Genomic DNA, 72,089 nt, shown 5'->3' on the forward strand with positions numbered 1-72,089 from the left:
AGGGTCTCACCAAGTTGCTTAGCACTTCACTGTTGTTGAGGCTGACTTTGAACTGATGATCTTCCTGCTTTAGCCTACTGAACTGCAGAGATTACAGGCCTGTACCACCATGCCCAGCAGGGGACATGTCTGTGAAGAAGGGTTCCAGGAGCTCCAGGCAAAGGGGGGAATGTGACTCAGTATCAGTGGAGTTCTTGGCACAAGTGATAGAAAAGAGATTCAGCACGTACCAGCAAAGATATAGACAGAGATTTATTTAGGACAGTAGATCCATATTTAATGGAAAATAGGGGCAATCTCAAGAGAGCAAGGAATATGCATTCAAGGGAGAGTGCAGGCTATCTCCAGAAGGAGACACAGCAGCCCCTTGGTGAGGGGTGCTAATATTTGCAGAGGGCACATGATAGGAGTTGAACCAGAGGTGGAGCCAGGGTGGACCTACATCTTTTGTGCCAGTTTTCTCCTCCCTCATGTTACAAGGGCCTGGTCCAAGTTTTGGGCCAAGGGCATGTGCTCAGGATTTGTGATTTTTCTTCAGCATTTTTTGCATGTCAGTAGTTCATGGGTATTTCATTTGAGACTCAACATCTCTTCCTTTATTCCAAAATTTATATCTCAGAATGATGAGAGAGATCAAAGATCTTGAGCTCCTATGGAGATCATGTGTTTTTGTTTGAATTCCTCCTTCAAGAGAAAGAGGCTTGAAGATATGTGGTTTATTTGGGATGTGATGACATGAAGCTAATTGGGAGGACAAAATGAGAGTCAAAATGGGGAAGTGGAAAAACCGATAACATGAAGTGTTGAGTTGGTAACCATCATGGGAAACTTGAGATTAATTCCAGAATGGCCCACTAGGTATAATCATTGTTTTCAGGTCCTCTGCAGGGGAGAGTTGAAATATGTGTCTGTGTGTGTGTGTGCCCACGCTCCCTAGCATGAGCATACATACATCTGTGTGAACTTTTTATCTATGCAGTTTCATATATAAATTGAGTTCCTAATATTTTCAGTTCCAGTCTAACACAACTGAACTCATTCAACCTTTTCCTCTTTTCCTCATTTTAACTCCTCTTTCTGACTATGAGAGCATTGGTTGTCATTACACAAAATAAGTATACCTACTTGCTCAAATTTAGCTTACACATAAAGTTATTTCAAAGTTGTTGGTTTAAAACTGTGTAAAAAACAAATTTACCAACAAGAGTTACACTATTAGCAGACAGTTCTTTTTTTATTTGGGGGTATGCAAGTGGTCAAAACACCCTATTCCTAAGTTGCTTTGAATACTTCTTTCCTTCTGCACTTTCTGTGGTGTGCTTAATTCATCTGTAATACAGCAACATTCACTCATTGCTCTTTCTGTTCCTTTTGGTCCTCCTTCATATGTTGGTATGTTGGTTGATTTTCAGTAGGTATTTATTTTTGACTCTGTGAAACAGCATGGTTCTAAAAGTCAGAGAGTTAAGCATAGGAAGATCCTGTCTCAAAATCTCAAAATAAAAGTTAAAAAGGCTGAGGATGTAGCTTACTGGTTTAATACCCAGTACAAAAAAAAAAAAAAAAAGTCAGAGATTTCAAAAAGATATAGTTAGAAAAATGTCCCTTCATTTTACTACTGTATTTCAATTCCAACTGTCTTTCTCTTGTTTCCAACACATCCCCCCACCATCCTCTATTGTATACAATCTTGTTAGTTGCTGGTTTGTCCTTCCTGGATTTTCTTTTCAAATATAATAATCAAATCAGGGTAATAAACATGTCCATCTCTTCCAATATTAATCATTTTCATGTGTGGAGAATTTCAATGTTGATTATTTTCTCCACATTCATCAGCTGCATGTGGCTTTTAATTACTTCGGGCAATGAAGTCACCATCACAAAACAGTCTCTGATGAATCTGGCTTAGTTTTTCTCTGAATTCTGTTCCATATGGAATATTATATGCACAACTGCAGGCACAGCTATTATATCCAGAATTTGATAATCAGATAATTTTGAAAATTTTATGAAGTTACAAGGAGGAAATATTTTTCCATTGCAAATGCCTTAATGTAGTGTTTTTTATTTTAGCCTCTCAATCTCTGTCACTCAAGGAGTTCATGATGAAACTTGTGAGTCTTTGGGATACAAAGAAATATACAATATAAGTACCCAAGTTTTCATTCTTCACTTTGTAACTGGTTATTTCTGACTTGTTCCACTTAAATCATAGGATGCCAGTCTGCCTCAATCTGGTTTCCCAAGTTTTCAAGGATAAACTGAGAATAATTCATTTCATTGCACATACATAAAGAATTTACTCATGAAAAATTTAAAAATCAGAGTATATACTCAAAATTTAACAGCAGTTTCTGCTCACTGATGATATTGGTCATTTATTACTGGTATGCTTTCCTGCATATTGTCAATATTTTACGAAAGAGATTGTATCATAGAAAAATACATGCCCAGCAAGAAAGTAATTTCTCTTTTGAAAAACAAAGTCACAAAAACTTTTCTGATGGGTATTATGTGTTATGATTCATTAGAGACAATCAGGAACCAACCTGGTGGGGCAAAAGAATGGGACAATGAAATAAAACTCTGATTGCAATAAATATTTGTCCTTTGTAACATGGCAGATGGCTTCTCTACACTCAGGCTCTTTCTAACAGACCTGTGGTAAGACACTTTTAAAATTAAAATAAGAATGTTTGTACAAGATGACATTGTTTTAGGGAAACACCTAAATAAACCCTCTAGCTTCGCTTGTTTTTATTCAACTTAAAAACCACTAATTTTGGAGGTGACAAAGCTGGACAACATATCACTAGTCTCCCACCAGCTTTGCTGTGGATGACACCTCTGACATGTGGGTCATGATGATAACACTTATCTCGGTTCCTTCCACAGCCTTGAGGCTGCTTTTGCTAAAAACACTGACTCTTCACTTGAGTTTTGGTCAGATTCTCCTGGGCTCTGCACATGGACTTGTTGATTGCCTGTGGGAACTGGTTTGTGTTTTCCTCTACTCCACCCTTGGGCTTTTTCATCAGCAATAGCAGCCCAAGCAAGCAAAGTCCTACAGCCTATCATGAGGCCCAGATGGAGTAACAAGGACATGATGATTGCACACCATGATGTTGCCAGCTGCCTGAGTTCCTGGCACAAGCTGAAGGTGACCACCTGTTGATCTGAGTCTCTGGTGCAAGAAGAAACATTTGCTGAAAAGGGGTCCCTAACTAATGGAAAATGAACAGATTTTGACCCACTGGAGAGCTAAACACTAGAGAGCCTCTGGTCTTTCATCGGGAGATCATGACACCAAGTCCCATGACTCTGGCTTCCTCTCTTGAGACAGCCTCACTGTATTGTGGTACCATTCTTGATGGAACAGCTGTAGAGTCTGTCCCCTCATCATCCTGGGGTATCTGCTTGCTCCCCACAAGTCTTAAATATTAAATTACTTTTCATTTAAGTTGCTAAGCAAATTGATATTAACCATTGAAAACCCTAAATAATACATATTCTAAAACAAGTGTGGTGGGTTAATACTTTTGAATAACAAATTATTCTTGATTTTACCTTCTATTTTCTGATCAGAGCAAACATTTACCCAAGTGACTTCTAAGAAATGGTTTCACAGTAGGAAGACAGAAGGACAAAAATGAATCCAAGGTTTTGATCTTGTGAGATTATAGTGAAGATTCTCAAAGGGACAGACAGGAATTTACTTCTTTAAATTTAAAGAATTTGAATTTAACTCTAACTCTAACTCTAACTTTAACAGGAAGTTAAAGCTTCCTGTATGGTGATTGTAGAAGTTATTCTTTAAAGTGTAGGAAGAAGAAAAGACTAAGAAAAGGGGATTCAAAAAGAGAAATGTAGGTCCTAACAATGAGGCAGTAATTACCCAGAGGGCTTAAATAAACAGAGAAGTGGGTCCCGCACCCAGACTTGCACTCTAAACAGGGAAATTTCCTCTGTCAATATTCAGATGTCCCGTCAGTGCCCACAGACCACGCAGCCTCTATCCAGCTGAGAACTGTACAGTCTGTGCCCTGGAGCCAAGCCAGGTGTCCAGGACCTCTTCTATTAACAGGCAGTGTAAGATCCAAGACCCCTTGGCAGGATTAATGCTCCTCTGTGCCCTATACATTTAATCAGTTCCATCAGATTTTCACTATGTTCAAACACTCCAATCCTGTCCTAGAACAAAAGTAATTCTTAAAAAACAGCATGAGAATATCTAAGGATGGAATACATGGGGGAAACAGAGTCTACCCTAAAGAGAAGTTACACCATATCTTCTCAATGTAAAAAGAAACCCAGTTATAAAATTTAATCTCTCTCCAGAGTGCCTGTTCATGATTTGAAATATAAAATCCAGATAAAGATTACATCAGTTATTAATATTATAAATAAGCATGAGTTGAATTACTCTAGAAGAGAACATTGCTTTCATACTTGAACTTTCGTGGTCCAACAGAAATGCAAGCATTGAGTTTGACTGAGTGGCAGTTGTTTCACATTTTGAAACATTTGTCCCTTTGATTTCTTCGCTGGGGAGAGGGAGCTAGAAAGACATCTTTTGTTCCTTGAATCTCTAGAGGAGGTTAAATGCTGGCAGTGGTAAACAGCTAGCAACCTTGATTTTCTGGATCTCTTGCTGAAGTTTCCTGCTCTCATTCTCGAATCCCTCTTTGAGACATTGTTCCTGTTTCTAAAGGAAAGATACTAATCAGAACTTGTACAGCTTACCACATTTCCCATATTGACAAATTAGTTCCCCTTTGAATATTTCCATTAATCCCTCGAGAATTTTGATGCTTGTTCTTGAAATTCTTTCCTCCTTTAGGTCGAATTCTCTATCTTTCTGTATCTTTCTCTGTCTCCCTTTTTCCTGAGCTTCCTATGCCTGCTAATAATTTCTCTGGTCTTTCTTGAGCTTCAGAAATATTGTTGTCATATAATTTTAGAAATATTGGTGGCCTAGAGTTCCTTTCACTCATATGCCACATATTTTTTCTAGAAAAACTATATATGCATAAATTGTGTGTGTGTATTTTTTGCTTTATCACTGATGTGGACTCTTGAACATGTGGCTAAGTAAGATGTATAAAATGCAGTGGAAAGTTAGCTATGTGATTCAGAAACAGAGCAGGCATTTGATAAAGGAATTTAGTACAAATCTCCAAACTTTTGGTGGCAGATACAACAGAAATAAGTTGAAACCACTGGGGCCTGGAGCAGCTCATAGCATATTTCTGGGCCAATATGAAGATTCAGTGTAGGTGTGGAGTAGGGCTCAGATAGCAAGAAAGTACTGGCCTCATGAGCACTCACCAATGTGCTTAAAAATGGGTAGATGGTCAGGAGTCTTCAATTCATTATCATGCTCTCAGAAATAAAGTTACACTAGTTTTGGCAAAAAAAAAAAAAAATCGCTGATGATCCCACTGCGTAGAAAAAACTGGTTTGGTAGTTTACTAGGCAGTATCACGTAGCGAGGTTATTTACATCTCCTAGAATCACCGTGTGCTCATTTAGCATATGAGAAAATAATAGCCTCTGAGGTATTTGGTAAGAATTTGATTACAAATGCCTTAAAGCACTTGTACAATTCTTAGTAATTAATAGCTACTTTTTCTTTACAATATCATAATGAAAGATTTCACGGGATTTTATTCAGCTAGTAGATAAAGTTCAGTAACCACAGATAGTCAGAGATAAAAACAAAAAGGAAATGAGAAATGCAGTAGAGTAACTGGACTGGATATTCTTCTTTTGGAAGCATTAGTTTCTCATCCTTACACTCTGTTTTTGTTGGGGCACTGGAAGAGAAAACTGAGATTTACCTTTTATCCTTTACAAAAAATTTTCATATCATTCAGAATTGTGGCAATTTTTGCATCAGAAGACAGATGACCTTACATGCCAGTTAAGGTAAAACTACCACAGAACTAAGACTGAACTTGCTCTTCTTTCTTTACAAAGATAATTTCCCGTGGACCAATATTGCCAGCAAACCTTTCTAGGATTTCTACCTAGTCTCAGTGTTTTCAGTTGTTCACACCTTCGACCTCTTTTTCTTTTTCTACGAGTGACTGATCAGTTTGTAGAAGTGCATCTGCCACATCCTCCTTGGAATCCAAATATTTTGGCAGCATCACTCCTGCCTAAACAGAGGACATTCAAATGAGGAAATAGAGCAAAACTCTGCAACACATCTGTTAATTCAAATTAATGTTCCCAGCAATATAACAATTCACTTGACAATTCAAATAGCATTTCAAATTTATTAGGTGTAAAACTCAACTCTGGAGCCCCCTTAAATCTCATCCTTCCCAATCACCCCAATTTTAGCATCTAGGAACAGATATCTAACTATATCCTTGATATCTTGTTTTCTCCTCACTTGTCCCTCATGTAATCATCAGATATGTAACCAGAATCTGTCACTTGTCACGTACTCCACACAAACACCCTACCCCAAGACTTTATCACCTCCTCTTACCACAGTCTGTCCTAGTCAGAGCAGCCAGAGTTTTACCATGTTATTTTAGGAAAGATACAATTGCTCTTTTACTCAAAACCCTCTCTAGATGTTGTGTTCAGCCAAATGAATTTCAAGCTGATTTCAGTGTCCTACAAGGCATTCCCTTTTTTGGTCTCTGGCTTTATCTGCTGGAAACTCTCCTTAGCTTCCTGCTCCCAGCACATTAACTATTTTGCTATTCCTGGAATATGAGGTAATTAATCCTCCTGAACCCTTCCTGTTATTTGAAACTTCCTCCTCCAAATCGACTTTTGTTCCACTAGCTTCTTTGAATAGTCTGCTGAAATTTTATCTCATCTGATACAATCATGGTATAATACTGTATTTTATGTTCAACATCCCTTGTAGCTGGGATGTATATATGATTAAGTTCTTGCCAAAAACACAATCAGAAATATTATAAGGGACTTCTTGGAAGTCTCCTTAAACTAATTGATTTGAAACCCTTCTGCTGTTCTGCACCCCCCCTCCCTTTTCAACTTACAAAGTTGAGCCAAAGACTGAAATAATCAGTGGTCTTAGAGCATGAACTCAACTCGAAGCAGAGGCCAAGTACCTAGGTGATGAGACCAAGACGGATGTGGGGCCATTACAGAAGCACTGGGTGATCTCCTCATCACATCGTGGATGCAAGAAAGCTTCTTTTGGTTTGTTTTTTTTTAAATCATTGATGCTTTTTCTTTTTAAATAAGATGTAGCCAAACCTAAATCTAACATGGAATCTGAATATACCAACCTAGAAAAATTGTTAAGAGTGCAGACCATGCCACTGAGATTTGCATCCAAGCAATACCACTTGTTACCTGTGTGATACTGGCACAGTCCTTGTAATTCTCCGTGCCTAATGTTCTTTTTAAATCACTGGGTATATTAATAATAAGTACTGTATGGATTTGATGTAAGGAATAATTGAACTAAGCTCTAAAACACAGTAAGGGTAATAAAAGCCTTTAGTGCTACTGTCATTAAAATTATTTGTAAGAGAGAATTTGTTTATTGCTTGTTTTTTTTTATTTAATATTTTTTTTATTTTCATTCTGTTATTTTTTCCCTTCCCCCCACCCCTCCCACCCCTCTTTACCCTCTATACAGTACTTCCTTCCTCCATACTTGCCCCCCTCCCTAACCCTAACTCTAACCCTAACACTAACCCTTCCCTCCCCCGCATTATGTGTCATCCTCCACTTATTAGCGATATCATTCGTCCTTTGGCTTTTTGAGATTGGCTTATCTCACTTAGCATGATATTCTCCAATTTCATCCATTTGCCTGCAAATGCCATAATTTTATCATTCTTTATGGCTGAGTAATATTCCATTGTATATATATATACCACAGTTTCTTTATCCACTCATCAATTGAAGTGCATCTAGGTTGGTTCCACAATCTGGCTATGGTGAATTGAGCAGCTATGAACATTGATGTGGCTGTATCTCTGTAGTATGCTGATTTTAAGTCCTTTGGGTATAGGCCAAGGAGTGGGATAGCTGGGTCAAATGGAGGGTCCATTCCGAGTTTTCTAAGGAATCTCCACACTGCTTTAAAGAGTGGCTGCACTAATTTGCAGCCCCACCAGCAATGTATGAGTGTACGTTTCTCCCCACATCCTCACCAACACCTGTTGTTGCTCATATTCTTGATAATCGCCATTCTAATTGGGGTGAGATGGAATCTTAGGGTGGTTTTGATTTGCATTTCTCTTATTACTAGAGATGGTGAACATTTTTCATATATCTGTTGATTGCTTGTAGATCTTCTTCTGTGAAGTGTCTATTCATTTCCTTAGCCCATTTGTGGACTGGATTATTTGAATTCTTGGAGTAGAGTTTTTTTGAGTTCTTTATAGATTCTGGAGATTAGTGCTCTATCTGAAGTATGATTGGCAAAGATATTCTCCCACTCTGTAGGCTCTTTCTTCGCATTGCTGATAGTTTCCTTTGCTGAGAGAAAGCTTTTTAGTTTGAATCTATCCCAGTGGTTGATTCTAGCTTTTATTTCTTGTGCTATGGGAGTCCTGTTAAGGAAGTCTGATCCTAGACCAACAAGGTGAAGATTTGGACCTACTTTTTCTTCTATAATCTGCAGGGTCTCTGGTCTGATTCCGAGGTCCTTAATCCATTTTGAGTTTAGTGTCGTGCATGGTGAGAGATATGGGTTTAGTTTCATTCTGTTGCATATGGATTTCCAATTCTCCCAGCACCATTTGTTGAAGAGGCTATCTTTTCTCCATTGCATATTTTTGGCACCTTTGTCTAGTATGAGAAAATTGTATTTATTTGGGTTTGTGTCTGTGTCCTCTATTCTGTACCATTGATCTACCTTTCTTTTTTGGTACCAATACCATGCCGTTTTTGTTACTATTGCTTTGTAGTAGAGTTGAAGATCTGGTATTGCAATACCCCCTGTTTCACTCTTCCTGCTAAGGATTGCTTTAGCTATTCTGGGTTTCTTATTCTTCCAGATGAATTTCATAATTGCTTGCTCTATTTCTGTAAGGTACATCATTGGGATTTTAATTGGAATTGCATTGAATTTGTATAGCACTTTAGGTAGTATGGCCATTTTGACAATATTAATTCTTCCTATCCAAGAACATGGAAGATCTTTCCATCTTCTAAGGTGTTCTTTAATTTCTTTCTTTAGTGTTGTATAGTTCTCATTGTAGAGGTCTTTCACCTCTTTTGTGAGATTGATTCCCAAGTATTTTATTTTTTTCGAGGCTATTGTGAATGGGGTAGTTTTCCTAATTTCTCTTTCTGAAGATTCATCACTTATGTATAAAAATGCGTTGGATTTATGGGCATTGATCTTGTAACCTGCTACTTTACTGAATTCACTTATGAGTTCTAAGAGTTTTCTAGTGGAATTTCCAGGTTCCTCTAAATATATAATCATGTCATCAGCGAACAGGAATAGTTTGAGTTCTTCTTTCCCAATTCGTATCCCTTTAATTTCTTTGGTTTGTCTAATTGCTCTGGCCAGAGTCTCAAGAACGATGTTGAATAGAAGTGGTGAAAGAGGGCATCCCTGCCTTGTTCCAGTTTTTAGGGGGAATGCTTTCAGTTTTTCACCATTTAGAATGATATTAGCCATGGGCTTAGCATAAATGGCCTTTACAATGTTAAGGAATGTTCCCACTATCCCTATTTTTTCTAGTGTTTTGAGCATGAAGGGGTGCTGTATTTTATCAAATGCTTTTTCTGCCTCTATTGAAATAATCATGTGATTCTTGACTTTAAGTCTATTAATGTGGTGAATTACGTTTATTGATTTCCTGATGTTGAACCAACCTTGCATCCCTGGGATGAAACCAACTTGATCATGGTGCACTATCTTTTTAATATGTTTTTGTATGTGATTTGGTAAAATTTTGTTGAGAATTTTTGCATCGATGTTCATTAAGGATATTGGTCTGAAATTTTCTTTCCTTGATGAGTCTCTGTCTGGTTTAGGTATCAGTGTGATATTGGCTTCATAGAATGAGTTTGGGAGGGTTCCCTCCTCTTCTATTTTATGGAATACTTTGAGAAGTATTGGAATGAGCTCTTCTTTAAAGGTTTTGTAGAACTCAGCTGAGAACCCATCTGGTCCCGGTCTTTTCTTTGTTGGTAGGCTTTTGATGACTTCTTCTATTTCAGTACTTGAAATTGGTCTATTTAAATTGTTTATGTCCTCCTCGTTCAGTTTAGGCAATTCATATGTCTCTAGAAACCTGTTGATGTCTTCAAAATTTTCTATTTTGTTGGAGTATAGATTTTCAAAATAGCTTCTAATTATGTTTTGTATTTCATTCCTGTCTGTTGTGATATTTCCTTGTTCATTCCGAATTTTAGTAATTTGGGTTTTCTCTCGTCTTCTCTTTGTTAGTGTGGCTAAAGGTTTATCAATTTTGTTTATTTTTTCAAAGAAGCAACTATTTATTTTGTCAATTTTTTGTATTGTTTCTTTTGTTTCAATTTCATTGATTTCAGCTCTGAGTTTAACTATTTCCTGTCTTCTACTCCTTTTGGTGTGGTTCTGTTCTTCTTTTTCTAGGGCTTTGAGCTGTAGTGTTAGGTCGTTTATTTGTTGAGTTTTACTTCTTTTATTAAATGCGCTCCATGAAATAAATTTCCCTCTAAGTACTGCTTTCATAGTGTCCCAGAGATTTTGATATGATGTTTCTTTGTTCTCATTTACCTCTAAGAATTTTTTAATTTCCTTCCTAATATCTTCTGTTATCCATTCATCATATAATAGCATATTGTTTAATCTCCAGATGTTGGAATAGTTTCTGTGTTTTACTCTTTCATTTATTTCTAACTTCAATGCATTATGATCTGGTTTTTTTTCAATATCTCTAACTCTTTATTGAAATGATCTTTTGCTTCCTTAGCAAATTGACAAGTACCTGACATACAGGACAAAATGAATTGTTGGTGAATGATTGGATGATTGGATGAATGAATGAATTCCACAAACATCTTTTGAAGACTCTCTGCAATTCCTAGGAAGAAGCTAACTATCTCATGACAGGCTTTCTTACTGAATGAACCAGTCAATAGGTGAATGAAAGGCAGAGGCACTGCGTAAGGCAGAGGCACTGCGTAAGGCAGAGGTCACTTCGACTCAGAGTGATTGATTGCCCAGGGCTACGGGTGGTTGGTGGGAGGTAGAGGCACACAGTGAGTTTCTTGGACTCCTAGTGACCGCACCGGAATACTGGGAGGCTGTCTGGAGGAAGAGGCGTGTGGCGGGTCTCTGGGATTCAGAGCGATTCTACAGGGCCCCAGGTGGCTGCTCAGAGGAGGGGCCGCATAGCCAGACGATTAGGTGCAGAGCAGGGTCCCAGGATCTAGGAGGCTTCTGGGTGGAAGAGCCGCACAGAGACAGGCTTAGGGCGGAGTGAAGGTTCCAGGCCTGCGGGCAGATTCTCTGAGGAGGGGCAGCCTAAGGAGATTCATCTGCGAAGGGTGAGGCTCCCAGGCCCAGGAGGTAGGGCCGGGCCCCTGGGAACTTTGCAGAGGAAGGCAGCCCAGCCCAGGTGGTAGCTGTAAATTGAGGGGAACCTCTAGGAGGGAACTGACGAGCGAGACCTCCCCACCGGGTGAGTCTTCCCTGCCGGGTGAGGTTTCCCCACAAGGACGGTAAAACCAGAGACTCAGGCCCAAACAGGCCTTGCCTCAGCCCGCAGCCTAGGTCCCCTTTGGATGACCATTGGTCAACAAGTGGAGGCACCTCTGCCCACTAGCAGGGATTATACCCCACCTGAAGGCCACCACTCCTAGAGAGGCAGCTTCCTTGTGGAGCACCGCATTATCAACTTCCTCCAAGACTTCAGCCTACTGAAGGCTAAGGGGGGATATACTAGAAATCTTCAGGGACATTGTAAGTCAATAGAGGAAATCTGCAATATCTCAGCGGTCCACTGATAGCTCAACGATATGAGAAAACAAGGAAAGAAAATGCTGCAAACAAATCTAGATGTTACATCAATAAAACCCAATGACAGCATGGCAGAAGAAATGACAGAAAAGGAGTTCAGAATGTACATAATTAAAATGATCAGAGAAGCAAACGATGAGATGAAAGAGCAAATGCAAGCATTGATTGATCGCACCAATCGACAGTTAAAAGAGCAAATACAGGAAGCAAAAGATCATTTCAATAAAGAGTTAGAGATATTGAAAAAGAAACAAACAGAAATCCTTGACATGAAGGAAACAATAAACCAAATTAAGAACTCCATAGAAAGCGTATCCAATAGGATAGAACACCTGGAAGACAGAACCTCAGACATTGAAGAGAAAATATTTAACCTTGAAAACAAAGTTGAACAAACAGAGAAGATGGTAAGAAATCATGAACAGAATCTACAAGAACTATGGGATATCATGAAAAGGCCAAATTTAAGAATTATTGGGATTGAGGAAGGCCTAGAGAAACAAGCCAAAGGAATGAACAATCTATTCAATGAAATAATATCAGAAAATTTCCCAAATCTGAAGAATGAAATGGAAAATCAAGTTCAAGAGGCTTATAGGACTCCAAATATACAAAATTACAACAGACCCACACCAAGGCACATTATAATGAAAATACCTAACATACAAAATAAAGACAGAATTTTAAAGGCTGTGAGAGAAAAGAACCAAATTACATTCAGGGGGAAACCAATACAGATATCAGCAGACTTTTCAGTCCAGACCCTAAAAGCTAGAAGGGCCTGGAACAACATTTTTCAAGCCCTGAAAGAAAATGGCCTGAATTCATCAATCAAAAGACATACACTGGCAGATTGAATCATTAGAGAGTGATTCTCAAAGCACAGTTATTACTCCATATTAAATGTTTATCTTTTCAGGTGTCTAATTTCTGGAATGTTTCAGAGCCCAGGCATGGCGGCGAGGCAGGCCTATATGGAATTCCTTAACCTACCACATTGGGGCTTGGTAACCTTGATGCTTGTGAACTGAGGATTCCATGTCTGTGAAACAGAAGGAGCAATAACCATCTTGTAGGGTTTTCTTGGTCAGAATATGATGTGATGCAGACTATAATCCCAGTGACTTTTCGAGAGGTGTTGAGTAAGGACTAATAATTATTTAATACTTTCTTTAATATGAGAATAATTTTGTGTATATTCACTCTACCAGCTAATGAAGTAATGAAGGTTAGATCATAATATACTTTCTTTTTTTGTTGAAATGTGGCATCCATGGTGGGGAAGTTAACAAAAATGAACATTTTAAAGTAAAAATCCTATGATTGGTGTGTCTTTCTTGGTCTTCTTAATTTTTTTTTCTGTCGGCTTACATAAAAAGCAATAAATTATTAGGGTTATTTTTTAAAAAATGATTTATTTCCAACAGATTATTATCAGGAAACACAACAGTAATGTGTCTTCTTTCCACATAAAGGAAGAAAACTAAATTAAGAATTTTTTTATAAATGCCATTGTACAATTTACATCATCACTGAAAATATGACACTCAGAGTAGGAAAATATACAAAAACAAATTATTGTGAGAAACTTGGATATTTTGTGGAAAAAAATTGTGCCATTTTTTTCAATGGAGTGAAGGCAGGGCATAATCTTTCAATCATAATTGCAAATATGTGTAAGACACTGAGTTTTGCTGTTCTGAGATCTAGGAAAAAGTACTGTTCTCAAGAAGGACCCAGATTTTTCTGCCTATCATGACAGAACACCAAACATACCCCTAATTCCTCCTGGAACTTTTGGTCCACATCCTTGGAAGACTTCTTTATGAAGACTTGTATGACCTCGCTCTCACAGGTCCTGTGCCATTCCAACAGCTCCTAGAAGGTCTCTGTGGGCAGCTGCACCTTCTGGTCCATCTGCTGGACATAGTGGGCAAGGGCCTTCTGCACAGCCGCAGAATTTTCTATCTGGGCCAGGGCCAGGACTGTGTTCTCCATGCAGGGCAGATCCCCACTGCTGATGGCATTGACATAGGTCAACACCAGGCTCTCTAGACCCATAAAAAATAATTTTTCAAAATAGTGTCTGTCAGTTTGTTTAAAGAATACTCTGTAGGCTTTCAAGAAAGTCTCAAAAATTTAAACATTTCATTAGGAATAACAGTGATGGAGTAATTTGTTGACCTCTAGGTTCACAAGAGATTAAAGCTGTTTTGTTTTCCTTTTTGCCTAAATGGAAGATTTGGGTTAATTGGATCAAGACAATGATATTCTGGCACACATATATTAGGTCTAGGTCTTTTATTACCTTTCATATTTATTTCCTCACAACTTTTCTCCCCTTTCCTTCCAATTGCCTTTTACTACTGTGTATGAAAAAGGCCAACAAGGAATCTAAGCCTTTTTTCCCTGCTTTCCTTGTGGTTCAGGTAACCTGCCCAGTGTCTGGTCTACGTAAATGGATCTTTCCAGGTATTTTCTCAGGAGAGCTATTGTTAGGTGACCAGTTTTCCCAGTTTCGCCAGGGCATTGTCGGTTGCACCACTGAAAACCTCTCATCTCAGGAAAACAGCCTCAGGAAAGTTAGAGTAGCTGTCATACTACAAGAAACAACACTTCCTAACTCCATCCTGGACCTTCTCTTTCTATAGTAATAAGTAATTTCTCTATGTATTACTTATTACTTTCTTCTTTGATCTTTTTTAAATCTTAAATTTGTATATTTAAATGTCTATAGGATACCCCTTACTGTGTATATCAGATGAAACTCCATAGTAAATAATTCTAATACAAACAACTGCATCTACTCTGTAAACATAGTCCTCCTGATATGACTATGTCAGTAAGTAGCATATCATCAGAACAGGAAACTGTGTAGATAGGCTTAAAATGTTCTCCTGATTTCCTCCATAGATCTATATTCCCTTTATTATCAGGACTTTTGAATTTCACATCCAAAATATGTTCAGCTCTTGTCCATTTCCACTACCATAATCAATCCCCATTTATAACTAAACCATTGCAAAGAGCATCTACCTTCTAATTCCTTCCCACAGAGAACCCAGTGCATTTTCTAAGAAACACTCAGAAAGATAGTTATAAATATAAATTCCCCAGATCTTCCCACAGGGCTTAGGACCAACTGTAAACTCCTTGAATCACCAGTCGGTCCTCTTGAGCCCTGAGCCCTGCATACTTCAGTGACGGCACCACACTCATCCTCTTTCCTCTGTCCCCGTCACCTGTCCTTCTTCTATTTGGTTGACATTGCAAAGTTCTTTTTTCCACAAGCCTTTATTCATTGCAATAGTCTGTCGGTAAACCATCCTTTCCTGTTCTTCTGGTTAACTCCTGTCCCCTTTTAAGTTCTCATCTTACACATCACCTTTACAGACAAATATTCTCTGTCCCAATCTAAATGACATCCCACATGCTTAGACCCTTACTCTCTCCCAGCAAACTATTACATTTATTTATTATGCTAATAATTATGAATTTTATTGTGTACTTTTTAAAGTATCTTTTGCTACCATTATCCAGGAATGGGGATATAAATCACATTTAATTTATTCACCAATATACCAGAGGTTGGTTCATTGCAAGCATTCCTTATTTTCGAATTTAAGAACAAGAAAATTGCACAATAGTTAGGGTCAAAGTCACATTTAAAGGTGATATTTACTTTTTTTTTCCAACAACTTCTCTCTCTCATATATATATATATATATATATATATATATATATATATATTCATATATATATATGAATCCTAATAGGCTCCTTCCTAAGTGGGAAGCTGAGAAGTTACTAGAGTTCTACATGTTGGTGCACAATGTAATCCCTGTGACTCAGGAGGCTGAAGGAGGACAATCACAAATTTGAGGTCAGCCACAGCAACTTAGCAAGAACCTGTCCAAAAAATTAAAAAAGGGCTAGGAGGGTAGCTCAGTGATAAAGCACCCCTAATTTCAATCAAAAGTACAAAAAAGAAGAAAATTTTAAAAAAGGAAAGTTTACTAGAGAAAAATTACATTTTAGTTTTAATTTTGTCCTAGTTGCTATAAAAATGAGTCTTCAGTTTTCTTGTAAAGTAATTAACGTGATCTGAGTGTTATGTTTTCCTTAAATCGTTAGACAAGTGTTTGTGTGAAGTGACCTTTATGCCTCCCCTCTTGTGTCCTTACAATAGGCAGAAGGAAAGTCCAGGTAAGAAGCTGGGAGAGAGAAGGACTCATGTGGCCCATTGACTGTGATGCCACCAGGCAGAGTCTTGGCACTGGAATCACTGATTATGTAAGAATAGAATTCTGCAGCTTGTTCTACAAATTCAGGATTCAGATCTTTCTCCTCTAGGTGCTCCAGCTGCATAAGTTACTTCCTCTGAGCAGGCCTGTCAAAGATGAAACACTTTCTCTTTGGGAAGAACTTCCGGATGCATAACTGAGGCTCATTAAAGTTCTTACTTTTTTTTATCAGTATCTGCAGGAATGAAAATTAGATGAAGTGAACTTCAAACTAATTACTTCAAATGTATAATCACTTCAACTTTGTAACTTTCAGAAAGTCTATGTAAGGAGAAATGAAACCATGAAAAATGCAGTGGAAAAACATTCCAGACAGAAATCACATCACCTGCAAAACCTGAGGAAACAACTGATTGTATCCAACCTATACCAAGAAGTCTACTGTGATAGGTAAACGTCCTAAAAGAAAGAGGTGCAAGATATAAAATCTCTAAACCAAAGTAAGGAGTGTGAAATTTAATATAAATTAAATGGGTAGCCAGTGATGGATTTTGAGTGGAGAGAATATGGTATGGTTTTTAATAAAAGAACATTCTGGCTGTGACTGCATCTGAGAAAGTCAAGATTATAAACAAAGAAAACAAGCAGTTAAGGAGAAAACGAAGATGGGAGAATGGAAGTTTAGACTAGAACTACCTTATAGGAGGTACTGAGAATAGGTCAGTCCAGGGAAATACCTTTGTCAGTGCAACTGAAAGGTTTTGTCAACTAATACTTTCAAGGATGCAAGGGAAGAAATCATATGAGATGATGCCTGTGTTTCCGGTCTGAACATCTTTGTGGATGATGTGGGAGTTTACTGTGTTGGGACAGATTGGGTAAGGGAATGAGAGCAGAGAAAGAAGGGAAGAGACACAGCAACTACAGAGTTGTTGTTTTCAGAGTTCATGATAAAAAAGAGGATGCAGCAAAGGAAATTAAAAGGTCTGGAAAGCGGAATATTAGAAACTATGACATTCTAGATACAAAAAAGGAAATGTTTGAGAAAAGAGGATAAGATTGATCTATCAGATGCTTCTGAATATCAAATGAGATGAGAATTACCTATTACAAACAGGAAAGTGAAACTGAGTTCAGCGCAATGCTTGGAACTTAACTTCATGAGAATGGTGATGTTGTTTATAATGACCTAGACTAAGTAATGCAGAAAGGTGTTGATAAATACATGAGAAGGTGAAGTAATAGAGAGACCAGAGTGTTATATGAATACATATGGGTCGCTAATGTCTAAAAGATATCAGCAGCTAAAATCATTGACAAATATAGGGTGTGTTTCCTGGGTGGTTGGGAGATGACATCGGCAAAGAAGGGTGATGGGGTCTTCAATTGAGTGTGGGTGTGTGCTTCAAATAAGGTTCTCTTTTTAATGTCAGGGGAATAAGAAAGTGTCTGTAAACTAAAAAGGAGCAAGAAACACAAGTATCTCATTGGAGAGACAGATGATCACAAAATATGGAATAAAAAGTTATCACTTAAGACTAATGGAGATAATGTCTGGCATATAGCTAGGTGTCAGAAAGTAACATTTAGAGAAGATGAAAAAAAAAACAAAACCCAGAAATTTGCTGTAGTGAAGACACAAGTTCCAGAGAATGATGAATGTTCGCAGAAGGTGGTAGATGAAGTCAAAAAGGGATGATCCAAGTGTTGTGTGACTGGGTGTCTAAGGATATGTGAGACCACGAAGGCTTGAACTTTGGGTGATGATTGTGATATTGAGCATAATGGGATTCTTCAGTACTTGTCTGCCTCTGTACCTATGAAGATAGGAGCTATAATTTTCTAGTTTAGTGCTATTCTGGACCTCATAAAAAAGGATACTGCAGTTGGTCCATGGCCTGCTGGTTGATGGTTCCCATGCTGTTGTAAATGAAGGTGCTGCTCAGGAGGATTGCCAGGGCAAAGATCCAGCCATCATTCTGGTTGTCTCCCTACAAATCAGTGCAGAAGCTGCACAGAGCAGTGATTAGTTCACATGGCAAAGACTGAATGTTAGTTCTGTCTTTCATTAGCTAGAGAATCATGGGAAAGTTACAGTGAACTGCAATATTATTTTCACTTCTAAAAGAAATTAAAGAATATTGAATTCCTGGTGTATAAGTAAAATAAGACACTATATGAATGTATGTAAGAGTATGATGCACATAAGCATTTGATAATATTTTAGTATCTATTTTTTATCAGCTACTAAAATTCAAGCTATTTTAATAAGGGTATCCTACCTTAGTTGATGGACCTAATCCATTTCCATGACTTGTCATTGTAAAGAACTTTTTAGCAGTAGTTAAAATAAGTTCATTGAATAAGAGGCTTCCAAGCCTAAGATTTGTTAAGAGTAGCAATATATGATCCTTAATGAATATAGATGCAATCATTAGATATTATACTTTCCTTCTCTTAGTAGTGCTTCTGTGAAAAAGGGTATTCTTACCAAATTTGTGAATTCATGCTGAAAAGTCAGGCATGTTTGTAGAAAGTATAGCCCACTTTAGGGATATCTTCAGGCTCCTCTCAAATATTTTGCTATGATATGAAAGAAAATTACTAAAAATAGATGTCATTATTTTATAGGTTGATCCATAATTAAGCAGATGAAGTGGGTGTCTACTCTAAGATCTCATACCAAGTAAATGAAAAGAAAAATACATTAATAAGATTAGTAAGAAGCACAAATCAAGGTATGGGAGTTACAAGTACAGAGAGGGGTATTGATGTGATATAAGTAGAATGTGAAAGATTTCTTTTTCACTTTCTCTATGTCTTATAGCCTCTTGGTGTCAAGCAGGACTAGGGTGTGTTCTCCTTTCTGGGGATGAGGCACACACCACATCCAGATTCCCTTGGTGTGAGACTGCACTGTGTAGCCCAGAGAGAAGCCTGTAGAGGAGAGTAAGGATGAGAGGGGAAGAGACTGAGAAAAATTTAATATACGATTAAAAGATAAAAGAAACAGCAAGTATTGATTTTAATTACAATCCTAGAAATAGGAATATTAAAGTATCCAATGCAGTATGAGACCTTCATTTCACCTTAAAGTTCAAGGGAAGCTTGCTGTTACTACTTGAACATTCTAGTCAAGGTCTTATCATTCATTTTTATGTAAACTAGTGTTCTTGCTCAATACATTATTTTCCCCATAAAAGCAAACATACTTTTAAATGGGAAAATAATGGCAAAGTGGGATAAATGAGTTCAGTGTTTCAAATTCTCCAAAGAGAATGTAAGGAGTCCACTGGTGGATGGAAAGTTAGCTTTCACTGTCACTCCCTGACTCTAACTTTCTTTCCTCCAGCCCCAGGCTGGTTGCCCACAGTGCAGTGGACAGAGGGCTCACCAGAGCTTTGCTGGTGGCACTCACCATTTTGCTTCCCAGCGAGTTTGTTCATCAGGTAGGATTTGCCCGTGCAGTACAGGCCCAGGATGGCCAACACCACCCAGGCTGTGTGATGCCTTACAGGATCTGCAGGGCTTCTGGACTGATCACTAGCTGCTCCTCCATGTCCTCGATGAGGCACATGGGGCCTGGCATGGCCATCTCTGAGGCCATGTCTGGGATGCTACTCAGTCTGCAGGACAAGAGGTGAGATGGGCAGCAATTTCTAGTCAGTAAACTGAGTCAAACTTAACCGTATGGGCTAAAGTTCTGTATTTTGTCCTTGATCTCCTATGTACATCTTAAAGAGACCTGTCAGGCTTTCATGCTGTCCTAAAGACTGGTCTACTAGTTCTCTTTAGAATAGGGTTATTTTAGAATCAATTCCCGAAAAAAGTTACATAATGTGATTAGAGTGTTTTAATATACCATTTCTTCAACTTCCCTTACGGTTAATGTCATATATAACCAGAGAACAATGGCTGAAGCCAGAACTTCAACAGTAGTTCAGTACTTTTGATTAATCTACACACTGCATTCACTGTTTACTAGTTTCCCACTGATGTTCTTTTCTGCTCCCCAGTCCAATTTGGGACTCCCCACTGGTAGTCATTAGTGTCTTCTCATCTTTGGTAGCTCCTAATTCGTCACCTTTCATGACTTTGACACTTCAGAAGGGTACTATCATGTAATTTTTAGACTGCTTTCAATTTTGATATTGCTGATGATTCCTTCATATTAGATTGAAATTATACCTTTTCTGTAAGAATGTCACAGGAGTGCTATTCTGCCTTTCTCAGTGGTTCACATTACGAGATTCATGACATTGACATGATTTATCCTGATTCTGCTATCTTAAATTGGATTGACTGGTTAAGGTGATATCTGCCAAATTTCTCCACTGTGAAGTACTAATACCAGTTAAAAATTTAAAAGTAACCTTTGGGGAGATACTTTTCAAATTATGCAAATATTAAAAATCATGCTCTCATATTTTTTGGCCACTAATTTTAGCATCCATTGATAAGTCCTGCTTGTAAGTCAATTACTATTGAATTTCCCTGAAGGTGATTTTTTTTCTTTATTCTTTATTCTTTTTCTTTTTCTTTCTTTTTTTATTATGAGGATTGAATCCTAGGATGCTCAACCACTAAGCCACATCCCCAGGCCTTTTTATTTTTATTTTGGTACAGGGTCTCACTAAGTTGCTTAGGGCCTTGCTAAATTGCTGAATCTGACCTTGAACTTGTGATCCTCTTGAGTCACTGGGATGACAGAAATGAGCTACAGAGCCCAATTGAAGGTCATTTTCTATTCTCATCATCTCATCCTTTTGTTAATCAGAATTCTACTTTAGGAATTGTACATTCTTTTTATTTACTCAGACATTTATTTAGTTATATCAGCATATACTTAAAAATGTGCACTCTGTGGGTTTTAGAAATTGATAATCAGTATTTATTGTGTTGCTCAACTTGTCCCAGATTTATCATTAAGAGCTCCTACAAACTGGATTCTGTATCCTCTTGACATGATTCTATTATATTTTCTGTTCTTTCTGTGCAGCACAAGAAATTCCAGGACCGTGTCACATTTTCCCTGCGTCACTCCTAGAATTTACCCTTTCTCCCGAATGCTGTGGATCCTTTAATTTGGTAAATGTGTTGAAGACACAAACATTCCACACTAGGTGTATTTGCTGTTTCTAGTGCATCTCAGGGGAAAAGGTGAAATATGTGTAGGTATGCTAGCACACATGCAGCATATTCTCTACCAAATTTTTCCCTATTCATTTCTATGTATGATTTGAATCCTTGATGTTATTTCCAATTTAGTTCAACACAACTAAATTCATTCAAGCTTCCTCGTTTTCTTCCTTTTTTCTTCTCCTTTCTCTAAAAGAAGACTGGTGGACAACGCACATAATAGATTTACCTATTTGCTTTAACTCTAGGACGCACGTAGCACACTTTCAAAGTTTCTGATCCAAAGTTCTGTGAAAACAAATTGACCAACTAGAGTGAATTATTAGTGGATGCAGTATTCCAAAGTTGCATAGTTCTTTAATTCTTCACCCTTTCCTGGTATGGTTAAGTTGTAGTGGGAAATGAGGGTCAGGACAATGAGATTGGGAAGCAATTATTAGTGTCACCATGGCCCAGGGGGACAATTCCCAAAGTCAGAACCCCAAGCACAGTAGTGCTTTTACTTATATACATCAGCCAGTTTGGGGAATAAGGTTAGGGAGTTGGTGTGATTCTACTGGAGTGTACATTCTACATTTCTTATGTGGGTGCAAGCTTGTCAACCACCCACAAATTCTAACCTCATACAGCTTAGGGAGTTGTATTGCACTAAGTTTAAAGGGGGAATGTTTTGACCCCATAGTTTTAATTTCTGTTTCTGCCACTGTGATCATTATAGATACCCATTCGCTACTTCAAGGGTCTATGGTTAAATGTTAGTAAGCACAGCTGCTGTGGGTCAGCATGGAAATCCAGACTGTCAGCTCTTAAACTGCTAGAGTTTTCATTTTCCTCTACCATGAAATTATTAATTTGTAGCATAGTTAGAGTCATTCGTTGCTCTTTCTGTTCCATTTGGGCATCATTTTTATCTTGATGTCTTTGTTGATTTTAAGCATATGTTTAACTTTTGGCTATATTAAACCCCATGTTTCTAAAAGTCAGAGCTTTAAAAGAGATGTGGTTAGAAAAATGTTACTTCATCTCACCAGCTGTCTTTCTTTTGTTCCATTAGAAACTCACCCATCCTATAATGATATCCATTCTAATTAGTTGTTGGTTTATCTTTGGATTTCATTCACAAAATATTCATATACAGTCTATTTTCTTATTTAAATTTTCCAACAGTAAGATCAAATGGTATAAAGATAATTAAAAATCAATCCGTATCAGTTCATAGAAAATTTTGTCAATTATTTTGACAAGTATTTACTCCATTGTGTGGATATACACAAGTGTATTCAATCATCTCCTATGTTTGGACTTTTAAATCATTTCTAATTCTCATAATGACAAAGTTGCAACAAGTAACTCTGCTAACCTTGTGCATATGCATTTTCCTATTTTTGCAGATGGAACTTCAGAATTGAATCCTGCATGTGGGATTACTGGGTCAAAAATGAAAAGCCTATAGATTCATTAGATATTGCCCAGTCCCTCTCCAGAAAGGAATACCAGCTTGCATTGCCATCAATTTATCTTGCATCTCATTTTCCAGACAATGGAAATTTTTATAGGTGTCTCACATCTTCAAAAATCACAACAGAATTTGGTTTGGAGGCCTTTCCTGTTCACATTGACATCTTTCAACTGAGCAAAGTTGAGCTGTCTGAATTGACACATTACATGATAATAATGAAACAGATTACATTTGCTTCCCCCTCCCCCCAATTGAGAACAAGTTCCTTGTTGTGAGAATAGTAGCTGAGGGGTTGACCTAACTGGTGCCCTAGAAACTGAAGTTGGAGGTTGCCCCTCACCAGGCCTGTCCAGCACAGGAGAAATCAACATGTGTGGCTTCCCTGCCTTTTGTCTCACTGCCTCTTCTTTAGAAACTTTTCTCATATTCAGAGATTTCCAGGAGAGAATTCTTTTTTAATATCACTTTATATTTCTTCATTTTATTTTCAGTTTTGTTCTCTTACAATACATCTGAAATTTTTCCAGGTGCACTTCGATTATATGAAATTAGTGATATCTGATCTCATTTACCTTTTAATTACAAAATCTAAGCTAAGCTATTTTTATAGCTGAAACTACAACCTACATTTACTTCTTCTACATTCTCTTACTGTTTCTATTAAAGCATTATAGTTAGGCATATAGTGGGGTGTGATGTAATCATATAAGCACGGAATACAATTTGTTCCACTTTAAATCCAGTACTTGCTCTGTGCCTCCCCTCTCCTTCCTCTTCCACTGCTCCACTGTCCTTCAGTCTGTTTATTTGTACTTTGTAGATATACATAAAGGTAGAATTCACCCTGTTATATTTATATATGAACATAACATAGTTCGGTCAATTTCTTTCCATTGTTCCTCCCTTTTCCCATCCCTGCTCCCTCCCCCTCAATCCCCTTCCTCTACTCCTCTGATCCCCCTTTAATTGTCGGGATTCCTCCACAAGCTTTCCCCCATGTTTTTCTCTAGCCTCCATATGAGAGTCAAGGAAATTTTCAAACAATAAGTTTCTTCTATTTTTCTTCAAAGCTGGTTTTGAATAAAACCTGTTTCTCACTAAGTGAACTGTGAACATTTCAGGGATAGTGAACATTGTGAAGCCCCCATCCCCATATTGGTGCCACCATCCTCAGGAGCATGTAGATTCAAATCTATCTCTAGTTTTGAAACAGACTCCATCCTAACCCAGACTTGGTCGGGTTTCTTCCAGGCCTGTTCCTGTGGGACGCAGGCTCCCCAGTGTCTTCCTCCTCTTGCTGTGCAGAGCCTGCCATGCTGCCAGGGCTCCCTGCTGCCCACTCCTTCTTAATCTTTGCTGTGCCTCAGCATCACGGTCTTTCACTGGAGCCTGTGTCTCCAGTCTGACCTTTAGTCTGTTGACTTTTGGCGCTGTTATGTTACCAGAATTTGTATTCTCTTTGTGTTAAGACCGATTCTTTATTATCTTCATGTACATCAACTGCATGTTGCTTTCAATTATTTCAGATAATAAAGATATCCTTACAAAATAATCTAATGAGTCAGGATTGGTTTTCCTTTGAACTCTGTTTTGTATAGAGTGTTATATACACAACTGCTGATGCTTTCTCTTTAACCAGAGCTTGAGAATTGGATAATTTGTAAATTTCATAAAATGAAAAGGAGTGAAAAAGTCTTCCATTAATGAGGTCGGAGAAAAGAAACAAAAATTAGGTAGAAGGGAGATATAAAGGAAGGACAAGGAAACAAAATTTTATTCAGGACTTTCTCATTCTATCCCAGGCCTGTCATTCTCAAAAATCTGGAAAATCTGTAAATCTGGCTTGTGTGCTCTTAATTAGCCCACCAATAAATAGATTAATTTAATAGAAATATGACATTGTAATCAACCTATAATTTAGGGAACTTTCCAGTTTCATCTACTGGATTAGATATTGCAGACATCAACTTAAGTATCCTGAGAACCACGAGATCATCATGAAGCATCCTGAGGTCACCAGACTGGTATCAACTCCACAGACCTCTCATACCCACACCTTTCCAAGTTTCCTTCAAAAGAGCTGGGAACCCCACAAACTTGTTTCTCACTCTTGAGATGTCCCTGCATTCTCCCTTGAATGTGTATTCCTTGCTTTCCTAAATAACTATCTGTGCCTCTGCAACACATGTTGGAATTCTTTTCCATCATGTCTGTCAAAGACCCTACTTGTCCTGAGCTGAGTTCCCCCTTCTCTCTAGAAATTTCTCAGACCCCTCTTCCAGAGATCTCCCTTCTGATATTATCAGGCCTGACCTAGTGTTTTCTGTGCTATCCCAGGGAGTCAAAATGATGATGAGAAAAGATGTGTGAGCTCTTTGAGTACAGATAAATATAGACACAGGCTCCCGAGTTCTCCTTCTCATCCTGTAAGAGCATTTGGCCAGCACTATACTGTTGATTACTTCTGTCCTGCTCCACTTAAAACTAGTAAGATGCCAGTCCTACCTCACTCAGGCTTCTTATCTCTTCAGAGGTAGCTAGAAAAAGTCCACACATTATTATATGATCAGGACCTTTTCCCATTTACAACAATTACCCTCTAGGATTGCTGGCAAGCTGATAGTCTGTTTTTTGTTTTGTTTTTGTTGTTGTTGTTGTTGTTGTTTGTTTGTTTGTTTGTTTGTTTTTTTGGTTTTTTTTTTGTTTTTTTTTTTGGTATCATGGATTGAACCCAGGGGTAATGAGCAACATTATCAGTCCTTTAAAATTTTTTTTTTTTAAATTTTTTGAGACAGGGCCTCCTAAATTGCTGAAGCTGGCTTTGAATTGCAGTTCTCCTGCCTCAGACTCCCAAGTGGTTGGGATTGTCTGTGTGTTCCACTGTGCCAGGCTTGATAATCTTTTCAGTTTGATTACATAAGGCATATCGCCACATTATCAGAAATGATGAATGACTGGCTCAGAAATAGTGTCTACACAAAGATTTAAAACCTCCCAAGTGATCACTGGGATACTTCCCTCTTTTGGCATATTTCAGTTTGTCTAATTTGCCTGGAGCTGTAAAACTTGCCAATAAAGCAAGATGTCATCTGAATTTCATTAGGTGATTAAGTGTCAAGATGGAAATGCCAATCTTAAATCCTTCCCAATTCCCTATGTGGGTTCTTCTTCTGCTGGAACCAAATTCAACACAGCAAGAGCAATGGCCTCTAAAATAGCAGCTGCCTCCTGATATCACCATGATTGCAAGTGAGCTCCTATTCCACATCTGACTCAGGAGCAGCCTCTCAGGGAATGTTAATTTCAGTGAGAAACAATTCACCTCATAAACTATGTCCCGCCCCTGCCCCAGTATCACCTGCAGCAAGGATCCTTTAGAGTTGGGAGGAAGGCAGCTTCCAAGAGGTGAACAGTGCTGATGAGCTCCTTCCCTTCTCTTTCTCAGTTTGACCACAGTGTTTTCTCTTTCCCTGTCTCTGCCACATTGCTGTATTACCTTACCACTCCTGTAAGTAAAAAAGTCCTGTGACTTTCTAGACTTTCTTCAGGAACCTGATAAGGAGACATTTAGACAAAAGACCTTCTCTGAAAAGAACAAACACACAAGTCTAATATGAAGGTAAAAGAACTGAATACAAAGCAATGACTCAGCAGCCTTAGAGAAATCCCAGAAAGGATGCCTCCAATGGGAGAATTTTACATGATTTCTCTACTTGAACTTTCCATTTCGAACAGGCTGAATTTGCGTGCCTCCCATCTGAAATTGTGAGTGGCTTCCTCATGCTGAGAATGGAGGCTGGTGAGAAACTGTGGCCCCCAAACCTGACAGGCACCAGAGAATCTGCATGAGAGCAGAGATTGCTCTGCAGGACTGGTTAACACAGCCCAACCAAATCTGCACATGTACATCTACTTTTGGTCTCACACCCCTTCCCCTTTGCCTCTTCTCCTTTAAAACTTCTGCCCAACTTCAGGGATTTCAAAGATGGAACATTTCAGAACAAATAAATTTCTTCTTTCTTCTTTTAAAGTTAGTTTTGAGTAAATTCTATTTTACTGCTAAGTCGACTCTGAAGATGTCTGAAGCAGCAAGACTTACAGCCTACCCTCTTCTCTCCTGGGTGGTATTAGAGTCACTTGAAACACAACTGGAAGAGATCTTAAAAACTGCTTGCAAGTTGGGCACTGTGGCACATGCCTGTAATCCCACTGGCTAAGGAGGCTGAGACAGGGGATCACAAGTTCAAAGCCAGTTAGTAACTTAGCAAGGCCCCTTAGTAAAACCCTGTCTCAAACAGAAAAATATTAAAGAAGCGGTGGGCTGAGGATGTGTTTTAGTGGTTGAGTGCCGCTGAGTTCAACCCATGGTTAATCGAACAAACAAACCAAACAAATAAATGAACAAATAATCCTGCTGGCAATAAAAAAATTAAAATGCTTCATTGGATCAATAAAACGAGGTCCTTTGTCTCATGTTTGTTGGTCAGTGTGAGGACTATGGGGCTCATGTGATATTTTTTATGTCCCACTGATTTGAGTATTAGACTCATTCACAATGGATCTAGGTACCTGTGCTTAGTAACTGAGAACTGCATGTGTCCTGAGGGAAATGTCCATGTCTTAACCACCTCTGATCTGAATACTGATCCCAGGTCCTGGAACTTAGTGTTTAATACATAATAAATAAAGATGAGGATAGCTTTCATTTACTGCACATGTGACCCTGACCTGCATAATTTATCCCATTTTATTGTTAAAACAAATACTTTTATCTTAATGTTATAGAGAAATTTGATGACTTGTTAAGATACCAGAGCTAATAAGCAGAATTTGAATCCAAGATATTTTGCTCCAAAACCCACTCTATCACACACTTCTCTAAAATACTTCTCTTTGTTGAGTGAACAACAATCATGTTTGCTAATCCGCAACTGATTTTTATGCCACATTCAGTACATATATCATTGAAACTTCAACTCTGCTGCTTCGTGATATGAGGTATTTATTTTCCTTTGTGCCAGGAAGAAAAAGGTTCAGAATGGAGATTAGAAATGTGTTTACCTAAAGGCACTGAACTACACCAAAATAGAAAGTCATTGAGTGAGATTCAATTTGGAAATCCATCTGATTAAAACCAAAGTCTCTCTGTTACAGGGGGCCTTTTAGGAAATATAGGGAGCATGAAGGCCCAACTTCAAGCCGTGATTCTTGTAATCAAGTCAGAAGAATTTCAGATTTATCACTCAGGGTAACAGACATGAGTTCGTTAGAAGGAATGGGAATGGGGAAAGAGGGATACTCTCAAGGGAAAGGGGGGTCCTCAAAGAGAAAAGAGGGACAGCATATGTCTTCTCTTACAAGAGCCCCCCTTCCCAGGGTAACTTGTGTTCCTCTTGCTGAAATGATTCGGGGCCTCCATTTCTTTTTAAGACAACAGGTAGTTTAATGAGAATTACAACATATCCTGTCCACTTAAACTAGGTAGGACTGTAGGTAAGTTTTCCATGAGGGATTTTATAACAGAAAAACACATACTCATCAAGAAGTAAGTTTTCTTTTGAAAAATACAATCACCTTTATCACAAAACATTTTCTGCTATATCTTAAGTGCTGCAATCTATTGATACTTATGTTAGGTAAGTGTTAAATACACTTTGAATATACATCGTCCATCATTACATTAATTTTCAACTACTTATGTATCTTATATTAAGGAAGATCAGATAGGAAAGTTTACTTGGTAAGATGCATTATACTTGTTTTTTTGGTTTGGACACAATCTAGGGACATTTGATGTATTTTCAGGGGTCAATGAAATTGTTTTTTCCTGGTGAACAAATAAGAATATAAAGCTTTATGAAAATAGCAGGTAGTAACTGAGTTGAATTATTAAATCATCCATGATCAATATATTTTAAATTATTTCACAGTCTCAAAACCTGTTAGGAGAGCTCAAATAAAATACCATAAACTATCTGGCAATATCTATAAAATAGATATTTATTTCTCATAGTTTTGGAATCTGGGAAGTACATGGTCAACTTATTGGCTGATATGGTTTCTGGTGAGGGCCAACTTTCTGGTTCTAGATGTCACCATTACAGGGCTGGGGCCTTCTGGGAAACTGAGACAATGCTATGCCCCAATTCTTGTGATCAGGTCAGAAAGATTTCAGACATGTCACTCAGAGTAACAGGCGTAATGTTTATTCGAAGGGACAGGAAAAGGGAAAGAGCAAAGTTCTCAATGAAGAAAGTGGGTTCTCTCAGAGAGGAGAGAGAGCATGTTCTTCCTCCCTCCAGTTTTATTGGGGTTTCAGGGACGTTTCCAGAGATTTCCACCCAGATCCATCTCCTAACTTTTGACTGACAGCCAATCCATATTCGACTTTCAAGTCTTCATTGCCATAACAACTTAGGTCACTCTGGCCCATGATGACCGCTCCTAATTGGAACCTGTCCTTATAGACTTTATAATCAGGGGGAATTATCCTTATCTATCTGAATTCTGGGTTCATCTGCAAAATGGTAACAAAAGTCCCCCCTTCAGGTAATTTCTTTTTTTCTGATCCGAATTATTTGAAGTCTGCATTTATCCTGCATATAGCAGGTAGTTTTCTGAGGAATGTAACACATCCTGGCCACCTAAGTCAGGAAAGGCTGCAGGTAAATTGCTTCTTAGAAAAGAATGCATGTAGGTTCAGCACAGTGGGCTCATTCATAGAATTCTTCCCTTAACCTCATGATCCCACCATTCCCATTCGTATGCCCCTATTAGTGCCTTCTAGGTCTTTCCTCATTTAATGGAAGGTGTTCAACCTGAGGGCTACAAAAGCCCAGCATACTGTTTGCTGATGTCAAAGAAAGAACTTGGAGGATTCAACAGAGTGGTTTGGACATTTATTACTCATACCCTCCTTGGCTGCATAGAGCTGGGATAAAATAAATAGATAGCTGCACTGTGCCTGCAAACAGGGGAATATATAAAGGACAGGCTGCATGACCAATGTGCAGGGGGACTTCTTCAGATGTTTAGAATACATGGGATTACTTCACACCCAAGCTCATGCTGCTCTGATCCCTATCTCAAGACTGAAATAAGGGAAGTGGCATTTCCCTTCCTACCTTCCTTAACACATCACCGGGAGTCCTTCTGACTCTTCAGAAACAACAACTTTCTAATGCTGACTTGTGTTTATCACAACACTCCATTCCTTCAGTACCTCCAGGGACCTTTCATGTTCCTTACCTTTTTCTATCACACCCTATCCTCCACAAAGCCCTCAGAAGAGGATTCTAGGGACACACTGCATCCATATGAAGAGCAAGAACTGCTCAGTGGGCATGATAGAGTAATTAAAATTGCATAGAAGACATGTCACCATGTCCAAGGAAGGGAAATTAGCCATCTATAGAACAGATCAATTAAAAGGCATAGATGCTATTGATTTGTTTAGATATTTGTGTAAAAGCATGATATTGTGTTCATCATCAGGTATATCCACACAGCAGTCTGTCCCCAAGACTGCAGATACTCTGCTTTGAGCAGCTATCAATGTATATAATAGCCATCCTATTCTGGAACACCACCTTTATCATTGGAGTAGTGTCTTCAATTAATAAGGTCATGACGCATTTAGTCTGATGGAGAGCTTGAGCAGTGTGGGAGGCTAAAGACAAGACCTGAATTTCCAATTCCATCATCACAGCTTGAAGAGAAAGAAGAGCTAATAGAATGACCAGGAGGCACAGCAGTACCTTGTGGGATGCACTTTTTGACTATCTCAATGACTGGATGTCTGTGGTAAGAGAGGCAAAATTCAGGCTGGTTATAAATTCATTCCATGTCCTGTCCAATGATAAGGTAGTAAGGCCATCCACAGGGCACACACATCCACATGCACCACATGCAGGAGGCAACCCCATGAGCAACACAGTGATAACAAAGGACATCTGTTGAATTCACTGAGTTCTTGCACAGAAGATCAGGCATAGAGCTCATAGTTGTGTTATCATGAACATATTGAGTGACACAACAGAAAGCTGTCTTTCTAACTTGCTGTGACCTTCATGGCCATTAATCAGACACTGGTGTGGTGATATGGGAGCATAGAAAAGACAAACAAACACTTGTAGAGAGAGAAAGTTGAGACCAGGTGGGACACCATCCTCTGAAGGAGGTACAATCACCCAAAGTTAACTCAGAAATTTATTATATAAGCTTATCACCAATATTTTTTCTGCAAGATATTTCTTCACAGCAGGCAGACTTGAAGGGCAAAGCAATTATAATCATCTACTTGAGCTCATAATTCTCTACCCCTGGCAGCTGGTGTCTGAACTCAGGGTCAAGACTAATAGTCCTGTGGCTTGCACAGAATCTCTTTAAGCAAGACATCACCATAGCACTTGGGCAAATTGACCTTCACATTTGCACAGGAATTTCCAATCTCAGGCACAGGTTCTTGCTGCAAGACTGCCGCATCTGTTTCCTACCACTCCAACACTTGACAGGTTTCCATTGGAGTAGAGGATCTGACACTTGACACGGTTCTGTTGATCATCCTCCCTCTTGGGGGCCATAGGCGTGGCATATCTTCATGCGTAGTTGCTTTTTAATATTAATAATCAATATATCATTAGAAACTTATTGGAAAAACATTGGGGAAACCTATACTGTATTGGGGCACAAAATAGTACATAATACAAATTTAGTAGTAATACATAGATAAAATATATGAAAATAAACAATTGTAGCTATGCTAGAATTAAAAGGAAACTGTGATTGCTTTAGTATAATAATTTCTAAATATAGATGGATAAAGAGGCATTCTTCTGAGCTTGGATGCAGTGTTTAGCCTTTGTTGCTTTCCTAGTTTTAATAGTTGATTCTAGAGATACTTTACATAATCAAAATATTGAGGATAGTCATAAATACAATATGCATTTTCCCTAATTCTTTGAGAATCAAAATAGACTAACTATTAACTATAAGTTGATTTCTTTGCCCTTTGTTAATAATAGTAAAAACTTTTCACTGTTGAACACTGGAGTTCATGGTGGGGTGGTTTCTCAGAAAACCTAGTGGCATGTTTCTTCTGAAGGTTGAAGGTTGGCAGATCATGGTTCCCTCAATTTAGCTGGGAGACAAGGTTGTTTTAATTTAGCTGGGAAATAAGATTGTTTTCGTCTGGGCTGTCATATAGAGGGAATGTGTACTTTGAGAAGAAGCATAGATTGTACTGTTGAAGGTTTTCTTATTTTAAAAACCATAAGATGATATAATCATTACTAAAATATATATATAATCATTATAAAAATACGTATAAAAAGGCTGGCAGAAAAATAAAGACAGAGATCAGCCTGAAAACACTTGGTGTCTCTGTCTGCTGTTTCTCCACTGTGCCAATGTCTCCCATCCACATAGGATCCCCGTCTGCTGCTAGGGCTGGACCCTGGCACAAGACAGTCAGAGACCATGAGCCAAATCATTGCTCCCCACACTAACTTAGCCTGAATTGCTACCTGTCATGAAAGCTCACTCCATATTTAATTATACCCAGATTCTCAAGAAATAGTGTCCTTCTAATTAAAAAAAAACTTTTGTTTAGTGTAATTATTTGATGGTCATTTCAGTGGTTGGGTGTTTTCAATCCAGTTCTTTTTTTTTTTTTTTAATGATCAGATTTTATTTAGCATGCCAATACAATTTATCCTGGTAAAAAATTAGTATGTACAGTTATAAAAATGTTTGGTGCTATCTAAGAAAAATGCTTCTGAATGTATAAAGTATACACAGAATCCTTTCAACAGCCCACTTAATTTTCAAACTCAGAAGTGTGGTTAACATCAAGTCACTGATGAAATGTGGAGTTCCCATTTCCTGTAATTCATGATTCAGACAGTTTCGAGTTTATAAAGGTTTTAATTACCCATTCCATTCCAGTTAGCTCCCACGCTGAAATGACAACTGACAGTTGAAAACCTTCTGACCCCCATCTCCTATACCTGTACAGGCGAGGGATCACCAGCCTGGCTGGCCTCAGACTCTAACCAGAGACTGGGTTAAATAGGTTCACAGAGGTGCTCCACAAATGTCTGTGGGGTTAAATAAGGCACAAGCATCACTCAGAACTCCAGTCACACCTGAAAAAGCTTGGTTTTACTGTCTGCTTACATAGGATTAATTCCTGGTATGTTCTTTCTCAAACTTAACACAGTTGCTTTAAAACAAAATCATTCTATTATTGCAGTGTATCAACTATCACTGACTTATATATATATTTTTTATATTTTTTTTCTCCTGGGATGTTTGAACTTGGGCAAATTTTCTTCCTGTTCTATGCTCACAGTAGACCTACATCAAGGTCGTCTGTTCATCAGCAGCAGAGAAAGTTTATATGTTAGCACCATCTATGATGAGCAGGGGACAGTTCATTTCTCTTTGCAGGACACTGCCCCCAGAATCAACCTGTACCCTGCTCTGTTCATCTGAGCAGTCACTTTGCTTTTCAAAGACTGTGGATTATTTCTGGGCTGATAGTGTTCCAAGGAGCCAATGAGATTTCTCATTATATCACAAATACACCATATAATGTACCAATTACGTCTAACTTACAATTTTGATTTATTACGTCTCAACCTGATGCCTACATATAGCCATGCTGCTGCAGGATTAAAAAAAAAAGTCCACTTGTTTTAATTTAAACTTCCAAGGAGTGTGTAGTTCATTTATCAATCAGTGTAGAACACTGATACTCTAGTATGCTTTTCTAATTACAGGAGCCACCCAAAACAACTTGCCAGTTATCAGTACATTTGCCAGTTGTGTTTATAATGGAAATTACCCAATTTTCTCATGAGTCTAATTTCTTGCTATTCTCAGCACTCTAGCAAAGGAAGACCAGTAGTCTATCTTCATATATTTCTCTTCTCCATGGCAACATTTCTCTGTAGGAGTGCATGTTTGCTTTGGTTGCATGCTATAGAGGCTTATTAGATGTGTCCATACAGATGTATTCACTCAGAACAGGCCTCCCATTTTCAAGTTCATTCTCCATTGTAGATGCTTTACTTTTTAGTAGTGACATGATACTGTGATAGGCTAAAAGCACTGACACCAGTCACAGAGACTTGGCATCAACCCCTCTATGAACTACAATTTCATTAGCTTTATCAGAAAATAAACAAAATTCCAGACACAAAAAATATTTTCTCTGATCTGGTAAAATAATTAAAGCATTCATTTACTAAGTTGGCACATTTAACTCCTCTCATTAACAACTTTGCTTCCTTTTTTTTTTTTTTTTTTAACCTTGTCATGATTTTTAAGGAACATAAGGAATCACCACTTCTTTGACCATTTCACTTTAGACTTTTCTTCCTTATTCCCTAACTTGTAGTGATGGAGAAAATGTAGCCCATCTTTTCTCTTTACTAAAACTCTGTGCATGAAGTGTAACACAAGTGACATGCTAAACAGAACGTGAACATTCTAATAATGGCAAGACTGGAGAGATTGGCTTGGTGAGGGAATCCGGAGTGCAGTACTGATGAAGCAATGGATTTTCTTTAAGTTAGAATAATAAAGCTGATTCAAATTTCAAAGAAAGGGCTAATTTTAACCATCTTAGAAACTAATTAAAAATATAATCTCATTTTAATTAAGAAATCCTAATGACCGAGGTAGATGATGCTGTTATCAGATACAGAATTAGGTTCAAGGTATAAAAACGATAACTAAGGGAAAGAAAGCACTGATTTAAAATTATCTTCCTTTAAATTCAGGTGGATAATTAAAAATGCTTCCAATTCAATGTTCTAAACATGAAATCTGGGTATGACATGTCTGGGGCTCACTTCTCTATTTGAAGATGAACTCAGCAGTTGGTGAAAAGATCCTCATGAAAACAGAATGGCAAACCACGAAACAGCTGTCCCCTTGAAAAAAATCAGTTACTCTGCATTTGATATTTCCATCTGGGTTCATTTTTAACTGTTCAGGATGTGGATTCCTAAAGGTTTCTTCAGCATTTACTAATTCTTTGTTGGTTGAAGGGGCTGGGACTGTTTCTGCACACATGAATTGATTTTTGTCATAAATCACTTTTATAATGAGAGAGCAGCTAGGACAGGTTGCCAGGTCTTCCCCATTCTCCAAATCTTCCTTGGTGATGGAAAAGTTATCCCCACACCGGCAGGGGTAGAAATACTTTTCAGAGTCCTCGACATATTGGAAGTCCTTGATCTCCACCTCGTCGTGAAACACCGCCATGGTCGTCGGGGCCGGCAAGACACTGCCCCTCCAGCCATCCTATGGCTCCTCTAGTTGGTCTAATTTTCTCCCCAGTTCTTTTTCAGTCCACTCTTTTCTGTCTTATTTGCAGGTTGGGCAACCTAGGGAATTTTTGCTGCAGTGCAGGAAGTTCTGAGAAAATCCAACCACCAGTCAGTTGGCATCACTTCTGAACCTCCATTGCCCAGGCAAATAATAGCATACACATTGTTAATCCAAGGAGAACTTGAGAAAGGTTTATAGGCACCAATAATGGAAAGTCAGCTCCATGAGGCAGTGTGCAGTTTACTGCAAGGTCTTGTGTTAGTAGTCTGCAATAGACTTGCCTGTGCAACTCTTCCAGACCAATCTATATGTTTGAACTTTGGGAGTATAGAAAGAATAAGACACTTTTGGGACTTACCTGCCATAAAGTGATATTAAGTGTTCCTCAAGTGATGAGAATAACCACCTGTAGTTGTGAGGGCCAGGTTCCTAGGCTTACAAGCTTTACTTGAAAATTTAGAGAAGTTCCCTCCCACAGGGGATCACCAAAATGAACCTTCAGGAACTGACTTGTTCAGTACATAGCTAGCTAATGCTTCTGGTATAGAATGTGATGTCTGGCAACAATAAATTGTCACTATTGCTCCTGGCCAGTTTGAGAATATGTTCAGTGGAAGTGTCCTTTATCTGTAATCTTAAGTTCTATGGGCATGTTAACACACGAATGATTGCAGGATGCTCATGTCTGGCCCTCATACAGGCATAAATGTCCTGAGTGCCTCAGGCATGCAATTCAAATCAACCAATAAAATAGAATTATTTTCAGCCTCTAAGACTTGTTTCAGCAGTCATTGGTTCTATCATTTAATCCAATACCTGTTAGATTATATGCCAGGTAGAAAATCTGTAATGTGTCCTGCTCTTGAGTCCACTGTGTGTCATGACCTGCAAAATGGGTTACCTGTGGTGTGCCATTCACAGCACACAGTTAGACCAGCTCCTTAACAATGGCCCTTTGATCGGCTTTTTTTTCTGGGGGAAGTTTCGAAGTAAGCCTGTAATACATCCACACAAGTCACAGCATATTTGGCTCCCTTTAATGATGGGAAAGGGCCAGTGTCGTCTACCAGACATCATTGCAGAGGGTCACCTAGTTTGATATGCTCCCTGGTGGCATTAGTCATTGCCAAGTAGCACTGAGAGCAGGCAAGACAGTTCTGGAATGCAGCAACATCAGACATTTTATGAGCAGTCTCCAGCATGTCACAACTGTCCACAGTCTTTCATCCTACATGGTTTAATCTACAATGTAGACTGTCATGTCCTGCATGACCATTAATTCAGAAACTGGTGAGGGCTGGTGGGGAATTAAGAAATCACACAAACATTTAGAGAGAAAAATGGAATCAGGTGGGAAAATTCCCTGTGGTTGACAAGAGTGGTTCATAACTATCTCCACATGTTTATTATATAGGTTTTATCATCAAAAGCTTATTTGTGAAAAAGTTTCTGTAAGAATAGGCTTGAAGTTCACAGTGCCAACAAATCAATATGGTAATCTTACTATGCTCAGAATTCTCTTTCCCAAGGAGCCAATGGCTGTATCTCAAGATTAGTTCTGATATCTTCAGGAGTTTGTCTAGAGATACCAAGGGCTTGTGTCAATACAGCAACTGGGAAATATTAACCCTATATTTACATACAGGAAAATCCCAGTGCAAGTGCACCACAACCCCAAGCAATCAGACACATTGATTCAAATCACAACTCTTCACAGTAGCCAAGTGGCAATTTCCCCTACTAGGTCCTCCTCTAGCCATCTTATTTGCATGAGTTCATCAGCTCTCCATTGCCTAGAAATTGGAGAGGGTAAAGGGTAGTCACATGACACAATGTGACAGCTTTGGTTTGGACATAACTCCAAAAGTCTCCCTATAGCTCTTTTCCCTGCAGTCATCTGAAATTAATCGTGTACTGTTGTTGCCTTTGAGACAGTCACATTGTAAATTCTCTAAATATGGTCCAAGTGTCTCTGCAGATGGTTAATGGCCCACAGTGGTGAGTAATAACCATCCATACTGCTCACAACTCAGCCCATCGGCTGCTGTGTGCTTGCCCTTCATCACACAATTGAATAAAATAGCGAGATCAGTGGGCTGTCTTATGTGTGATTCAGTATGTGATTTTTTAAGAGACGTAAAGAGGTGTGTGTTTCCTTTCATGAACATGACATACAGTAAGGCAGTCCTAGAAGCTCACTGCAGTTTTACCTGTTTGGAGGGACTGGAGCTGCTACTCCCCTCACTCCACAAGTGCTTTGGATCTAATTTTAAGGCTAGAAAACCTGCCTCAGAATCTCTCTGAGTACCCCCTGGGTGAGACTTTGCTTCATGGAGGGCTTTCAATGGGATGCAGGCAGCTTGGTTGCATGCTGTTACTTCCTCCCTCTAAGGGATATCTGCTTGTGTGACAGAATGGAATGTGAGAGTGAGGAGGGCAGGAGGAGACCATGCAACTGTCTCCCCAGCTTTTCCTGCTTAGTTATGTTATTTCCAGTGCCCTTACACAGAGGTCTGCTCAGTTTTTTTGTTTGTTTGCATTTCTAAAACATTCCCATGCCTAATTTCAACCCCAACACAGAAAAGTTGCCTGAATTTATTTGGAATCGTTCAGATTCATTCCAATAGGTGAGAAGGTGGCACTAGCAAGGAGGACTGTAGACACTATCTGAGAAAATCCACAAGGGATTTTAGAAATAGCCAAATACCATGTAGAGGAGTGGGTCTGCACTTGTCTTCCTACAAAATTGTTAAGAAGTTGTTTGAAATAGATCTGTTATACCATCAAAAATTCAGCAAGTACTTTACTTTCAAGTACGTGAGGGTCCTTCTGCTTAGGAGCTCATTTTAACTCAAACAATGAAAACTTATGACTAGGCTTTAAACTGGGTGGATTGAGATATCTTTTTATTGATCTTCATTATTTTTTTTCACATCTCTTCTGACCCCTACCTGATATACAAATAGCTATAATCATTCACCAACATTTCCTTGTTAAAGCTTTCATTTTCAATTGCTGGTCATGTGTGTTGGCGAGAGAAGATGGGGCACCAGAGCTTCTGCCTGCCCCATCACTACCCGTCCCCAGCCCAATGTGCAGTGCTCAGGGTGTTCCTGAGAGAGAGTAGCAAGCCCTTGGGGACTGACTCAGCAGCAGGACTTCTGTTGCCAGTGGAGAAGTCTCTGTGTATGTTTTGGTTGCCAAAACTCAAAGGAGACTGAACATTACTTTAAGACCCTAAAGAAAACACAGGTGCGCCCTTAGGACTTTAGTGGAAGAAAGAAATAAGCAGAAGTCACAATGTTGCTATCTTGAGATTCTGTGGACAATATGTAGATTCCTCTGACAGCCTCTGGGTGTCCTTTTCAGTGAGATTTTAATCTTCATAAAAAATGCCTGATTTTATTTCAGGAGAACTAGCCTGGACTGATAGAAGGACTATGGCAGAAGTGAGGTGTCCAGGATTATGGCACTTTGTTTACTATGTTAAACATCATAGTTTTGCTAGGAATTAAAGCAGTGACTTCATTCCTGGGTTGTTACTCTGAGTAAGAAGCTTGTGAGACTCAGGGAATGGGATGTGGAGTCCTGCAGAGATAATAGGCAGCAGTTTCACATCATTGTATAAATTCCCTCTGTTTCAGTAAGTTCCTTCAGCACTAGTTCCTCCAACTTTGTCCTTTATTTTGAGAGCCCTAGAAACTGAGAAATATGGTGAGGACATGGTCAACTGGGACCCTACTGAAGGGCAACTCATGTGTTTAACCAGTTCACACCTAATATTGGTGTGGTGGGCTTTGTACTTGGAACTAAGGATCAGGTGATGAAGACCAAGTACCTGAGATCAAGAGGTGGTAGACAGAAGCACATAGGCATTTCAAATTTCACAATTATATATATATATATACACACACACACATATAAAGAGATCTATGGTGGGAGTGACACATGGCACAATGTCAGCACAGAGGAGAGAGACCCCATCGTGTCTCAGTAAGTCAGAGATAGGAGGCATGGAATAACATAGGTTGGCAATAAAGAATATACAGGGAGGAAGTTGGACTGATGAAGAAGCCTGGTGTATATGTGAAGGACCAGAGTCAAGAGAATATGCCTACTTTGTAGAATCAGAAGGAGTTCATTCTGGCTATATGCCTGAAGCACTGAAGACCTGAAAAGAATTTCTAAAATATTGAATTGACCCTAGTGAATGAATTTCATTCCTTATTAATGTGGGGCAGAATTTGGAGACCATTCAAGTCCAGATGTCAGGAGACTTCTATCTGACCAAATACTGGGGAATAGATGTTAAGGCCTTATTGAAAGTTCATAATGAGAAACAAAACTCAGGATGTCTTCTGCACTCCAGTTCCATGTTCTCAGCAGTAGACTCTTGTATTGAGCTGACTTTTGCTATTTCTAGCAGTATTAAACACTTTCTCCTGTCCTGGCATTTCCCAGCACATATTATTTCATTTTTAATTTTACTAATTGTATTCATATTTGTTTCAATATAACATATCCAAACGAAATGTTAAAGACATGGAAGAACATATAGAGTTTAGTCATTTCCTCATTTTGCCTCAACTATACAGGTCCCTTCTTATTGTGACATGTATACTAGTTTATTTTATATTTTCCACAGGTAGGCTATAACATCATCAGGTTTACCTTGTAAGTGTCTAACAGAGAGACTTGAAGTTACTTCCAGTATTTTGCAATTATCATGATCCTGAAATAAGTAAACCACTTCACATATCATTTTTCAATTGGGTCAAGAGATATATAAGTGAAATACCTATATGTGGAGTTGCTAGATCAGAGGTATGTGTATTTTTACATTTGATATATATTATTAAAACTATTCTGTTACCCATTAAGAAGGCAAAACTATGAGCTTCACAGTATTATATTTCAAACATTTTTATTAGTGAAGTTAATTTTTTTCTCATGTTTCTTTCTACTTAATGCAGTTGTTGGTCACTTCCCTTAAAAATTCATCATGACTTAAAAAATCTTCATGACTAGAACATGAATTACAAATGTTTCCTTCACATTGCTATTTATCTCTTTTTGCTTGACTTAAACCGTTTTTAGAAATCATTTCATATTTTCTTAGTTGGTTCTCATTTCTTAATTCAATAAAAATCCTTTCTCTCATATTTTTGATAAATTTTTTTCATTTTTAAACTGTTCTTGAATGAAACTGATATGACACGAACACTTCATGAAAGAGTGAGACTATTGTTATGCTATTACAATACAGGTTACCTCATTTCATAATTCCTTTCTGAAAGGCCTCAATCAAAGCTAAAAGAGTAGTGCTTACTATGATCCCTGCACCGATTATTTTTGTAGGCCCAGGGAGTACTTGAAGCAAAATAGGGCCAGCTGTAGCAAGCATCTGTGACATCATCCAGGGTGTGTTCCTTTTAGATGTTTCAATCTCTTCTTTTAGTCGATTTATCTCTTTATATAACCTCTGAGATTTCTCTTTAAATCCCTCTGTAAGCAGTTCTTCTTGGATCTATAAAAGAGGAAGAGTCCACTTTTGAAAATCCCAGTTATTAACTGCCAGAGTTGTGTATTTAACAAGTATTTATAAAAGAGTCAGACAATTATGCTATTAAGATACAGGAAACCTCATTCCATAATGTGATATCGGAAGGTCCTCAGTCAAATCTGAAAGAATTGATTGTCATCACCCCTGCACTGATTCGTTTTCCAGGCCAAGGGGGTAAACCAAGGAAATTAGTACTAACTGTATCAAGAATCTTTGAAAATATCGCTTTTGAGAATCCCCAGTTACTAACAGAGTTGTGTATTTAACAAGTTCAGCAGTTAACCTTGAGTGTCTATTTCTCTATCATCTTAGAACATTCCTTGATATTTCCAGACCTTTGACCTGAAGAGTAGGAGTACTCAGGGTTTACACACTTGTGAGATTTCCTCTCCACTCACTGGAGGTGGACAGGAATTTCACTGTAGCACAAAGAATGCTGTGTGGGGGAGAATGCAGGTTGAATTCTGATTAATTCTCACTTCCAACCAGGTGGCATGGCCACAATTCTCTAACAAGTAATGGGAAATGCAGACCTGGTGGAGAACACTGGTTATCAAACTCCTGTTTGTGACACAGGTTTGTTTGAGTCTACTTTTATAGATGAATCCAGAAGACAGGAAAGCAAGTGGAATAATTTCTGATCTTTCATTGTCCTTAATTTATATCAGGCCCAATGTGATACATACAGACAAGATAGATCTGTTTCTGGTCTCTATGATGGTTGTGCCAGAATCCACTCAATTAGGGCACTCAACAAGTATCCATCAACCTTGGGGGACATTATATGTACCAATTATAGACTATCACTACACAAAGACTATAAATACTCTATGGAGTTTCACAGATTTATAGGCTTTATTAGAATTCAGGTGCACTTGAGGTGTCAGTGTCAGTGAAACATTTACTTTTTGAATTTCCCTCTGGAATGCTGTCTGTACTTACCATTTTTTTTTCCCATTCTGAGGAAAGTGACCTTGTCTGCCAGGCACTGCCAGGCCCAGTAAGACTTACCTTCAGCTTGTGCTGCAGCACTCTTTCCTGCTCTCTCCGTAAGTTCTCAAATTCTCTCTCTAGCTTCTCTTTAAGCTGCATCATGTTTTCCTGGAAGCTTGTCTTTTGGGCCTCCATCCTTTCTTGCTGCTCTTTCTGCTGCTGTCTTAGCAGCTCCTGTTCCTCCTCGGCTGCCTCCCTCTTGGCTCGCTCAGCTGCACCACGAAGGTTTTAAAAGAGAGAAGAAACAACAGACTTGTATTATAGACTCCTAAGTTCACACAACAAACTGATTCCTGAAAAGGGTAGAGGAAAATCTCTCAATTCACCAAGTAACCATGACATCCAGAGTATGTGTGCAAATGTGATAGAAAACTCACTTCTGAACTCCCCTATTGCTCTCAGATTTAGTAGAGTATGTATTCCAAAGCATGAAGAAACTTCTTGTTTCAGGAAGGTTTTCTGGTCCAGTCAGTCAAAGTCTGTACAGGAACCTCCCCCACCCTCTGAGAGTTGCAGCCACCCCTGTACCTGCTATGGCCTTCTGTCCATCAGTGAGGGCCTTGTCTGACTGCAGGATGGATTTTTCTATGGCAGACTGTGACTGCAGGAAGCTCTGAAGGACCTCCTTTGCCTGGGGAATCAAGAAGGAGTAAAAACACTGTTGGCATCAAAGATCTGTTCTTCAGATGAGGAAGATATTATTCAACACACAAAACTGACTCTTAATTTTGCATCCTTCTTAGAATCCCACAGTCATTCCTTTCCTTCTGTGAACACAACCAAAGTCTATGCTCTTTGGTGAGACATGAAAACCCTCTATAGCAGTCCCCTTCCTAGCTGCCCAGCCTACTCTCCCATGAATGCTGCCCACCAGCCACCCAAACCAGATATAAGAGCTGTTCTACAAATACATATCCCCTCCATTTTTTTTTTTTTTTTTTTTTTTTTTTTGTATTTGCACATCATTTTTGTTCTGCCCGGACCAGTTCTATCCTTTCATAACTTGGATTACATCTACAGTTTATTGACATGTATCTCCAACCTACTGTACCAGGAAGCTTTGCTAGGCTGCCTTCTGAGTTTCTTTTCAGCTTTGTTGAGAATGACAAATAAAATTGTATACATTGAAGGTGGATAACATGATGTTTTGATATTTGTCTACATTGTTAAATGGTTCCTACAATCAAGCCAATTTTCATGTTGATCACATCACACAGTTACATTTTCCATAGTCATGAGAATGACCAGATCTACTCTCTTAGTAACATTCAGGTACACAATAGATTATTTTGGCTACAGTCACACTTGTACACCCGGAGTACAACACTTACTCATCTATAGCTGCATGTTTATATATTTGACCAGTATATCTCCTTCCCACTCTCAGATCCTGCTTATCACCATTCTTGAATAACTCTATGTTAATATGAGCTGGATGGCTTTTTGCCATTATTTGGTTGGTTGGGTTTTGTGGCATCACTGAAGATTAATCGTGCAACATTTGTTTTCCTGGGTTTGGCTCATTTCATTTAGTGTAATATCCTTAGGGTAATCCATGTTGTAATCATTGGCAGACTTTTTTTTTAATGACCGAGTAATGTTCTGCAACATGGACGATATACATAGCTGTATTACTTAGTAATCACAACTACATTGTACTGGCACAAAAGCAGACATAAAGACCAGTGGAACAGACTAGAGAGACAGGAAAGAATGAAATTGGAACACAATCTTATACTTTATGTGAAAATGAACTAATATGCATCAAAGACTTAAGCATAAATCCTAAAACTGTAAAAACCCTATAAGAAAACTTAGGGGGAAGACCCTAAGTTTTGACACATGCCTTCTCAATGGTTTCTTGAATTTAAAATAAAGTCATAGGCAACACAGCAAAAATAATAAGTGAGACTGCATCAAACTAAAGTTTCTTCTCTGCCCAGAAACTATTAACAAAATGAAAAATACAAGATAGAGAATTGGAGAAAATATTTGCAAACTATATATCTGATAAGGGGTGAATTCCAAAATATAATAGAAACTCTTACCATTCAATATTAAATACACACACACACACACACACACACACACACACACACACGCCATGAGTGTGCGTGTAAGCTGTTTAAAACATGGTAAAAGAACCTAAGTAGACATATTTTCCAAAGAAGAAATTCAAATGTCAGAAAGATATTTGTAAAAGTGTCCAGCATCACTAATACCAGTGAAACACAAATGAAAAACTCAATGAGATGACAGAACATCTGTGAGGACCACTATAATCAATGAGTCAAAGGACAACAGATGTTGCCGAGGAGGTGGAGAAAAGGGAACCTTGTAGAACTGCTGGGGAAATGTGAATTGGTGCAGCCATCAAGGAAAACAGCAGGAGGACTCCCAAAGAAGAAAAGAATTCTGAGTTTCTGAAGGCTGCCCTGCGAGGTCTGTCACTGGCTCACTGTGTGATCTTATGCCACTTATTAGATCCTCTATGCACTACATTTCTTTACTGCATAAATGTGGAAGACAGTAGTACCTAGTTTACATTATTCTGAGAGTTAAACTGGTATTGCAACAAAATCACCTGAAACTGTACCTGACATGGGAAATGAATGTTCAATGTCTGTTAACAACAGCTCATCATCATCCTCATTGTTACTATCAGCACATCCAGTTACCATTGTCATATGGTATTAATACACCATATCCAACTGAATGCTATTTTACCCATTTCAAGTATGATAAATTTCATGAGAACAATGTTTTTTCCTTCTTATTGTATCTTCCAGTTAACACAAAAAAAACTAACCTTTTGGTTAAATAAAAAAGTGGATGGTTTCACCTGAATTTCTGGTTCTAAATCCCCTCTAGGAAGAACTATTTCCAGGTCACTTGAGTCTTAACAGGGCATATCGAATGATATAAATGTCAACATATTGCCATTCTCTGCCTTTGTTTCCCAAACGGTGCTGTGACCTTATAGTTTCAGAAGAAGCAACAAAGGCCTTCTCACCACTTACTCCTCACCTTCACTCCTTTCTTTGGCACTAGCTTGAAGTGTTGTTCCACCATCTTCTTTGCTTCTAAGTAGAGACTGTGGCCTCCAGGAACAGAGAACTCTCCTCTTGTAATGCTTTGCATTAGGGTCTCCGAAAGCTGTTCCAGCTGAGCCTGGCAGTATTTGACAGATGTCTCTTCATTCTGCAACAAGAGAGCTTCCTTCTTTCTCCCTATGGTGTCCTGGAAGGGAAATACAAATGAAAGTAAAGTGAAATGAAGTGAAATAAAGAGAAGCTGTTATAAGGAAAGTCCAAAGGGTCTCCTGCATTAAGCAATCAGACAGCCTCAGAGTGGTCTGAGACGTGGAAAGGAGTTGGGAGATGTCCTTCAGCCACACATCTGGTCAGTTCTCTGAGACCAAAAATTACCTTAACTCCCTCCTGGTCAAGTTCAATCTCTGTAAAACCATGGAGTTGGAAGACATAAAACTTGATGATTTATTCAGCTATAGTATTAATAATGGGCATCCAACCCTAACAGTCTCTAATAAAAAGCTAAATTTAGACTAGAAGTATATATGACCGGAAATGTGGGCTTCTATGGTTGGAATTATGCACATGAAAAATAATTCCCCAAGGAATGAGTTGAGTGTACTCTGAACAGAATTTTGAACCCTTCATAAATTCTTTTGGTGAGGGTGTGAATGTGTGAGAATAGAGGAATAGATTTTTTGATTGCTGGTACATGTAAATTACAATTCAGTGGATTCCTAAGAGTTTTTTTCACTGTTGTGTCATCCCAGATAGACTGAAAGACAAACTTCCAGCAAAGGTGCCTCTGGTCAGCAGCATTAGGCAGTCCCTGAGAGTTTTCTCCCTTGGTGTCCATACCCTGCCTTGTCCCTGGGCCTGTGAATATGAAGGATATTAATCCTTTGATTTCAATGTGTTACACAGCACAGGTTGACTTTAAGAAATGGAGAGTACTCCATAGGGCAGCACCGAATCACACAAACCTTTTAAAAGCAGTTTTCTCTGACTGTGGCAGAAGAGGAAATCAGAGTGACTAGAGAAAGGTTTGAAGGGTCCTTGCTTGCTCGAGGGTGAAGAGAGTTTCCCCAGAGCACCAAGGTGAGAGCTAAGGCCATTTGACTCCTAGGTTTCAATGTGTGGTGCACTGAGCAGAGCGCTCACACACCCTGTGCAGAGGTCTGACTGTGGGCTAATATATTCATGTTGCTTTAAGCTGCTCATCATTTAATAATTTGTTTTGCAGCAATAAAAAGTAAGTGCCATCTTTTGGAGAAAGGATGCAAGTAGCCTGAATAGCCCTGTTGCCCACAAAAACAAACAAACAAATAAATAAACAAACAGGTCCTTTCGATGATGAGAGAGATGCAAACTCTGGAATCTAAAGGCGGAGTTTAGGTCTCATTCCAGAAGGAGAGGAATCAGGGAGGATAAATACAAAGACAATTACAACAAGCTTCTTCTGGAACTCATGCTTGTCGTCCTTGAAGGAGTGCTCCATGAAGACTGCGATGGCTTCCCTCTCACAGGCCGCGTGCACCTCCAGCAGCTCCTGGAGAGTGTCTGTGGGGAACTCCACCCGCTGGGCCATCTGCTCACTGTAGTGGTCGGCTGCCTTCTGCACGGCTGCCGAGTTCTCACACTGGGCCAGAGTGGTCACTGCATTCTCCAAACAAGGAATGGTTCCTTTGTTGATGGCGTTTACATAGGTTTCCACCAGAGTCCCCAACCCTGAGTGACATGGAATACATGCAAATTCTTACTCATCATTGTTACAATCTCTAAGCATTGGCATTATGAAAATCACAAAAAAACTCTATATATCTCAATGTTTTCTTCTTCTCCTACTGTACTTTCTGTTCTTCCTTTTTCATTTCCTCTATGAATTAATTACGATTTAATAGCATTGTTTTTTCTTTACATTCCTTTCTTCATTCTCAAATTCACCCCATTACACAATTACTGATTACAATGAAGATGTTTTTAGTGTTTCCTAAAAAATACTTTCCTATTTAAATAAAATTTAAAAGAATTTATTAAAGAAAGTAAATTACATAATTTGTGAGTCTGAATTAAAATAAAATGCTATTTTCCTTGTAAAAAATATCATCATAAGGTTACAGAAAGCAATATAGAGTTTTGAACCACACGGGGAATGAAGGATTGCATAGACCACATCTTCCTGAAACCAAGACTGCTCAAATTTGTTTCACAAACACACAATCAGCTGGCATGGGACTCGTTACTTGCTGGTTATTTTCTCATTAGTTTCAATTCATAAATTTTCTTATTTATTCTCACTGAGAAACATTTAATTCTATGGGACTTTCCCTCAGCTTGGAGATTTTCTCTCCTTAGGAGTAGCTTCTGATAGTATCCTTAGTATACATATATTGTGACATTTGTTAAGCTTCAACAAGTCCTCAGATATGGACACTTTAAGTAAAATGCATTTCTGTGTGTGGTATGAATGCTTGCTCCACATTCCTTACAAAAGCAAACAGGATTACTGACAACCTCACAAAAGAATCATAGCATTGTTACACATACTAAACCTCAAAGAGATGCTTTCAGACAAAAGAAACTCACGATTTCCAGTGACAATGATTCCCCCTCTCAGGGTCTTGGTTTTGGCATTGGTGTAGACATAGGTACAGAAGTTTTTTGACTGCACCACAAAAGTCCTTTCCAGTTGATTTTGTGAAACTTTATCAATGTGGAATAATAGGTTTCTGTCATTCGTAGGCCGGTCAAAGACGAAACACTTTCGTTTTGGAAAGAAATATCTGATACACTCTCTAGACATGTTGGAATTTTGGATTTTCTGATTCTCTCCTGTTAAAACAACACTCATTGAGGAGACAAGTCTGCAGGCAAAGGGACTGAGAACTTTTCTAAGAAGCTTTGACTAACTGCAGCTCCCAAATACTTGATCTTCCTTCATTCAATCATAAAAAGCAGTGTTATGTAAACATGAACACCATTTTTTTCATCAGAACTGAGAGTCAAGAAAGTACTTAGGGATAGGAAGGGAAACTAATCACCTCAAGTGGATAAACCTATAAATGATCTCCTTAACCCTTGTATAGTGGTGATAAATTATTTATTGAAAGTTTGAAATGATTGATTAATTACAAAAATTTTCAGAAAGAGTTTTCTGATATTACAGGCCCATGTCAGAAATGAGATGCGGCTCTTAAGTAATGTAATGCTAGAAATAAGGACAAAATGTTGCTGGAAAAAGTAACATGAGGTGGAGAGATGATACCAAGAACTGCAGAGAAAGTGCTTCAACATCAAGGCCCCAATTCCACACACCATAATTAGTTTAGAATTCCTTTAGCAGAAAACTCCAAAGTAAAGTGAATTTCAATGTCATTTATACTTCTTGATGTCAGATTATTTTGGACTTGACTTTGTCTTACAGAGATTCTGTGGCATAAATCAGCTATTCAAAGAATGAATAAACATGGGTAGTACTTATCTGCTAAATATAATCCATGTGATAAATTTATAATATTAATATTATACCAAAATAATGCTGTGGGATGAAGAAGGTGATGTTGTCAAGAAGGCAAAATAAGGATTAGACAGTATTGCTGGAATTAAGTATCACTGGTCTTTCCCCATGAACCAATTATTATATAAATATCTTTTTTCTGAAAGATGTCAGTATCTACTTTGTTATACTGAGTGAAATATTTTTTTAAATTCAGTCATATTTCCTTGGATTCTAGGTTTACTCATTTCTACTTTAATAAACACTATTTCCTCAAGATAGAAGGGCAAGTTAAACTTAATAAGTAACAAATATATGAGCCTTGGAGTGGGTAGCATTGATTGTAAGCCTCACAATTTTTCTTGGTACTGATTTTTCTAAAATTACTGGTCACAACATTGAACCATAAATTTCTTTAGTGAATATAAATCTTAGTCTCTGAAGATTTTTATTAAATAATAAATGAAAACTGTACCCTCCTGTCAATCGTCAATCACCATTAGAAAGAGCCTCAATCCAGTCTCAAATAAACATATACATGGAGCACCTAAGGACAGGGCTCAGTTGATCCCACTTCCTTATTGAACCTCCATCCAGGAAGTTCACCCTCCCATACCTGAAATTAGCTTCAAGGCATTCTCCAGGTACTCATCTTCTGTGAGGGGGTGGCCATCCAACTTCAGCTCCAGCATGAAATCTCGAACAGTCCAAACAAAGTCTGGAAAGAAACTTACGAACTCAGTGGAATCCTCTACTTCATCAGGTGTGGGTTCAGATTTTGCCCTGATTAGTTGGGTGAGTTCAGTCACATAGCTGGGATCTTAGCTAAGGAACGAGATGCACTACAATTTCCGGATCTCTCTTAGAAACAAATTTTGTAAACGTCCCTTTTTTTTTTTTTTTTTTTCCCTATATCCACTCTTACTCAACCAAGAGAATCAAGTTAGAAGAAAGAAGAAAGAGTCTCAGTTGCATTCTCTTAAACTGAATGAGACATGATTGTTCGGTTTTTGGAAGGATACTGTAACTGCTCCAGGGCCTGGTGGTCGATGGTACCCATGCTGTTGTAGACAAGGGTGCTGCTGAGAAGCACAGCCAGAGCAAAGATCCAGGAGTCATTCTTAGGGTCACCCTAGGAAGCACATGAGAGCAAGGGACTTAGGAGTCCAGTCTTCATTCATTCATTCAATTAGCTGTTCATTAAATCTCATTTCTGATATTTATATTGGTCCCTCTCAGAATATTAGTTTGTTTAGCTATGAAGACAAATGAAGGTCATTCTCAATGTGCATAAAATAGTTAATAAAATGCCTAGAACATAGTAGGTGTCTCATAATATGTGGACAATTACTCATTACACATTTCATTTTAATCATGGCTATACTAAGGATGCAAGCACTTTTCAATTAAGTTCAATAACACTTTATTTGACATCTGACAAAATGCCAGACCCTGAATTTGGTTTTGTACATACAAAGTTTCATATGACAGTCCCTGCTCACAGGAGTATCACTTTATGGAGGTGTAGATACACATAACAATATGAAACACAGCCCAAATGACAATCTGTGAGGAGAGGAAACCAAAGTTAATAAAAAAAGAAAAAGGAGAAAGAAAGCCATGTGTTGGGGAGGCTCATGGGTGTGAATATTTGCTCTGGGAATTCAAAGCAAGAAGTCATTAACTATTTTAAATATTTGACAGAATATGGACTTGTGGAGATGCAGGGATCCAGCAAATGGAAGGCCAGCAGCATCTAATGAAAGTTGTTAGAGCAGAGAGTTCTTTTAATTCACTGAGGCAGTGAGTGTGCTGACCAGAGTGAAAAGAGGCCTCAAACAAGATCCTTGGCAAGACTTAAAAGACTTTGAAATAGATTCAGATCCTACTCAAATCCTATTACAAGTTATAAAATGCTTCTGCTCCATCAGTTTACATTTTGTTATGTTTTCATCTCTTGAGAATTGCTATTAGATATAAAGAAAAGGTTTTATGCAAACTACAACATGTTGCAGATCAATAGTCCATATTGGTGTTATACTGAGAGGACAACTAAGAATGGTAAAACTGAATTTTTAAATTCTGAATTTCTAAGTCTATTCTTTCCTTCCCTGTCCAGCCCCACCCACCATCAAATTTACAGTAGGGAAGCCCAAGATCTACTGCTGCTACTTTCAATTAGATTCTAACTAATATAAATTAGGAGAAAAAAAATCAACTAAAACTAATTGTAACCCTACACAAACAGAGAAACAACATGTATCCCATTTGTTTACAATAAAATTTAAAAAAAATTAAAAAAAAGATACATTAGATAAGATTCTCTCGAAAGATTATTATGTCCCTGAAAATTTCATTATTCTGTGGTTTTGATTAAAGAGGTCCTTTTCTATTAGCATAGGAAGATGGCAGCATTACTCAGTGATTTTATTAATACAAATAAATCAGTTTAAAATGTCAAAAAAAAAACTAATTGTATAAAGATGAAATCCCTAAAAATTTTCCATTTGCTATATTTTTGTTGGGTCTAGCTCCTGCTTTTTGTCAGTGAATATTTCATGTGCAGAACTCAGAGACTGGACCACATTCTTAATGATAAAGCTGGAGTTTTTTCTGAAGACTGCATGTATGGATTCTTAATCAAAAACCTATTTTCATGGCCTCTACTTTAAAGTTACCAAACCCATTGACCCCAAAGATTATAGTTTTCTTCAGGAAGCTTTCCTTAACTCTAATGATTGGATCCATTTCCCACTTTTTGCAAGTGTGTCTTTGTACTGATCTCATTCCATATTTCTTGCCTATACAACCAGGTTCTAAATCTTTTTTTGTATTGACTGATATATTTGTAGTACTTAGCACAGAACCTGGACTTCTGCTGTTTGATGTTTATTCATTAAATTAAATTACACATTCCAGTATTAAAAATATGAAGATCTTGTACTAATTTACCAATGTAATGGTTTGGAAGTGAAGTGTCTCTCAAAAGTTCATATGTGAGACAATGCAAGCAAGTTCAGAGGAGAAATGTTTGGGTTATGAGAGCCTTAACCAAGGTAGTGAATCAATCCCCTGAAGGGATGAACTGAGTGGTAACTGAAGGTGGGTAGGGTGTGACTGGAGAAAGTGGGTCCCTGGGAGCATGCCTGTGGTCATATATTTTGTATCTGGTGGGTGGAGTCTCTCTGTCTGCATCCTGATCATCACCCAGATCTCTGAGGAATGGAGTCAGCTATCTATGGACAAAGGCCTCTGTAATTGTGAGCCCCCAAATAAAGTTTTCCTCCTAAAATTGTTCTTGTCAGATTATTTGACTGAAAAAAAAAAAAAAAAAAAAAAAACTGAAGTAGCCAAGGTATTTTAGATTGCTAGGAAAGTTTGTGGAAATGGAATTTATCCTCATTATTCATAATTGGATTACAAGTGCAGGAATATGTCACAGATGTTGAATTAAGGTGACAAATTAAGAATGACACATGTAAAGAGCATTATGGATTCTCTGCCTCACCTTTTCCACATCATCCAGGCCCTCAGTGTCCAGGAGGACCAGGGTGTGGTCTGGCTTGGTGGGGTGGGGCACACACCACATCCAGATGCCCTTGGTTACAGCCCTCACTGTGGAGCCCAGAGGGAAGCCTGTGAAGGAAGAGGAGAAAGCAACATAGAGTGACTGCAGAGAGGTAAAGCTGCCAGAGGTTATGTTGGTTAAATTTGTAGGAGCAGAAAGTGTTGAGCAAGGATAGTGTTTGCTACCATTTCACAAGGGTAAGGAATTCAAGTGTTATCTTTCTCAAAAAACCACTCTGTGTCCCCAATTCACCTCAGTCTTTCAAGTGCTCAAATTTTTTCACATTACAAAGTTTGTGTAAACTCTACCAACCTGTGTCTTCCTTTGTATGTTTATCTGATCAGGAAGAGCTCCAGTGCCCTCTGGCTTCAGGTTGAGTTCAACTTATTGTTGAACAAGGGAAGTCTTTGTATGTGTTCACCAGGATACAAATATGAGAATATTTATGACTACCTTATTCATTAAAGATAAAACCTAGAAATAATACCTCTGCTTGTCAACAAAAAATGGATAAATAAATTGTGGTATCCTCAGATATTAGCATGCTACAAAGTAGTAAAAACGAACAAATTACAGATATGTATGACAAACAGGATGCTCATAAACTTCTTGTTTAGCAACGGAAGTAAGACCCACAAGAATACATACACCACAGTCCTTTTATATAAATCAAAAGAAGGCCAAACCAAGTTATTTTTTAGAAAGTCTAAAAGACCATAGAACCATTATTTAGAAGAAAGAATAGAAGTGTGCCCTGAAAACCAAAATATTGATACACTTTGGTGACAGTGTGAGAGGGTATAATTTGGGCTTTTGAATGTTGGAAAAGTTACACTTCCTGATTTAAATAGTGATTATATAATTGTTCACTTATATTTGTTAACTCTATATGTTTTAGGTACTTTGTTATAGTTTGCATATTGCAAAAGACTAAGTAAAGAGCAGCATGCTAATTTGTCAAAGATTTGCTATGAAATAGAGAAAAAAAATGGACAACTAGCTCAATTTGGATATTTTGATATTGAGGGATCCTACTATGCATCACTCTGCCTATCCATTGTTAAAATGACATACCTAACTGTATTTGCATGCTTTATCCAATAGCCACATGGATTGGACAAAAGGATGCAGGAGAAAGAAACAGAGCAATTGCTTGAGCTCTGATCCTGATTAGGTGAGAGTGGATGGGATAGGAAGAACAGTGAAGCAGATATTTTGATAAGGTTGGGGAATTCTTTATCAATGGAGAAAAGCATGAGATACTTTGGGGTAGATTAGAGGTTATAAATATGCTGGGAAGTATTAGAAATTTTCTTTAGTAGGAGTGATTGGCCTTTTCCTTAATATGATCCTAGAGAAAGGGAGATCAGCTTGTCTTATTTCTAGCTCTACACAATGGCTCCTGACCCAGGACCACACTCACCATGGTTCTGTCCTGCAAGTTGATTCATCAGGTAAGATTTCCCCGTACGAAACTTCCCTACAATGGCCACCACCACCACAGGTTGACATATCTTGTCAAGAATCCTTAAGGCTTTTGAATTCACTGTCAGCTGCTCATTCGTGTTTTCCACTAAACAAATGGGGGCCTTCATAATAGATTCAGATGCCATGGAAACCTGTAATTCAGAAAAGTCACTCAGTGAATCACAAGATCTTGAAGTCATTTGTGCTGGCAATTCAAGGCACCTGCATGTCAATTCTCTGTTTTTGGAATGTTTATGTTAGCTTCCTACTTGTTGTATGTTTTTTAAAGAAAAAACACTATCTAGCATGTCAAGTCCTGGTATAGATGACTTATGTACATTCTTATACTTCCTATAAGGACTCAAAAAATGTCACCTGAAAAGAGAAGGAAATACAAGGGATAAAAAGAGGGATGAAAGAAATCAGATATCACTGTTTGCAGATGATATGATACTATACCTAGAAGATCCAAAACACTCCACCAAAAGGTTGGTAGAGCTAATAAACATATTTGGCAAAAGAGCAAGTTATGAAATCAACATGAAAAAGTCAATATATTTCTTATATACAACAATGCATCTGCTGAAAAAGAAACCAGAAAAATAATTTCATTGACACTAATCTAAAAATATTGGAATAAAAAAAATTGGAATAAAACTAATAAAGGAGGTGAAAGACCTCTACAATGAAAACTATAGAACATTAAAGAAAGAAATTGAAGAAGATTTCAGAAGATGGAAAGAACTCCCATGTTCATGGATCGGTAGACAATATTAATTATGAAAATTATAATAATTATAATTAATTAATTATAATAATATTGTGAAAATGGCCATACAACCAAAAGCAGTATACAAATTCAATGCAGTCCCTATCAAAACACCAAAGACATTCTTCACAGAACTATGAAAAACAGTCCTAAACTTCATTTAATGAATAAAAGACCCAGAATAGTTAAAACAATTCTAAGGGAAAGAAAAAAAATCAATGCTGGAGGCATCAAAATACCTGACTTTAAATTATACTACATAGTTATAGTTACAAAAACTGTCTGATACTGGCATAAAAGCAGTTATGTTAACCAATGGTGCAGATTAAAAGACGCAAAAACAAACACAGAGATAAGGTCAACTGGTCCTTAACAAAGGTGCCAAAAACATACATTGGAAAAAAGACAACCTTTGTAACAAATGGTGCTGTGATAACTGATTATCCATATGTAGAATAATGAAACTAGAACCTTACCTCTTACCTTGCACAAAAATCAACTGAAAATGCATCAAAGACCTAAGAATTAGACCAAAATCTATGCAACTCCTATAAGAAAACATAGGGTCAACACTTCAGCATATCAGCACAATCAATGACTTTCTCAGTAGGACCCCTAAATCTCAGGTAATAAGACTAAGAGTTAATGGGATGACATCAAATTTGAAAGCTTCTTCCCACAAAAGTAAACAGCTATGACCGTGAGGAAAGAACCCATGAATGAGAGAACACCATTGCTAGCTACAATTTCAACAGAGGATTAATAGCCAGAAAATAAAAACTTAAAAAATACAAAAAATTAATTAATAAATGGGCAAATGGAATAAACAGACACTTCTAAAAAGAAGAAATACAAATGGCTAAATACACAAAAACATGTTCAATATCATTAGCAATTAGGAAAATACATATCAAAGCTAAATTGAGATTTCATCTCACACCAGTCAGAATGGCAGTCATCAAGAATACAAATGATAACAAATATGGAGAGGGTGTGGAAAGAAAGGAACACTTTGATATTTTTGGTGGGGATAAATTTGTAAAACCACTGTGGAAACCGGTATGCAGTTTCCTCAAAAGACTTGACATGGACCCGCCATATGACCCAGCCATACCACTTCTTGGTATTTATCCTGAAGAATTAAAGTCAACATACTATAGAGATACATGTGTACCCATGTTTATAGCAGCACAATTCACAATAGTCTAACTATGGAACTAGCCTAGGTATCCATTAACAAACAAATGAATAAAGCAAATGGCATAGGTATGCACACTGGAGCTATATTCAGTCATAAAGATGAATGAACTATGTCATTTTCAGGAAAATGAATAGAATATGAGACCATTATGTTAAGCAAAATAAGTCAAACTCAGAGGGTCAAGAGAAGTGCTGGGGAATCATATTCACCAAATTATATTATTATATTGTGTGCATGTAGAAATATGTAACAACAAATCCCATCATTATGTACAACTAAAATGCACCAATTAAAAAAAAATGTGGAAAGAGAAAGAGAAAGCATTGCCTGAGTATTTTCAGAACAGAATGAGGAAAGCAAAGCACTGAAGACAGAGCCCTGAGAATATTAACATTTTGGGGTAAGTGGAGGCAGAATGAGTAGTGGTAGAGATGAACACTGGTTAGAAAAACTGTGTAGGTATTACAAAAGAAATTGTTCTCTCATTAATTCAAGGAATATTTTTTGAGTACTTGCCAAGTGCTGGACTAGAGATCCATTATCAAAGAGTGTACTAAATGACTGCAAATTCCTGTCTTAAGGATCTCTATTCTAGTGAGAAACAGATAACGACATTAATCAACTGTGATCTGATAATGACAAGTTCTCAGAAAAAAAATAAGCAGGGAATAAGGTAAGACCTCCAGGAAAATGAGATAAAGTGAAGGTTCTCATCACCTGCATTGAGGACAGGAATAGGGAATAAGTCAGGAGACCACTGAGGACAGGAGTAGGGTGCACACCTTCCCCTCCCTGCCCCTTCTGCACCAAAGAGATGAGGTGAGCTGCAGCAGCACAGAGCCCTTTGGGACAAAGGCCACAAGACCACTCCCAGTGGCCTCCCAGGTCTCCCTGCACTCTCCAGTGCAACCCAGAGTGAAGTTTTCCTTGGAGATTTCGCTGACCTTTTTAACTGGGGGACAAGTTCACGAGTGGTTCCACAGCTAACTCACCTGGCAGGGGCTCTGCAATCAGCAGACAAGTTCTCCGTTGCCTCTGCTCACAGCTTGCCTTTCCTCCACACCTGGCTCCTCTGAAAACCAACTGTTCTTCTTAGAAGCCGAAAACCAAACAGGATATTGCAACCACCCAAAGAGGCAGTTAAGATGAATAGAACTGAAAATGAAACTATACTTGCAATATCCTGTTGGTTTTGACTTCTTCCTGCATTAACCATTGAGGCCCCACACTGTTTCTGAAGAAGCAGAAAACAGAGTTTGTGAGATGAGGCTTGGCGTTTGGGGGAAGACCAGAATCTGAAGTTGCTCTGCCATTTCTCATAGATCAGCACTCCTTTCCCCTGCTCAAGGAGGTACCATTGAATTAGGCATTGGCATCTTACCTCATCAGTGATGGGGCCACCGCACTCCCCAGGGTTATCACCCCACTCCCAGACATTCTGAGTCCCCTAGGAAACAAGTCCACTGACTTGCACAGTCTGCTGGGAAAGCCCCTCAGCCTTCTGCGGACAGTTAGGAGCACTTGGGGAGAGTCAGTGGGTGGGGCCTGATGCCCACTGAGTGTGTCTGCACGTGGACACTGTGCACTTTGTCCAGGCCACCCTCAGAGGCTCCCCATTACCATTTGCACCACCTGTCGGGGTTGTTCATTTTAAATGGAAGAACTTTTAAATTTGTGACTTAATACCAGATTTCACTGTTTGAAAGCACTCACTCCATGCCCTCCCCAGTACCACTGGAAAGGTAGATAAATTTTTTTCGAATGGCAACTCTTTCTCTGAATTCCTTGAAGGCCAAAGATCTCCCAAAATGAAGGTGACAGATTTTGGTACGGAGGTAGGCAAAGAGGCTTTTCATAGCTACTTATCACAGGACAAAGCAGGATCCACACGAGACCTCAGCATCCAACTATCTGTCCCTGGTACTTGCCAAGGACTAACACCATTGCAGAATCAGTGATTTTCTTTTCTTTCTTTATTTTTATTAATTTATTTTCATTCATTATACACAAATGGGGTACAACTGCTTTTTCTCTGGTTGTACACAAAGTAGAGTCACAGCATTTGTGTAATCATACATGTACATAGGGTAATGATGTGTCTTATTCTGTCACTTTTCTTTCCCCTCCCCCCACCCCTCTTTTTCCTCTATACAATTCATCCTTTCTCCATTCTCGCCTCCCTCCCATCCTCCATTATGTATCATCATCCACTTATCAGACAGATCATTCGGCCTTTTGGTTTTTGGGATTGGCTTATTTCACTTAGCATGATATTCTCCAACTGCATCCATTTACCTGCAAATGCCATAATTTTATTCTTCATTATGGCTTAATAATATTCCATTGTGTATTTCATTCAGTGCTGCTGCATCCCTAAGCCCCTGGGATCTGGACAGTTGCCTGTGTCAACAGTGCCCAACCTCCTTCCTCCCTCCCTCTACTGCCTTTCAGAGCACTGGGGTGAAACAGCCACCTCCCAGATGGAGCAGCAGAGAGCAGCACTTACACAGCAGGGTCTGTCAGCTAGACCCCAGGCTTGAGGGAAAGAGAAACTGCACTGGGAGCCTGACACGGTCCTGCTCTGATTAGGGAGTGAAGGTGAATCATCCAGTTTATTCTATTTTTGCCTTTTTCTAACTTTTTTTTTTAGTGTCCCCTTTCTTCAAAATATTCATTTGCTGTCAGCTGCTGATTCTGTTCCTGTAGCCTAAGCTACATCATCATGATGAGAATTGTAAAGTAAGCTATAATTTCTACAGAAGCCAGAAGGAGAACGTGGAAACCTTAAGAAATGAGACTTCTTTTTTTTTTCCCTTTATTTTGTTTACTTCTTTTTATGTGATGCTGAGGCTCAAACCCAGTGCCTCACATGTGCTGGGCAAGCGCTCTACCACTGAACTTTTCTTCCAAAGGTAATGAGAGGCTCTCAAGTCAGTCCTAGTGCTACTTATCCAGGTAATTAGTGTGATATACCCAAAGTCGAATGTCATTAGAATGAACATGATGTTATTGGGGTGCCCCATTCAAGTATTACGAGTTCTCAATGATCCCATTAGCTTCTCGACTCAGTCTTTGCCTGATGGTAAAGCAAGCATAGTTAGCCCTCTGATCCCTGACCTCAGTCTTCTAGTATTTTAGTGTCCATCCTAAATAAGGCCAGAGAAACAAGAGTAAGTACTTTAGTCTTCAAGATGTTATTTTGCATATGACATAAGCAAGGTTCCACCCTGATTAATCAGTTACCAGAATCCCTGATGAGACACAATAGGTAATATGTAGTTATCAGATGCATTCACATATCCTCAAGCCATTGCTGAGCAGGTCAGACTCTTCAAAATAGATTTGAATATTCAGCTTTCTCCTTGATCTCATAGAATGATTATATTTTCCCACTGGAATCCTGAGATCGACCATGTGACTTAGTTTGCCAAGGAACTGTATGAGCAAGGAACAGAGTTTTTAAGACATTTTATTCTTATCAGCCTTATTATTACTACTTGCATCCCAGAAAAAGGAATAAAAACCTCACTTTGGGATTATTCTTCTAAAACGATCACAAATGAATCATTATCCTGTGTACATATATGATTACACAAGTGGCATGACTCTGCTTCATGTACAACCAGAAAAACAAGCTGTACCCCATTTGTTTACAATGAATCAAAATAAATAAATTATTTTTTTAAAAAATCACAAATGGAAAGGACACAGAGCTTTGACTTGAACCTAGCCCAGAACCAGCAGCTTACCTTCTACAGCCAATTTGAGCCACATGAGCAGGAAATAGGTAGGTGCTCTTATAATCCGTTTGCTTATATTGTGTGTAATCATGCAATACTATTATAGTAAAAACTAGCTAAGAAAGTTTCCTGTCTCTCTTCCATAAAATTGCAGCTTCCCCCAACAATTCAGTCTTCTCAGATGACTAGATTCTCATCCTGCTTTTCTTTTTCTTTTCTTCTTTTTTTATTGTAAACAAACAGGATACATGTTGTTTCTCTGTACATGGCGTAAAGGCATACCATTTGTGTAATCATAAATTTACATAAGGTAATATTGATTGATTCATTCTGTTATTTTTTCCCTTCCCCCCACCCCTACCACCCCTCTTTTCCCTCTATACAGTCCTTCCTTCCTCCATTCTTGCCCCCCTCCCTAACCCTAACTCTAAACCTAACACTAACCCCAACACTAACCCCTCTCTGCCCCCATTATGTGTCATCATCCACTTATTAGCGATATCATTCATCCTTTGGTTTTTTAAGATTGACTTGTCTCACTTAGCATGATATTCTCCAATTTCCATCCATTTGCCTGCAAATGCCATAATTTTATCATTCTTTATGGCTGAGTAATATTCCATTGTGTGTGTGTATGTATGTATGTGTATATATATATAATATATATATATATTATATATATTATATATATATACACCACAGTTTCTTTATCCATTCATCAATTGAGGGACATCTAGGTTGGTTCCACAATCTGGCTATTATGAATTGAGCAGCTATGAACATTGATGTGGCTGTATCTCTGTAATATGCTGATTTTAAGTCCTTTGGGTATAGGCCAAGGAGTGGGATAGCTGGGTCAAATGGTGGTTCCATTCCAAGTTTTCTAAGGAATCTCTACACTGCTTTCCAGAGTGGCTGCACTAATTTACAGCCCCACCAGCAATGTATGAGTGTACCTTTCTCCCCACATCCTCGCCAACACCTGTTGTTGCTTGTATTCTTGATAATTGCCATTCTAATTGGGGTGAGATGGAATCTTAGGGTGGTTTTGATTTGCATTTCTCTTATTACTAGAGATGTTGAACATTTTTCCATATGTTTGTTGTTTGCTTGTAGATCTTCTGTGAAGTGTCTATTCATTTCCTTAGCCCATTTGTCGATTTGATTATTTGTATTCTTGTTGTAAAGTTTTTTGAGTTCTTTATAGATTCTGGAGATTAGTGCTCTATCTGAAGTATGATTGGCAAAGATATTCTCCCACTCTGTAGGCTCTTTCTTCGCCTTGCTGATACTTTCCTTTGCTGAGAGAAAGCTTTTTAGTTTGAATCTATCCCAGTGGTTGATTCTAGCTTTTATTTCTTGTGCTATGGGAGTCCTGTTAAGGAAGTCTGATCCTAGACCAACAAGGTGAAGATTTGGACCTACTTTTTCTTCTATAATCTGCAGGGTCTCTGGTCTGATTCCGAGGTCCTTAATCCATTTTGAGTTGAGTTTCATGCATGGTGAGAGATATGGGTTTAGTTTCATTCTGTTCCATATGGATTTCCAGTTCTCCCAGCACCATTTGTTGAAGAGGCTATCTTTTCTCCATTGAATATTTTTGGCACCTATGTCTAGTATGAGAAAATTGTATTTATTTGGGTTTGTGTCCGTGTCCTCTATTCTGTACCATTGATCTACCTTTTTTTTGGTATCAATACCATGCCATTTTTGTTATTATTGCTTTGTAGTAGAGTTGAAGATCTGGTATTGCGATACCCCCTGCTTCACTCTTTCTGCTAAGGATCGCTTTAGCTATTCTGGGTTTCTTATTCTTCCAGATGAATTTCATAATTGCTTGCTCTATTTCTGTAAGGTACATCATTGGGAATTTAATTGGAATTGCATTGAATCTGTATAGCACGTTGGGTAGTATGACCATTTTGACAATATTAATTCTTCCTATCCAAGAACACGGGAGATCTTTCCATCTTCTAAGGTTTTCTTCAATTTCCTTCTTTACTGTTCTGTAGTTCTCATTGTATAGGTCATTCACCTTTTTTGTGAGATTGATTCCCAAGTATTTTATTTTTTTTCGAGGCTATTGTGAATGGGGTAGTTTTCCGAATTATTCTTTCCAAAGATTCATCACTTATGTATAAAAATGCATTAGATTTATGTGCATTGATCTTATATCCCACTACTTTACTGAATTCACTTATGAGTTTTTAAAGTTTTCTGGTGGAATTTCTTGGTTCCTCTAAGTACATAATCATATTATCAGCAAACAGGGATAGTTTGAGTTCTTCTTTTCCTATTCTTATCCCTTTAATTTCTTCGGTCTGTCTAATTGCTCTGGCTAGAGTTTCAAGGACAATGTTGAATAGAATTGGTGAAAGAGGGCATCCCTGCCTTGTTCCAGTTTTTAGGGGGAAAGCTTTCAGTTTTTCACCAGTTAGAATGATATTAGCCATGGGCTTAGCATAGATGGCCTTTACAATGTTAAGGAATGTTCCCACTATCCCTATTTTTTCTAGTGTTTTGAGCATGAAGGGATGCTGTATTTTATCAAATGCTTTTTCTGCATCTATCGAAATAATCATGTGATTCTTGACTTTAAGTCTATTGATATGGTGAATTACATTTATTGATTTCCTGATATTGAACCAACCTTACATCCCTAGGATGAAGTCCACTTGATCATGGTGCACTACCTTTTTAATATGTTTTTGTATGCCATTTGCTAAAATTTTGTTGAGAATTTTGTGTCAATGTTCATTAAGGATATTGGTCTGAAATTTTCTTTCCTCTATGTGTCTCTTCTGGTTTAGGTATCAGGGTGATATTGCCTTCATACAATGAGTTTGGGAGGGTTCCCTCCTCTTCTATTTTATGGAATACTTTGAGAAGTATTGGAATGAGTTCTTCTTTAAAGGTTTTGTAGAACTCGGCTGAGAACCCATCCGGACCTGGGCTTTTCTTTGTTGGTAGGCTTTTGATGACTTCTTCTATTTCATTACTTGAAATTGCTCTATTTAAATTGTGTATGTCCTCCTGGTTCAGTTTAGGTAATTCATATGTCTGTAGAAACCTCTTGATGTCTTCAAGATTTCTATTTTGTTGGAGTATAGATTTTCAAAATAGCTTCTAATTATGTTTTGTATTTCACTCATGTCTGTTGTGCCATTTCTTTGTTCATTCCAAATTTTAGTAATTTGGATTTTCTCTCTCTTTCTCTTTGTTAGTGTGGCTAAAGGTTTATCACTTTTGTTTATTTTTTCAAAGAACCAACTATTTATTTTGTCAATTTTTGTATTGTTTCTTTTGTTTCAATTTCTTTGATTTCAGCTCCTAGTTTAACTATTTCCTGTCTTGTACTACTTTTGGTGCTGGTCTGTCTTTGAGCTGTACTGTTTGGTCATTTATTTGTTGAGTTTTACTTCTTTTATTAAATGCGCTCCATGAAATAAATTTCCCTCTAAGTACTGCTTTCATAGTGTCCCAGAGATTTTGATATGATGTTTCTTTGTTCTCATTTACCTCTAAGAATTTTTTAATTTCCCCCCTGATGTCTTCTGTTATCCATTCATCATATAATAGCATATTGTTTAATCTCCAGATGTTGGAATAGTTTCTGTTTTTAACTCTGTCATTTATTTCTAACTTCAATCCATTATGATCTGATAGAATACAAGGTAGTGTCTCTATCTTCTTGTATTTGCTAACATTAGCTTTGTGGCATAATATATGGTCTATTTTAGAGAAGGATCCATGTGCTGCTGAGAAGAAAGTGTATTCGCTCTTGGTTGGATGGTATACTCTATAAATGTCTGTTAAGTCTAAATTATTGATTGTGCTATTGAGATCTATGGTTTCTCTGTTCAATTTTTGTTTGGAAGATCTGTCCAGTGGTGAGCGAGGTGTGTTAAAATCACCTAGTATTATTGTGTTATGGTCTATTTGGTTTCTGAAATTGAGAAGGATTTGTTTGACATACATGAATGATCCAATGTTTGGGGCATAGATATTTATGATTATTATATCTTGCTGATTTATGCTTCCCTTAAGCAGTATGAAATGTCCTTCTTTATCCCTTCTGACTAACTTTGGCTTGAAGTCCACATTATCTGAAATGAGGATGGATACTCCAGCTTTTTTGCTGAGTCCATGTGCACGATATGTTTTTCCCCATCCTTTCTATGAGGTGAGTCTCCTGCAGGCAACATATTGTTGGATCTTTCTTTTTAATCACATCTGCCAGTCTATGTCTTTTGATTGATGAATTCAGGCCATTATCATTCAGGGTTATTATTGAGATATGATTTGGTTTCCCGGTCATTTGGTTCATTTTTTAAATTTTATGTATTTATTTATTTATTTGACACGACTTGTTTCCTCCTTTATTTGACAATTCCTTTAGGATAATTCCTCCCTTTGCTGATTTGCTTCCTTGTTTTTCATCTCTTCCTCATGGAATATTTTGCTGAGAATGTTCTGTAATGCTGGCTTTCTTTTTGTAAATTCTTTTAGCTTTTGTTTATCACGGAAGGATTTTATTTCATCGTCAAATTTGAAGGTAAGTTTTGCTGGGTATGAGATTCTTGGTTGACATCCATTTTTTTCAGGGCTTGAAAAATGTTGTTCCAGGCCCTTCTAGCTTTTAGAGTCTGGATTGAAAAATCTGCTGATATAGGTATTTGTTTCCCCCTGAATGTAATTTGGTTCTTTTCTCTCACGGCCTTTAAAATTCTGTCTTTATTTTGTATGTTAGGTATTTTTATTATAATGTGCCTTGATGTGGATCTGTTGTAATTTTGTATATCTGGAGTCCTATAAGCCTCTTGTACTTGATTTTCTATGTCATTCTTCAGATTTGGGAAATTTTCTGATATTATTGCATTGAATAGATTGTTCATTCCTATGGTTTGTTTCTCTAAACCTTCCTCAATCCCAATAATTCTTAAATTTGGCCTTTTCATGATATCCCATAATTCTTGTAGATTCTGTTCATGATTTCTTACCATCTTCTCTGTTTGTTTAACTTTGTTTTCAAGGTTAAATATTTTGTCTTCAATGTCTGAGGTTCTGTCTTCCAGGTGTTCTATCCTACTGGATATGCTTTCTATGGAGTTCTTAATTTGGTTTATTGTTTCCTTCATTTCAAGGATTTCTGTTTGTTTGTTTTTCAATATCTCTAACTCTTTATTGAAATAATCCTTTGCTTCTTGTATTTGCTCTTTTAACTGTCAATTGGTGCGATCATTCAATGTCTGCATTTGCTCTTTCATCTCAATGTTTGCTTCCCTGATCATTTTAATTATGTACGTTCTGATCTCCTTTTCTGTCATTTCTTCTGCCATGCTGTCATTGGGTTTTATTGATGTAACATCTAGATTTGCTTGCAGCATTTTCTTTCCTTGTTTTCTCATATTGTTCAGGTATCAGTGGACCGCTGGGATATTGCTGATTTCCTCTATTGACTTATAATGTCCCTGAAGATTTCTAGTATATCCCCTCTTAGTCTTCAGTAGGCTGAAGTCTTGGAGGAAGTTGATAATGCGGTGCTCTACAAGGAAGCTGCCTCTCTAGGGGTGGTAGCCTTCAGGAGGGATATATTCCTTGCTAGTGGAAAAGAGGTGCCTCCACTTGTTGACCAATGGTCATCCAGAGGGAAACTAGGCTGCCGGCTGAGGCAAGGCCTGTTTGGGCCTGTGTCTCTGATTTTACCATCCTTGTGCGATAACCTCACCCGGCAGGGAAGACTCACCCAGTGGGGAGGTCCCGCTGGTCAGTTCCCCTCCTAGAGGTTCCCCTCAATCTACAACTACCACCTGGGCTTGGCTGCCTTCCTCTGCAACGTTCCCAGGGGCTCAGATCTACCTCCTGGCCCTGGGAGCCTCGTCCTCCTCAGACGAGTCTCCTTAGGCTGCCTCTCCTCAGAGAATCTGCCCGCAGTCCTGGAACCTTCACTCCGCCCCTAAGCGTGTCTCTGTGTGGCTCTTCCACCAAGAAGCCTCCTAGGTCCTTGGACCCTGCTCTGCACCTAATGAGCTGGCTATGCAGCCCCTCCTGTGAGCAGCCACCTGGAGCCCCGTACAATTGCTCCAAGTCCCAGTGACCCGCTGCATGCCTCTTCCTCTGGACAGCTGCCCAGTGTTCCAGAGTGGTCACTAGGAGTCCAAGCAATTCACTGCGTGCCTCCTCCTCCTGCTAACCGCCCATAGACCTGGGCAGTCACTCGGAGTCTAAGTGACCCACCCCATTCCTCCTCTTCTGAGCAGCCCCCCAGTGTTCAGGAGCGGTCACTTTGAGTCCAAACAACTCACCACTCACTTCCTCTTCCAAGCACCCGCCTGGAGCTCTGATGCAGTCACTGCGAGTCCAAGTGACCTGCAGTGCTCCTCCTCCTCCTCCAGGGAGCCCACCCAGCATTCAGGAGTGGTCGCTTTGAATCCAAACAGCTCTCCGTGCAGCTCCTCCTCTGGCAATCGCCTGTAGCTCTGGTACAGTCACTCCGAGTCCAAGAGGCCGCTCCTCCTCCTCCTCCGCCTCCTCCTCCTCCTCCCGGCTGGCCCCGGTGTTCAGGAGCAGTCACTCTGAGTCCAAACAGCTCTCCTCGCAGCTCCTCCTCTGGGCAGCCGCCCAGAGCCCCAGTGGTTGCTCTGAGTCCAAGCGCTGTGCTGAGCAGCCTCCTCTACGATGCTCCCAGTTGTCCGAGTTCACTGCTTTGAGTTGGTCCCAAGTCTCTCAATAACTCCTCTTTTGAATCTTTTTGAATCTTGAGTCTTGGAGCAACATGAAATGCAGCCACCCTCTAGTCTGCCATCTTGAAAACCATCCCCTCATCCTGCTTTTCTTTATCTTGGAAATTTCTGGAATATTATAGAAAATGTTCACAGAAGTCAAACCAAGGAGGATGGAGCAATTCTTTGAGTACCAATAAGTATGGTTGTGTCTGTTGACAAGGGAGAAATCCCAACCAGATGGCAATCAAAAAGATAACTAAAAAACTTCTGAATGCAGACATTGGGGAGTGAACTGGCAAATGAAAACAGGTTGTTGTAGAGATAATAATGCTTTTCTGTCCTTAGTACCTTGATTTGACGATCACACATTGTATACATGTGTCTAATGACCTCACTCAATACATAAATATGTACAATTAAAATAATAATTAATGAAATAAATTATGGACATCAAAATAAAATAAACTACATGTATAAAAAATGCATTTCTAATAAATCACCTTTGCAACATGTTTGGGCATAGGATCATGTAATTTATATTATTTCCCTTCCTTTATTCCTTTTCTTTTTGGGTATACAAGGTGCACATGACACAATATCCACCTTCCACATATTTCAGTATGTATTACAAGTAGATTTAGCTTCTTTTGTGAAGAACAGAAAAATTCTAGGAATTTTATCTGTATGAGATATAATTCTATCTGTATGAGATATTTTTATGATTGCATTTTTTGTTTTTAACTTTTATGTGTAGGTCCGAAGGTAAGAGCCAGATGGATATTGGGTCTTTGCTTGATAAAATCAGTGGAGGCATAAGGTTCTTCTTAAAATGTGACTCACACTAGATATATAGTCACCAACTCAGTGAACCTGAGTAGGACACCAAATTCAAAAGTCATAGGAATCCTTGTTTTTCGAGATTTGTTAGAGCAGACAGTCCAGCATCAGTGTGTAGCAGAAGGTGCGTAAGTGAAGGGAAATGGAAAGGACATATTTCCAGTACTCAGGGTTCAGCAATTCCATGCAGATTTTCTTCCCTAGGTCCTCCCAAGTTAGACATATGAAAATTTATTTATGTATCTTTTACCATTGGCTTAAGGGTCCTTGACACATAAAATAATTAGAGACTATAATATTTCAAGTGTTCATTACTTAGAAGTCATTGGTTGGATATATTATGCCACAAAGCTAATGTTAGCAAATACAAGAAGATAGAGACACTACCTTGTATTCTATAAGATCATAATGGATTGAAATTAGAAATAAATAGCAGAGTAAAAAACAGAAACTACTCCAACACCTGGAGATTAAACAATATGCTATTATATGATGAATGGATAACAGAAGATATCACGAAGGAAATTAAAAACTTCTTAGAGGTAAATGGGAACAAAGAAACATTATATCAAAATCTCTGGGACACTGTGAAAGCAGTACTTAGAGGAAAATTTATTTCATGAAGCGCATTCAATAAAAGAAGTAAAACTCAACAAATAAATGACCTAACAATATAGCTCAAAGCCTTAGAAAAAGAAGAGCAGACCAACACCAAAAGTAGTAGAGGATAGGAAATAGTTAAAATCAGAGCCAAAATCAACGAAATTGAAACAAAAGAAACAATAGAAAAAATTGACAAAATAAATAGTTGGTTCTTTGAAAAAATAAACAAAATTGATAAACCTCAGCCACACTAACAAAGAGAAGAAGAGAGAAAACCCAAATTACTAAAAATTGGAATGAACAAGGAAATATCACAACAGACACAATGGAAATACAAAGCATAATTAGAAGCTATTTTGAAAGTTTATACTCCAACAAAATAGAAAATTTCAAAGACATCAACAGGTTTCTAGAGACATATGAATTGCCTAAACTGAACCAGGAGGACATACACAATTGAAATAGAGCAATTTCAAGTAATGAAATAGAAGAAGTCATCAAAAGCCTACCAACAAAGAAAAGTCCAGGTCCAGATGGGTTCAAAGCCGAGTTCTACAAAACCTTTAAAGAAGAAGTCATTCCAATACTTCTCAAAGTATTCCATGAAATAGAAGAGGAGGGAACCCTCCAAACTCATTGTATGAAGGCAATATCACCCTGATACCTAAACCAGACAGAGACACATAGAGGAAAGAAAATTTCAGACCAATATCCTTACTGAACATTGATGCAAAAATTCTCAACAGAATTTTAGCAAATGGCATACAAAAACATATTAAAAAGATAGTGCACCATGATCAAGTGGACTTCATCCCAGGGATGCAATGTTGGTTCAACATCAGGAAATCAATAATTGTAATTCACCATTCACCATATCATTAGACTTAAAGTCAAGAATCACATGATTATTTCAATAGATGCAGAAAAAGCATTTGATAAAATACAGCATCGCTTCATGCTCAAAACACTAGAAAAAATAGGGATAGTGGGAACATTCCTTAACATTGTAAAAGCTATCTATGCTAAGCCCATGGCTAATATCATTCTAAATGGTGAAAAACTGAAAGCATTCCCCCTAAAAACTGGAACAAGGCAGGGATGCCCTCTTTCACCAATTCTATTCAACATTGTCCTTGAAATTCTAGCCAGAGCAATTAGACAGACCAAAGAAATTAAAGGGATATGAATGGGAAAAGAAGAACTCAAACTATCCCTATTTGCTGAAGACATGATTATATACTTAGAGGAACCAAGAAATTCCACCAGAAAACTTTTAGAACTCATAAGTGAATTCAGTAAAGTAGCAGGATATCATTTCAATGCTCATAAATCTAATGCATTTTTATACATAAGTGATGAATCTTTGGAAGGAGAAATTAGGAAAACTATCCTTTCACAATACCTTCAAAAAAAAATAAAATACTTGGGAATCAATCTAACAAAAGAGGTGAAAGACCTATACAATGAGAACTACAGGACACTAAAGAAAGAAATTAAAGAAGATCTTAGAAGATGGAAAGATCTCCCATGTTCTTGGATTGGCAGAATTAATATTGTCAAAATGGCCATACTACCAAAAGTGCTATAGAGATTCAATGCAATTCCAATTAAAATCCCAATGACGTACCGTACAGAAATAGAGCAAACAATCATGAAATTCATCTGGAAGAATAAGAAACCCAGAATAGCTAAAGCAATCCTTAGCAGGAAAAGTGAAGCTGGGGGTATCGCAATACCAGAACTTCAACTATACTACAAAGCAATAGTAACAAAAACGGCATGGTATTAGTACCAAAATAGACAGGTAGACCAATGGTACAGAATAGAGGACACGGACACAAACCCAAATAAATACAATTTTCTAATACTAGACATAGGTGCCAAAAATATGCAATGGAGAAAAGATAGCCTCTTCAACAAATTGTGCTGGGAAAATTGGAAATCCATATGCAACACAATGAAACTAAACCCCTCTCTCTCACCCTGCACAAAAATCAACTCGAAATGGATTAAGGACCTCGGAATCAGACCAGAGACCCTGCAGATTATAGAAGAAAAAGTAGGTCCAGATCTTCAACATGTCGGCTTAGGATCAGACTTCCTCAATAGGACTCCCATAGCACAAGAAATAAGAGCAAGAATCAATAACTGGGATAGATTCAAACTAAAAAGCTTTTCTCTCAGCAAAGGACAAATTCAGCAATGTGAAGAGAGAGCCTACAGAGTGGGAGAATATCTTTGCCACACATACTTCAGATAGAGCACTAATCTTCAGAATCTATAAAGAACTCAAAAAACTCTACACCAAGATTACAAATAATCCAATCAACAAATGGGCTAAGGAAATGAACAGACACTTCACAGAAGAAGATCTACAAGCAATCAACAAACATGAAAAAATGTTCAACATCTCTAGTAATAAGAGAAATGCAAATCAAAACCACCCTAAGATTCCATTTCACCCCAATTAGAATGGCAATTATCATGAATACAAGCAACAACAGCTGTTGGCGAGGATGTGGGGGAAAAAGGTACACTCATACATTGCTGGTGGGGATGCAAATTAGTGTAGTGTAGAGATTCCTCAGAAAGCTTGGAATGGAACCACCATTTGACTCAGCTATCCCACTCCTTGGCCTATTCCCAAAGGACTTAAAATCAGCACACTACAGAGATACAGACACATCAATCTTCGTAACTGCTCAATTCACAATAGCCAGATTGTGGAACCAACCTAGATGCCCTTCAATTGATGAATGAATAAAGAAACTGTGGTGTGTATATATATATATATACACACACACAATGGAATATTACTCAGACATAAAGAATGATAAAATTATGGCATTTGCAGGCAAACGGATGAAATTGGAGAATATCATGCTAAGTGAGATAAGTCAATCTCAAAAAACCAAAGGATGAATGATCTCTCTGATAAACAGATGATGACACATAATGGGGGGTGGGAGGGCTTAATGTTAGGGTTAGGGTTAGGGTTAGGGTTAGGGAGAGGGGCAAGAATGGAGGAAGGAAGGACTGTATAGAGGGAAAAGAGGGGTGGTAGGGGTGGGGGAAGGAAAAAAATAACAGAATGAATCAAAAAACATTACCCTATGTAAATTTATGATTACACAAATGGTATGCCTTTACTCCATGTAGAAACAACATGTATCCCATTTGTTTACAATAAAAATAAAAGGAATATATATTTTCCATGATTTTCAATTTTTTAAAATTTTTTAATTTTTACAGACTGCATTTTGATTCATTGTATATAAATGGGGTGCATTTTTTCATTTCTGTGGTTGTGCACAATGTAGATTCACACCATTAGTGTAATCATACATGTATATAGGGTAATGATATCTCTCTCATTCCACCATTTTTCATATCCTTCTCCCTCTCATTTTCCTCTATGTAATCTGAAGTTCCTCCATTCTTTTATCCCCTTCCCCGCCACCTCCATTATATATCATCATCCACTTTTTCTCATTCAGCCTTTGGTTTTAGGATTGGCTTTTTTCACTTAGCATGACATTCTCCAATTCCATCCATTTATCTGCAAATGCCATGATATTATTCTTCTTTATGGCTGAATAATATTCCATTGTGGAGGTATCACAATACCAGACCTTAAACTATACTATAGAGCAATAGTAACAAAAACGCATATTATTGGCACCAAAATAGACAGGCAGACCCATGGCGTTACAGAATAGAAAACACAGAGACAACCCACATAAATACAGTTACGTCATACTAGAAAAAAGAGCCAAAAACATACAATGGGAAAGGCTAGACTGTTCAATAAATGATGCTGGGAAAACTGGAAATCCATATGCAGTAAAAAGAAATTAAACCTGTCTCTCACCCTGCACTGAACTCAACTCAATGTGGATCAAGTTTTTATTTTCCTTTTTGTTCAGTAATGATTTGATAAGTAAATGATTTTTTAAAAATAAAATAATTAGAGAAAACAAGTGAGCCCCGAAAATGAACAATACTTTAACATTTTACATGTCTGTTCATTGGGAGAGTTTTCCACAGAATAGTGCCACACAGTCAGAGTATTTTTTGACCTTCAGTGCACACATACTACATGTATCTCTATATGGTAGGCTATACTTATAACTTGCTATGACCTCCTGCCTCCCTGGGGAAGAGGTTGTGGGCAAGGAAGTTTGGGTAATGAGACAAAATATCTCTTTGATGTTATAGTTAATCTGAGGTAGATAGAGCTGATTGAGTACATGGGAGGGGAGAGTAGAAATGATTCTAACTATAGAGTTTACAGAATACCAAGTTTTAGTTGCCAATGTGGGTTTAAACATTACTTTCTCAGATGGTTATGTCTCTGTTCCTCGGACACACTTAAAAGAGCATTCTTTATTTATGTCACATCAATGATGGTGAAGACACTACCTGTGCATATAGCCCTGGAGTCTGGGTCATTCCTCATTCCATAGGTAACAGATTCAGTGAGAAGGACTGGAAAGAACATCTTCTCTGTTCGTACCAGGATCCTATTCTGAAGTTTAAAAAGAGAAAATTTAGCCTCCCTCTGTGGTCTACGATATCTGATTTGTGATAATGAAGTACTCAAATAGATTCTTATTAATCTTTAGGGGAAAAAGTGCCCCTCCTATGTGTTTTTAAAGTTTGTTAGAGATGGTCAATTGCAGATTAAGAAGTTTTTAATTGTTGACTTTAGTAACAGATCAGTAAGACTCTGTTGATAAAAGGTATTCCTTCACATTTTTCCTACTTCTTATTATTCCTCCAAAGCCTTCAGAATCAGCATTAGTCTGGATACAGAGAGAGAGAGATGTGGAAACCAGAGTGTCCGAGGCTGTGAATTCCTTGATCACAAGCTCCCCGAGGGCTCTCTGAAGGGCAAGGGCCCAGAATAGCCTGCATTCTAGTTATTAAGAGGACTTCCCTCACATTTC

The 72,089-nt window shown here is 38.2% G+C and overlaps 2 protein-coding genes and 1 pseudogene across 3 annotated transcripts; all 3 read right to left on the reverse strand.

The window, feature by feature from the left end:
• Positions 1 to 6,044: 6,044 nt before the first annotated feature.
• Positions 6,045 to 19,816, reverse strand: LOC306664848 (guanylate-binding protein 2-like; annotated as a pseudogene). The gene is made up of 7 exons: positions 19,628 to 19,816; positions 19,019 to 19,146; positions 18,091 to 18,200; positions 17,566 to 17,665; positions 16,150 to 16,444; positions 13,742 to 14,082; positions 6,045 to 6,161 (listed from the first exon to the last, which is right to left on the reverse strand). The product of its transcript is annotated as a guanylate-binding protein 2-like (transcript).
• Positions 19,817 to 33,692: 13,876 nt separating this feature from the next.
• On the reverse strand, positions 33,693 to 35,080 carry LOC306668194 (diphthamide biosynthesis protein 3-like; the record flags this gene model as incomplete). Its single annotated transcript, XM_079151391.1, has 1 exon — positions 33,693 to 35,080. One exon carries the CDS (start codon positions 35,078 to 35,080, stop codon positions 34,670 to 34,672), a length of 411 nt encoding a protein of 136 aa, XP_079007517.1. The 3' UTR covers positions 33,693 to 34,669.
• A 4,818-nt stretch (positions 35,081 to 39,898) lies between these two features.
• On the reverse strand, positions 39,899 to 56,383 carry LOC306668105 (guanylate-binding protein 3-like). Its single transcript, XM_079151160.1, has 11 exons — positions 56,228 to 56,383; positions 53,222 to 53,417; positions 51,739 to 51,866; positions 49,253 to 49,362; positions 48,847 to 49,043; positions 47,321 to 47,566; positions 46,182 to 46,462; positions 44,730 to 44,942; positions 42,231 to 42,333; positions 41,721 to 41,914; positions 39,899 to 40,673 (listed from the first exon to the last, which is right to left on the reverse strand). The coding sequence occupies exons 2-11, from the start codon at positions 53,409 to 53,411 to the stop codon at positions 40,419 to 40,421; spliced, it is 1,917 nt and encodes a 638-aa protein (XP_079007286.1). The 5' UTR covers positions 53,412 to 53,417; positions 56,228 to 56,383; the 3' UTR covers positions 39,899 to 40,418.
• Positions 56,384 to 72,089: the final 15,706 nt, after the last annotated feature.

Source organism: Sciurus vulgaris (genome assembly GCF_902686455.1).
Source record: "Sciurus vulgaris genome assembly, chromosome: 1".
In the NCBI taxonomy this organism is placed as follows: Eukaryota; Metazoa; Chordata; class Mammalia; order Rodentia; family Sciuridae; genus Sciurus; species Sciurus vulgaris.

Coding starts and splice junctions, on each gene's coding strand:
- LOC306668105 (XM_079151160.1), bottom strand. CDS start 53,411: ATGGCATCTGAATCTATTATGAAGGCCCCCATTTGTTTAGTGGAAAAC. Junction 49,363..51,738: donor GCCTGGATGATGTGGAAAAG/GTGAGGCAGAGA, acceptor TGTGCTTCCTAG/GGTGACCCTAAGAATGACTC. Junction 42,334..44,729: donor TGCCAAAGAAAGGAGTGAAG/GTGAGGAGTAAG, acceptor TTGATTCCCCAG/GCAAAGGAGGTCCTTCAGAG.